The sequence below is a fragment of the Mus musculus genome, chromosome 6 (assembly GCF_000001635.26).
Source record: "Mus musculus strain C57BL/6J chromosome 6, GRCm38.p6 C57BL/6J".
Taxonomy (NCBI): Eukaryota; Metazoa; Chordata; class Mammalia; order Rodentia; family Muridae; genus Mus; species Mus musculus.
Genome location: NC_000072.6, coordinates 3,264,639 through 3,323,481, shown reverse-complemented (window position 1 = coordinate 3,323,481; position 58,843 = coordinate 3,264,639). Strand labels below are relative to the sequence as shown.

At 43.6% G+C, this 58,843-nt stretch overlaps 2 pseudogenes across 1 annotated transcript; both read right to left on the bottom strand.

Annotated features, from left to right (window-relative positions):
* Gm18222 (predicted gene, 18222) lies at positions 3,558-4,974 on the bottom strand (annotated as a pseudogene).
* On the bottom strand, positions 6,463-34,963 carry Gm8579 (predicted gene 8579; annotated as a pseudogene). Its single transcript, NR_036696.1, has 3 exons — positions 34,782-34,963; positions 8,932-9,076; positions 6,463-6,868 (listed from the first exon to the last, which is right to left on the bottom strand). The product of NR_036696.1 is annotated as a predicted gene 8579 (transcript).
* Positions 34,964-58,843: the final 23,880 nt, after the last annotated feature.

Below are 58,843 nucleotides of genomic sequence, written 5' to 3'. Positions count from 1 at the left end.
TGAATCCCTCACATCTTCCTTCCCCTTCTAACCTCCCAACACTTGCTTTGTCCCAGTCTACCACACCAGCAGGCACCCCCTGCAAACCCAAGGGCCACTCCTGCCAGGGCAGCAAGCAAGCTGACATCAAAGCCACACCTCTCCTTTTGCTTTTCTGGATCCAATATCTTCAGTCTTATCCTCAGATCTGTAGCAAACAAACGAACAACCAACAAGCACAACAAAACAACATCAACAAAGACAACAAACCTGACAGTCTTCCTTTCCGCTTTGACTCCAACCCCAAGGGATTACAAAGATCCTTTCCTCCAACCTTCCTTCTCCCAACTCATCCCAGTATCCTAACCTTCAACACCAGTCCACATCTCCATGGATTCCACAGAGACCTTGCCCTCCTAACCTCCTTCTCTCCACTTGTTGCTTTATGCCAACCCCAACATCTGTCAGCATTCCTTGCTAATTCACATAGCAATCCTGACAGGGAAGCAGGCAGGCTATCGGTAGATCTTCCCCCTCTTTTTCTGTTCCTCTAGATCCAATTTCCTAGTCTTAGTCCCAACACTAAGTAATGACCTCTCTTCACTGCCTTCCCCATTTCCAAGGAGATGAAATAAGTAGATCCCTGTAGAGCACTGTGCTTTAATCCCTCCTCTGACACCTAGCCTATCCTCATTCCTAAGTGTCACTTCTGCATACACAGAAACACATGGAAACTTCTATGCCTGCAAGATCAGGTCCAAAGAAAATTTCCTGCCATGCAACACAGCTGTGTTGCCTGTAATTTTCTAAAGGCCAAAGAAATTAACAACCATTAAGCCAGTTCTAGAGAAAACAATTGAAGGAATCCATCAGACTTGAAAAGAAAAAAAAATTGGGTTGATTTGCATTCTTCTACATGCTGACTGCCAGTTAAACCAGCACCATTTGTTGAAAAGGCTGTCTGTGTTCCACTGGAAGGTTTTAGCTCTTTTGTCAAAAATCAAGTGACCAAAGGAGTGTAGGTTCATTTCTGGGTCTTCAGTTCTATTCCACTGATCTACCTGCCTGTCCTTGTACCAGTACCATCCAATTTTTATTATGATTCCTCTGTAGTAAAGCTTGAGGTCAGGGATGGTGATTCTACCAGAAGTTCTTATATTGTTGAGAATAGTTTCCATTATCCTAGGTTTTTGTGTTATTCCTGATGAATTTGCAAATTGCTCTTTCTTTTCTTTTTTCTTTTTCAACCCTAAGTTTGAATTTATATCTATATAATGATGTAAAAACACTCCTTAGTTTGTACATAAGTTTTTCATTTTTAAATTGCTTTATAACAACTGTATACTTCCTGATTATTTTAATATTTCTGAAATCTTCCATGATTAGAAAAATTAAAAGGCAAAACAAAATTAAAATGCTATGGCCAGAGGACAAGTTGGAGAAAGAAATAAGACTAACATAGAACATCTGTAACCTCCCCCAGCCTGAAACCTGCTTGATCAGGGGTGGAGCTTGCAGTTCAATCGTTCTGCCACGCCCACTGCTGGAGCTTGCAGCTTTGCTGTTCTAAAGCCATCACGTGGTCACCCTGCTACTGGACCCCAAGATTATTTAGCCGGAATCGGGTCCCCTTCCCCTGCTTCATAACTGCGTGCAGAATAGTAAAATTGAGCTTTGATCAGAATGACTGTCTTAGCTGCATTTTTTTCTCGCCCGCCTAGCCCTTCTTCTCTTCCAGGTTTCCAAACTGCCTTTCCAGCCTAGAACCCAAACATGTGGTCGGCTGGCCGGACACAACAAACATCAACATGAAAATTCTCAGAGATAATGCATTTATAAACACAGAAATGGTTACAGCAAAGATGGCAGTGATGAGCAGGCCATGTCCAGCATCTGACCCTAGGGAGGCAAAGTCCAGTGCTGTGTTGGCCCTGAATTCTCTCTTCTCTGCAGAAGCCCAGATGGTATTGCAATGAAAACAGCTAACATAACTCCCAGAGCTCATTGAACTGGATAGTTAGACTGAGTATATAGACCCTTGGTTGTCAGAGAAGGTAGGAAGCTGTAAGGAAAAATCATAACTCACACTCTTAAGCCACCCTTGGCCACCTGGGAATCTCTGGCACCTTGGAGGCCATGAGTCAGCTATTGTCCCCTTATAAATAAAAAGGTATAGTTACTATCCAATATGAAGTGAGACCATGGAAGGGGAAGAAAATGTATCACAGGGGTCAGGCCACGTGCAAAATATGTTCTTTTACAGGTAAGCATAGAACAGAAGGCTGGTGATATTTAGAGCTTCCTGCTCTGTTATCTGGGAGGGTCAGTTGCTAGTCTTCTATCAGCTCCAACTTTGAGGATGAAGAGGGAGAAAGGTAAGCGCCCTCACACTGGGCAAGATATGAGGTCACAGTGGATCCTTCTCTCAAGCAACAAGCCCCAGTTTTAAAAGCTCTGCCTGGATGGACTGTGGATAACACTATCAGCTCAGGATTCCTTGGCCAATCAGGAGCAGCTGGATGGGGGCTGCTGGGTAACACTATCAGCCCAGGATTCCTTGGCCAATCAGGAGCAGCTGGATGGGGGCTGCTGGGTAACACTATCAGCCCAGGATTCCTTGGCCAATCAGGAGCAGCTGGATGGGGGCTGCTGGGTAACACTATCAGCTCAGGATTCCTTGGCCAATCAGGAGCAGCTGGATGGGGGCTGCTGGGTAACACTATCAGCTCAGGATTCCTTGGCCAATCAGGAGCAGCTGGATGGGGGCTGCTGGGTAACACTATCAGCTCAGGATTCCTTGGCCAATCAGGAGCAGCTGGATGGGGGCTGCTGGGTAACACTATCAGCTCAGGATCCTTGGCCAATCAGGAGCAGCTGGATGGGGGCTGCTGGGTAACACTATCAGCTCAGGATTCCTTGGCCAATCAGGAGCAGCTGGATGGGGGCTGCTGGGTAACACTATCAGCTCAGGATTCCTTGGCCAATCAGGAGCAGCTGGATGGGGGCTGCTGGGTAACACTATCAGCCCAGGATTCCTTGGCCAATCAGGAGCAGCTGGATGGGGGCTGCTGGGTAACACTATCAGCTCAGGATTCCTTGGCCAATCAGGAGCAGCTGGATGGGGGCTGCTGGGTAACACTATCAGCTCAGGATTCCTTGGCCAATCAGGAGCAGCTGGATGGGGGCTGCTGGGTAACACTATCAGCCCAGGATTCCTTGGCCAATCAGGAGCAGCTGGATGGGGGCTGCTGGGTAACACTATCAGCTCAGGATTCCTTGGCCAATCAGGAGCAGCTGGATGGGGGCTGCTGGGTAACACTATCAGCTCAGGATTCCTTGGCCAATCAGGAGCAGCTGGATGGGGGCTGCTGGGTAACACTATCAGCCCAGGATTCCTTGGCCAATCAGGAGCAGCTGAGATTAAGGATGGTTATCCTGCAAAGAAAAGCCATGCCTGAGACCCAAGGAGCTGGAGACAGGACTTGTCAAGGAAGAAGAGAACTTTTCTATCAAGAAGAGTTGACAAAAGAGTGACCAGGCTTCTCCTCTTTTCCCATGAATGGCAGTACATATCTCTAAGAGCTGGCTAGGTGCTCCACCTGGTTGGTGCTGGTGCTGGTGGTAACAATGAGGCTGATGTGTGTATGATGCTCTGCAGGCTTATAGTGGATCAGGTCAAAGGGACACTGGGATGGAGGGGTGAGGTTTCTGTCCCCACCACTCCCTCCTTGGGGAGCTGCCCCAGGAGACTGGAAGTGTGGTGGTTGTGGAGGTGGCGGCTGCTGGTGCTGGTGCTGCCTCTGCTGCTGCTGCCTCTGCTGCCTCTGCTGCTGCTGCCTCTGCTGCCTCTGCTGCTGCTGGTGCTGCCTCTGCTGCCTCTGCTGCCTCTGCTGCTGGTGCTGCTGTGATATCTGCGAAGCTTGGGTCTGGGCCTGGGCTTGAGCTTGGGCCCGGGCCAATGCTGCTGCTGCCACTGTCTCTTGTATTTGTTGTTGAAGATCAGGAGGGTTGTATTTGCACAAGTTTCATAAGGTATGTTTCTGATGTATATGCCTGACTATAGACTGTGCCAGTATAAACCCTGGCATGTCTCACTGTGTGTGTAGATTCATGAACTGCGTCTGTATATGCTTGCTGACAGTTGTGGGTGGCATTTGAAGGGTTTATCTTTGTTGTGCTGCCGTCTGTGAGACTGCAGTTTGGAGAGTTATGTGAAAGCCTTCTCACAGCCCGGGCGTGCACATTTGTATGGTCTGTCACTCACCAGTATGGATTCAGGTGTGCTAATGCAGATGTGAGAGCTGGCAGAAGGATTTCTCACAAAAGTTACAACTATAGGGCTTGGTCTCTGAGTGGATAAGGGCCAGGGAGGAGATGTTGGCAAAGGTCTTGGAGCAGTGTGGGCACTTGTGGGGCTTGGTCTCAGTGTGTGACTGGGAGTGGATCTGCATGTCCAACTTTGAGTAGAAGGTCAGTGAGCACATCCTACACCCAGGGTCACACCACAAGTTCGTGGTGGAGATGGGAATTGAATCCATGTGCCCAAGGCTCTGTCCATTTCCTGTGCCTCAGTTACGTTCACTCCCTTAGGTCTTGCCATCTTTGTGATGGTCATCATCATCCCTAGGGGCAAGGATGTAAGGGTCCTTCATCTCAGGAAGCCCTGATTCCAGCATTCACTTCTTCTTGCAGCCCTGAGGAGGCTTAGAAGGAGCCACAGTGCCACCTCCACCACCACCTCCACCTCCTTCCTCAGTTAGGGTTGATGCTACTTTCTTGGGGATGTCAGGGACCACCTGTAGGGTTTGGGAGACGGGGAAGAGCTGAGACAATCATGGGAGTCGAAATAGGGAAAGTCTGAGCTGCTGAGGCTATGGTCACAAGAGAGTCTGACAGGGATGTGATTACTAAACCTGGACGGTGAGGTGTGAGTCTAGTAGATAGTACAGGAACCACTGTGATATTTTGTGTAACAGATGTGTGTGTGGTCAGCCCCTATGTGTTTGTGTGTGTGTGTGAATGTCTCCTGAGAGGCTCTGCCAGTGCCTGACAAATACAGAGGTGGTTGCTCTCAGTCAACCATTAGACTAAGCACAATGCCTCAATGGAGGAGCTAGAAAAAGGACCCAAGGAGCTGACTTTGTTTGCAGCCCCATAAGAGGAACAGCAATACGACCTAGCCAGTACCCCTCAGAGCTCCCAAAGACTAAACCACCAACCAGAGTACACATGGTGGGATTCCTGGCTCCAGTTGCATATGTAGTAGATGATGGCTTTGTTGGTCATTAATGGTAGGAGAGGCCCTGTGAAGGCTCTATGCCCTAGTGTAGGGGAATACCCAGGCTAGGAAGCCAGAGTGGAATGGTTGGTGAGCAGGGAGAGGGCGGAGGAGATAGGGGATTTTCAGAGAGAAAACCAGGAAAGGGGATAACACTTGAAATATAAATTAAAAATATCTAATAAAAAAAGAAAAATAGATACATTTCTTCCTATCAAGAGGGATTTATTTTCTCAATCAAGCTTCTAGGAAGCTAATCTCAATTCTAAATTTTACAGAAGTGCCTAATCTACATTGTTATCCTATATGACAGGTAAAAGATCTGCTCTAAAATTGAAAATAAAGGATACTGAAGCAAGATCCTGAACACAGAACTAGCAGTGGTAACATCAGAGCTCTGCATATATGCCTGGTAGTCTAGGACAGTGACTATGCGCAGGTCAGGCACTGTAACTGCATGTCTCCTGAGATTTCTCCACTCAACTGGATTGATCCTGTCCACCTAATACAGCACAAGCACTGGAAGGACAAAAGTCAGCTGCAGGAGGTGTGGGGATGCCTCACAGGTTAGAGCATCTGCTACTCTCTAGAAGACCCACATGGTGCCTAACAATCATCTCCAGGAATGGATGTGATTCCTTCTTCTGGCCTCTGAGGGAACTGCCCTCAGGAGGAGCCCCATACTGTAGGACACACAGTAGGAAAAACATCCATTCACATAAATGATAAACATAAGTCTGATCAGCAATAACAAAAAGATAGCAAGTTTATGGTCAACTACAACAGCATCTATTAAAAGCTATGACTTGGAATGTCAATAATCTGCTGTGTGGTTGTCACTGATGCTGTATTGCAAGCAAAACTGAGGCACATGGCTCTGGCCTTCCTGATTTATTTTATATCCTTTTGTGAATGTTTTTATTTCCTCAGCAGCTTTAGAATAACGACTGTATATTACTCAGTATCTGGTCCACAGGGTCATAAATGAATGTGTGTTATAGAGTACTATATGTTAGGAGTAAGATAATTCATGACAGCACGGATACAGTATGGCAGTGATTACATCATAAAGTGTGTGTCTATGGGGCAAGTGACATTATCCACACACAAAAGATCATCACCATCTATAAACAGGTTTTAAAAGTTCAATTAATATAGAGTTAAAAGCAAAAACAAACAATGAAAAACAAGAACAAGAACATATAACTTCTCAATAAATAGCAACAACTCAAAGAACAAAAACCAAAACTTCAACCAAAACTCTAACATAAAATTATTGTTCAGGTGCTTTCTCTTTCTGCACATTTAGCAGCACAGACCTACAGCCTGTTACTCCTCCTGGACACTTGGTGGCAGTGCAATAACCTCAGTTCTCTGCCAAGGGGAGTTGTCTGAAGAGAAAAGGGAATAACACCCTGAGTCAGCCATGGCTTCCTAGTTAGGGCCTATTCACCCTAAGGAAATGAACTCTATGGAAGAAGATTCATCCAAGGAAGATTGTGGATGCTGGGGATGGTGCTCAGCAGGGGGCTCTTGGGGTGGCAACTCATTCTGCAGGATGCTCTATTCTTGGGCTGTGGGCAATCCCAGCTCTCTTGAAGTTTCTGAGACCTGCAAGAGGAAGGCAGTTACTAAGACACACACTTGGTGGGGACAGGCATGGCAGCTGTCAGGCTGCTGCCTCCCACCACCTGAACTTTACTTGACAGTCAACATTAATATTTTCACTGAAATTATGGATGTTAAATCTGCAGACAGAGCAAGGTATTCAACAACAGTCACAAAACCATGGAGTGACAAAGATCAACTCAGGCTTCTATCAGTTCCAACCAAGAACATGGCAAAGGAAGAGACCTCAATGGATTACGAAAAGAATGGAGAAGGCCACATGCCACCCAGATCAATGATAATGAGAAGCACTCATTTGACATTTGTACTTGGCTCTAATCCCTCCAAGGTGCATGTACCTGGGATGTCACATGACCTCTGCATGTCTCTGGGTCTAAGGACCCAGAACTCACTCAAAGCTCTGCATAGCATTCCACCTATCATGACAACATGCAAGAATGTGACATGTTATCAACTGTCACCCTTAGTGGACTACAGATTAAAGCAGAGTACACTTGCCAGTGGCAACAGTATCTCACAAGAGGCTAATTCAGTGTCTTACAAGAGGCTAACTTCCCAGAATACTTGTGTGAAGACAGAGCAATGAACAGCTACATTCCATGAGGTGGGTGGCTGCTTGGGAGTTTGGGTCAGAAAGGTGGTGGGTGGAAGCAAAGATGGATCTAATGTGCAAATGGTGTCAGACAGTCATAGGCTGACCGAATTGTTTGTCCCTATCTGATGTTCTTGAGTCTCAAGGTTGCTGGTCTTCTCCTGTTCATCTTTACCACTCAGGTTCAAGTCCACCAAATATTGATGAATGATGGCCCAATCAACCTGTACTTTCTTGCTCTCCTCCTTCAATATCACCAACTTCTTCTTTATAAGATTCTTCTCCATCAGGAGCTGGCTGTGCAGGTTACTGGAAACACACTCTGTATAGTAAGATCCTGCAGTCTCCTCCTCCCATTTCTACTTACAGGTCCCATTAACCCCACCTGCATCCTGGTTCCCATGAAGACCTAATAACATCCATCTCAATACATCCATGGCTACTGTACAAACAGCAAATAGCCATTTCAAGGAAGGAGAAAATTTTGCTGCTGTCCAAACACCAAAAAGGTTCCATGTTTCTCCAAAAGAAAGAGGGAGCTCCATCTACCCATGACAGCCCATGCACTGGGGCAATACCAATTAGTAGGCTGCAAGTACAATCAGGGTAGGTCGGTAGAACCAATGAGGGCATTCTATCCTTGTGTTACATCTCACTCAGCTCTGTAAAACCCTGCCTGAGCCCCAGAGGCCCAATACTGCATAATAACCCTTTCATGGTCTGAATCACTTTCCTATCTGGAGGCTCCTGAGGATGCCTGGACAACATTGGGAGGGGTATCTTAGAGACTTAGGAAAACTGAGTCTAAAACATCCAAGGCACAGTGATGGCTAAAAACCAGAAGGGATAGAATTAGACCTGTAGAGTCACCAGTCCAGACACAAAGGAAGGTAGAAATGGCCATTGTCAGAGACCATCCCATGAGAAAGTGAGCCCTTCACAATCTCCCTAACAGGCCAAAGGGCCTTGTGCTAAGAGCTGGTTGCCACCCCCTTCCTCTTTATTCCCTTCCTAAGACCTAAGGCTGTAAATTTGAATAACAGTCCCCTCTTCCCTATCTCTTCATGAGTTCCCATGACATCCAAGGACATGAGCTGTGCCAGAGCCCAGCTTGACTCCCAAGACTGTTGAGGAGGATCAATGTTCCGGAGATAAGATGCAAAGTACCTGCTGCTTGACGCCTGACTTCGGCCCCCATGTCAGCAGATGTCCACTTCTTTGTTCTTTGTATAATTCTCCCTCGACCCCCCCCCCACGATGTATGCTTTAAAAAGAAGGCACCTCAGCATAATAAACGAGACCTCGATAGGTGCCCTTCCTGGTCTCCTATTCCTCTTTCTTTTCCTCCCATCTCCTTCCAGGTTTGCGGTCTCCCTCACACCCACAAATAACTGAATCCCGCGGGACGGGATAGGCCATTTCACAAGTGGTGGCCTCCCTGACAAGAACTTACCGATAGACATTTATCTCCTTCTTGGAGCTCCTGGTTGTTCTCTCGGGCCTCAATGTTCTCCATCTCTAAGTTGTGCAGAAATGACATAACCTCCTTCTCCTTCAACTTCAATTTTTCATAGAGCAGATTTTGCCTGTGGTAGGTCCTGGCCCCAGGAAGAGAGAACTCAGTGAACATAGGCTTTTAGTAACACATGAACTGAGGATGGATCCTGGACTACTCCAACCATGGAAATCACACTCTGCATTCTAAATGCTGGGATTTTCTTAACCTTGGGAAACTTGCTATCGTGGCCCCAAAACACCAGAAGCTAGGCATCCAGATGGAGGGTGCCCTGGCTCCCTGTGTTTACTCAGTAGGGCTGGAAGGGCAGACTAACCAGGTATGTTCTCAAGAGCCTAGGCTACAAGTCTTTGCCCACCAGACACCTGTGATTGTATTTCCCCTGTTTTCATAAAAGGGATTCTAAATTCTGGATAACTAATACTGTAGAGACAGATATTACACATAATTCTGGAGATGAGGCCAGACATCACCACAGCTTTATAATCTGCCCAAGGAATACAAATGAATGGACAATTGTGAGCACATAGCCAAAGTGTAGTGCTATTTAAAGTGGGAATTACCAGACTTGGGACCCACATCACCTGGAAACTGTTAGGCAGGTAAATCCTCAGGAGAAAAACACAGACTGCTAGATTCCAAATTGTGGAGAGAAATAAAAACATATAAAACCTATTCACATTTGTACATGTACACACACACAGGCTCACAGACTTAGACCTATACGCACGATGGAGAAAGAGAAAGAGTGAGAGAATAAGAAAGAGAGACAGAGACAAAGAGAACACAATGAGAGGTAGAAGAAATGTACACAACACTACTGTCTCAGTGTTTAAGGCACACAGACAAAGAGGAACAGGCATGAACCTCAGGCCTTCTAATCAAGCACTGAGAAGAACCAAGATATGAATTTCTTGAGTTATTTTTAGGCATACACAACTCTTCACATGGACAAAATATTTACATGTAAGTCTAACCTATGAAACCAACTCTTAGAACAAGGTATCTGGAATTTACATCACCACAGAACTACTCAGGGTATCCTTGTCCTCTTGGAATACGTTTTGCTTGGCTGTCATCTAAAGGATCATGCAATGCACCAACACTATGTGGTTTGCTTGCTCAACATGCCATGCAAAACCTGCCCGTGTTATGCATATCAGTAGTACTGTTCCACTGTGTCACTATGAACATGAATATCCTTTGAGTCTTTTTATGTGTGTCCCCTGCTGGACATGAGCCCTTGTTTTACGTAAGTACACATAAAACGTAGACAAATGCTTAGTAAACATTACCAGTTTTGCTAGTATTCGGACCTTCGTAAGCCCCCTTCCTCCATTGATATGTGAGTTTCATTTTATCTGTATTTTACTCCACCCAACCATTTCCAGCCTTCATGTTAGTGTGGACTGCAACTGCCTGTATTTATTAACAATCTGTTAAGTTAATATTAGTATTAACAATCTGTTAAGAATATAAAGCTCTAAAAATGAGACTATAATTTCAATTTATGTTCTCTCTCTCCGTCTCTCTCCCTCTCTCTCTCCCTCTCTCTCTCCCTCTCTCTCTCCCCCCTTCTCTCTCTCTCTTCCCCCCACTTTCCTTCTCTTGCCTCCCTCTTTTTGTGAGTCTCGTCATACTGTGGCAGCTAATCTCCAAATGGCAGGTTGCTCAAGTTCCTCCCCTCATGCCCAGCTTCCTGAGTCTCGGGGGGCCTAAGACAGCACACCCACCCCACAATCTGGCTCCTGTTTCCTAAGAGTTTAGCCACTGCCAGCCTAGAGAGTCTATGCAAAAAGTCCTAAATCGACAAATCTGGATACTGAATCTCTCTTCTCCACACATACACTTCACACTGACAACTGAAGGCATAGGACCAGACATTTGCAAACTGAATGGTGTTTCTCTCTCACATAGCATTCATTTCCACTGTGTAGAGCTAATTGTTCCTGGGAATATGCTTAAGGAAGCCCTGCTCCAGGACCATGTGCAGGGCTGGGCTTGTGAGAATGCTACTACTCATACAATTCGACAGTCAAACTAATGTAGTCTAGGCAAATAAGACCAAATACACTTTTCCTTAAAAATAAATTAAGGCATGTCTGCATGTGTGTGTGTGTATGTGTGTGTGTGTGTGTGTGTGTGTGTGTGTGAGAGAGAGAGAGAGAGAGAGAGAGAGAGAGAGAGAGAGAGAGAGAGAGAGAGAGAGAAAGAGAGAAAGAGAGAAAGATGGCAACCACACATCACTCGATATTAACTACTATTTCTGTTCTTACAGAGACACTCATTTTTAGGTAAGTGTTATTCAAGTCTTCATGATAAAGGTAGGCTGGAGAAAACTGTAATGACTGAAGCTTTCTGCCCCTTGCACATCTTCTGGAAGATACCTGTAATGTTGAAGAGCAACGACATTCTTCTCTGAGTAACCAACCTGTCACAACAGGGACTGAGACTGTAAAGACAAATCCTAGACCAGGCTTGTCTAGGAAGACTTCATAGCTCAGAGGATAATTGGAGTGAGGCTGGAGTTGTAAGCAGGCACCCAGGAAGTGCAGTGGAAACACAAAGGACTCATTAAATAGCCTGGCTGAGCTAAAGCTCCTACAACCAGGTACCTATAATCTATGCATAACAAAGTAGGATTGCAACGGAGAAACTCGCATTTACTGAGCACCTACTATGCATACTCTAAATCTACATGCCAGACTCTCTTAATTAGCAACTCATCATTAGTGTGAGAATGATATTATTGTTTTCAAATAATTGTAGAGCCTCTCTTGATTCCTTGGGCTTAGAGTTTAACTTTATATCTTGGAGAAACCCTAACACAAAGGACATAAGCAAGCAGTCCCCCGTATTCCTCATCAGAGCTCCAGTTTGAAATGTTCTCATTGTAAAGTTAGAGCCAGCAGAGGGAGTAAACTGCTTCAAAGACAAGCCTCAGGTAGATACAGAGGAAAGCAGGGTTTCCCATGTGGAGGAAGGAGAACATGTGTGTGTATAGACACATACTTCAAATATGAACGTGCGGTTCATGCTGTAAAGACTCATTACATAGGTGCAGGATGGTAAGGTGTGATCACCAATCAAACTAATGGATGCTTCAGTAACTTCTCTCCTGGAGAGGAATCTAAATGGCATTGATGGGAGGAACTTCAGTAGTGCTAATTAACCGGAGCTGCCACCAAGAGCCCATTTCTTGTCAAAGATAAGCCCAATCATAGTATATTTCTAAGATGGTGAGTGGATGCCATAACCTTGGAATTCCAAATCTTCTGACTGGTCTAAAACCACCACCACCACCATCACCACCACCTCCACCACCACCACCAGCACCACCACAACAAATCACTTTCAAATAGAGCTTTGTGATTTCCCTCACGAGAGAAAAGCCTCACGAGAGAAAAGTATTTTGATCTGGGAGGTTAGTAACATGCTGTCACCACTGGTCTTTACTGTACACAGATGCAGGTGCTGTGGAGGCTGGAGGTGATCCAGGTGCCCTGGAGCTGGAGCAGCTATGAGCCACCTGATGTGGATGGCAGTCCTCTTAAAGAGTACTGCATTCAGATCTGCTGAGCTACCTTGCCAACCCTTTGACTGGACTTGTGCCCTTCTCAGCTGGCCTTCTTCTCCTCCTCTTCCTCCTCCTCCTCTTCCTCTTCTCTTCTCTTTCTTCCTTCTCCTCCTTTTTTATTTTTGCCACATTTGATTCACCTATCAAGCTATTAACCAATCAGGTGCAGTGCATGTCTCCTCAAACACACTCCAGCACTTAGTTCTCAAACCTAGGACAAAGCTCGTGAGGCAACAGTGACTTAAAGTGAATTGAAAATTATAAATAAATATTTATTTAGTATAGTTCCAAGCTATCTTCTGTCTTCATTGGGAATATTTGTCTTGGTCTTTTGTTTACAAGTGAAACTACAACACATATAAAGCAGACACATTTATTTATTTATTTGTTTGTTTGTTTGTTTGTTTTCCCACTTAGTGGAAACAAGGGTGGAGGGAGGCTGAGCCTAGGGGTACTGTAGCTAGAACTTCTTCCTACCCTGCCTGAGTCTGTCTCATTAGCCTTAGGTTGTTCTAAATGCTCTCCAACCTAACAGTGAAGTGCTTTGATGTGCCCCCAGACTCTGCTTTTCTCTGGTCAGTTTTGCCAAAGGATTGTTTTAGTTAGTCTTTGTGAGGGAACATGTCTCAGGCCTATTTTCTTGTATGATGAATCTGTTTAAAACTTTTCATGTCTAATAGTTTATGAAAGTATTTTAAATTGAACTTAACATACATTTCAATAATATAATTTAAATAAAAGGGCTTTTATGTTTATACTCAGTCTCTGTCATTTGGTCATAGAGGCAGTTAGTGCTATGAATTAGCCTCTGGGAAGAGCCTTGGTCATACTGTTACAGCTCTGAGTAGACTTCACTACTGTAATGCAAAGTGACATGTTAAGTGGGCATGAGAGGAGAAGTTGCAAGATGCAGTGGCTCTGAAGTGACAGCTTGCAATGCTGGTCACCACAGCTTGGGGAGTAGGCCTCTGTTCACACTCATTGTATGGTGCCTACCTGCTGAGGTATGATTACCAGCCATTTAGTAACTTTACCTTTGGGCACTAGGGAACACCATGCCAAGTGAGGGGACAGCAATAGACTCACCAAGGGAGGAAGTTCTAGGCTGAGACTTAGAGAACAGGGTTTCCCTTCTGTTTAAATCATTATTGTGTGTTGTGTGTGAGTGTGCATGTGTGTGTGTATGTATGTGTATGTACAGAAAGAGGCCCTCTTTCAGGGAACTAGACCAGGTTACTAGGCTGTGTAGCAACGCTGACACCTGCTGAGGCACCTTTCTGGCCAGAGAACTGTTTGTTTGTTTTCCCTAGATACACCAGTGTCTGTGTTATCAACAACTACTTTCATACCACTGGGCCACTGTTTTCTGAACTACACACTCATGAAACCACAAACCTTTATTTCTATAGAGCTTTCAAAGAACAGAATCCTATAGTTAAGAAGAACATTACAAGTGGAGGGAGGGGGATGGTAAACACCTTCTATCCCAGCACCTGGGAGTCCAAGGCAGGGCAATCTCTATGAGTCCTAGGCCTGATTGCTCTACAGACAAGTTCCAGGACAGCCAGAACTACATAGAAAGACTCTGTCTCTAATTTTTTTTTTACATGCTCACTGGCACTACCTGGACACTGTACTATGCACCAATACATGACCCTAGCAATGTTCTCAGGAACCTGACATTGAAACAAAAGAATATTGACCAACAGGATATTAGTTAACTACCCAAGAAAATCTGTGATTCCATAAAACAAAACTGTAGTCCCAGAAACGGTTGCAAAAAACCTTTGAGTGTCATGTAGACTGAGGGGATAAGGCAAACTCACACATTGCACCAATTACAGCTATACAGTCGAGAGTAGCCATAGCTGTACAACTGTGCCATACTGTTATTGTCACAACTGATAGAAACATTGTTCACTCAGGAATGTGCATGGAGTGACAGAGTTCTTATAGATCAACATCAAAATTTATTATAAAATATGCTCACAGGTAATTTCATAAAGATAAGACCTATATTTGCCCTTAAAATATAGACACACACACACACACACACACACACACACACAAAAGACAGTATCAAAATGAGACTATATAAGGGATAATACCTCTACTTGCTATGATACGTGGGTCTATCAAAGTGATCATGTGTTCCTGCCTTCAGAATTCACGTAAGGGAGAAACATCACGTGAAATAACTGTAATTCCATAAAATCTTCAGGGAGATCAAATAATACTAAAACTCTTTACAACATTCTAAACAGATCAAGTGGGGGATACAAGCCACACATCTCTCTGGGAGTTCCAGTCTCTTCTAGTCAGTCAGACTAATGATTAAACTGCAGATTGCAGACTTCTGATGCACACACAAGTTCGTGCATCCTTGGTTCCTTTTCATCAAATAACTATTATCCTTAGATGAAGGTAACTTTATTTAAATTATGCATACGGAGCCTCATTCCTTTGTTGGTGACTAAGGATCTCTGCTGGTTTGTTGTTGTTTAAAGAAAGGAAGCATAAGAAGCAGGGCTCAGGGCAGCCAGCGTTTTTATTTGAGAGCCCTGGATTGAGCCAAAGGACAAAGAGATGTGGGCATTATTGTTAGCTACTAGCAAATGGCTGGTAACAGGACTTGTGGAACATAATGGGCCCTCTACACATTCCTTAGACCTGAGAAATACAGACTACCTGCAGGACCTTGCTTGCATAGGAAGCACCCATTAACAGGGTACACCTTCATCTTCTGCAGGGCAGAACTCCTCGCCTTGGGTTGCCTGACAAGAGAGTGGGATGGCAGCACCGCGCCTGCTGGCTTTCATGAAAGAGCAGAACCGTGAGCAGTGAGCACAGAGAAGTTCTGTGCCTTGGGACGCAGCGGGTGGCCAGGAGCCAATGTTTACAATCCGCTGGGAAGCAGGGGAAAAGGCTTGAAAAGTCTTTGCTCTTGCCAGAAGTGACCTTTGGCTGCTTTCAAAGCTGCTCTACGGTTAACCCCTTGGGTTCTGTGTGCACTGGAGCTGCACAAAGGAAATACTTTTGAAGGACACCTCGCAGGAACATTGGTTTCTGATTTCAGCTGGAGCGTCACAGAAACAGTGGACTAGGAAGAGTGCATGTATTCATTCACTCTGCCGTCAAACCCAGGGGCATGTCAGGGACCCTTAGATCTGGATTTCCATGTGTGCTGTCTACAAAGTGACAGTTTCCAGCATGGAGCAATGGATTCAAGCTTACAAACCAGGGGATTGGGAAACAGGAGCATATTTGGTCTCCAGGGGAGAAGGAAGCATCCAATTTATGCAGAAATGCCCTTTCCCCAGTTAGCCCATGGGAAGCCAGGCTAAGGCACCGGGGCTTCCTATTGGGATCTGACTAGAAGAACAGTGCTTAAAATTAAAGACAGGCTAAATCGTTAACAGCCTCGACTTAAAAAGCAGCCCAAGAAAAAATGTCAATTGTCGAAAAGGAAAGGCAGTTTTCTAGTTAGGCAAAGCTAACTATATCTGGCTTATTATAGTTGTTACTATTTCAATGGAAAAGTACTAATTTTTATTCCTAATGCTAAGAAGCAAAGATACTATGAGAACATACATTTTCTTAGCCTCTAATACATTATTTTAAAGATGTTATAAAGGTATTAATATGAAGGCAAGATAACATGGATATCATTTAAGGGCTTAAAATGTTTCCAGGAGTTTAGATTTATTTTGGGAAAATAAAAAATTGATCTGGTATCTGAGTCTCATTCCCATTAATCCACGTACTTTGTTTTGGATAAGGAATTTTGTGAATTTAAAGATGTTTGGAACCTACTCACTTATCATCAGTACAGCCACACCTTTAGTGAGGACCAAAAAGGAACACAGTAGAAAATGTTATTGGCATGTACAGGTTGTTAAAGGAGGCCCCTGGAAACTCACCCGATCACAGATGAAACCATGACGGGGTGACACTGTGGCATCTGCCCCTAAAAGTAGCTATACTCCATAGCTGGAACTCCAGTTTACTGCTACTTGAAAGGCACCACTCCACAGCTTCTTCTGAGAGAGCTGTTAGGGCTGGAGAGATGGATCAGCGGGTAAAAGTGCTGGGCACTAAGCCTGATGACCCGAGCTCGTCAAGATCCACATGGTGGAATGAGAGAGCAGACTCCCAAAGGTTGTCCTCTCAACATATGCTTGTTCATGGCCCCTCAATCAATCCATCAATCGATCAATCTTAAAATTGTAGTTTCAAGGAAAGTTTAACAGTAACAACAACAATTACTACTATAGCAATAACAACAACGTTCTAGGCTATCATTACAGACCACATAACCTTTCTCTTGATTTCTGCTTTGGAATTTCAATGATGAATAACTAAGCGTATTCAACTTTAATGCAGACAGACTAGAATGATCTGAGGAGCTCACGAATACCCCAGAGCTTCTTCACAAGAGCTCTGGACCTATTTCATGCCCTTTATATAACATCGGCCCTTCTGAGACAGGTCTGGATACTTTGCCCATATCCTAGCGTGCATAAAACACGTTAGTAACCAGAGCTAAATCCAAGCTACCTACATATCAGAGTCAGAACTCACAGCCCACGAGCTGGCCACCAGGCACTCAGATGGACCTCTACCGCTGCCACCACCAAAGTTCCTGGGAAGGCCAGGTGTTGTCTTTCACGTTGACACACATGACATCACTGCTGTTAGAGAGTGGGCTCCAGGCTTACCAACCTTTGAAGAAAGGATCAGTGTTACCCTGGGACTTTCCCCTGCCCTACTGAATCAAAACAAAATCACAAAGCTGCCTGTGCTCACAATCCCAGAACTTGGGAGGTTGAGGTGGAAAGGCTGTGACGACTCTGATACCAGCTTGACCTGCACAAATGAGATCTTGTTTTAAACAACTCGATCCCCAGGCTCAAACACCACATTTTTACAAGTGGCTAGTTATATACTTTTAAAACCAAGTCCCAAAGTAGCTAGTTCGTGGGACGGTCTCTATCACAGATGGTCAGGGTACGAACTAGTTAAGGACATTTATTTATAGGCTAAGAATATGCATTATAATCACTCTCAGGCTGGACTCTCCAGTCGTATCTGAAACTTTTAAGACACTGCCTCTTGCTTGTATAAATGATTATGATTCCTTTTAAAAAAGAAACTGTGGAGAAATTGAAGAAAATAATTATGGGCACCCTTTACAGTAATGGTGTGCCACTTAAAAAACAGTTCAGCTTATGGTTAGTTTGTGAAGCCACTTCTATGCAGTTAACAACACAGTTGTTCATGAGCTTTAATTTTTGCCATAGAATTATTAGGCCCAACCGGCTGGAACTGAGTTTCTCTACAGAATAAGAAAGTTAGTACTGTACAAATGAAGACAAATATGCACAGCTAAAAAGAATGTTACAGAGGGCCTCTCTCAGCAAACAAAGCAAGCTCAGTGTGGCTCTGTTTCCCTCACACTACCACATCTGCACATCGTTAGCTTGAAAATTCCTGATATATGGTGTAATTTTTGTACCCCCTACCCCCCCCCCCCCAGTATACTCAGAGCTTTAATGTCCAGATGCCATTTTCTCCCATATCTTTCCGTGTTTGGGGCTCTGCCAGCCATGGTCAACAATTAATACAGCCAAATTAAAAAATACAGTACGTTCCCTGGCAAATGGTATAGCCTCGCAGGAAATACCAAATAAAAGCTTGATTATGTATTGTTTAACCATTTTGTTTGCCCGTGGGCCACCCCATCGTCGTTGGTGTAATTTTGAAGAGCATGCTTCATCTGACAGTCTGCGCAGTACCATTCTTCCAAGTCTGTCACACACAATCACTGGCTTCAGCCATGGCCCTCTAAGTGAAAGATTCGTGGCAGCCTTCCATCCTGCATTCCTTTTAATTAGTCAACTTGTGGCCCAGTGTTATAATAGATAAGTAACCTCTTAATATTCACATCATTAATTAATTTTTTTCTTCATTCATTTCTAAGCTTTTGCATGGGGTGGGAGAAAATTTTTTTCTTCTTTCCTAGATGGGCTTTGGTTTATGAAATTAAGCATGCTCCTATTGCAAAGGACATCAGAGACTGTGTCTCAGGGATGCTCTGCAAGAGCTCCAGAGACTACAGGATGCCTACACCTATTCTTGAAGCATTCCATTTTTGCATTTAAGTAGCAACTGGAATCTTTCTTTTGCATACAGACAAGAGATGAATGGCTGTCATGCCAGCTTCAGCAAGGCTGGGAAACCTGCTTCTCTCTGAACGCTGGACTAGCTCACACTCAGAGACACAGAACTTTCAGGGTCCTTTGGAGCCCATGTCAGCAAAGCAGGCTGACTTGAAAAGCAGGTGGCAGTTCTCAGAGCACAAGGGGGTGTGTCTGACCCCACGCACCGATCAAGTCAATGACTGGAGCGAGAAGTCATTAGTTGTTATAACATTCAATTCAAAGATAAGCTGATTAAAATGATATATTGATTTTTATAAAACTTAGTACTGTCCATTTAGATCAGGAATAAGAATGGCACTTAAGCCCAGCGCTTAAATTCTCTCAAATAGATATGATTCTCAAACAGCTCTGTTTTTCTCAGGGCACAGTGACACTTTTATAACCTCTGTGTCTTCACACACAATGCACAAGAAGGACAAGATACATACATACCTGTTCTACATGTAATTGCTGCTTATGTAACTATTTTCGATGATAACTGCAACCATTCATTTGTACACCAGGGTTTGTCATTGTAGGACAAGCATCGTGTCCGCGTTGTGAGGATGACCGGAGACGCCATATCTGCTCCCCAAAGCTCAGCTGGGCAATGGAGGCAGACATCAAACCACTGACAACGGGCTCAGTACAGTGTACAGGTTCACCATTTAGGAACCTAGGTTCAAACCCCGACTCCCTTTTCTAAATGGGCTGCAATCACCTCCACAAAATTTACTAACTTCTCTATGCCTTTGTTTCCATCCACATCTGCAAAACGGAAAGCCATTACAGCTATCTTCTAGGATATTTATTCTGCATTTGATTCCAGCAACTACAGAGGCTAGAACTGAAGATGGTTTTGAAGGCAGGGAGCTCATTCAAAAGGTTGAACTTACCCAGAAAAATGGAAACAACCTAAAGAAACTATTGGGGGGCAGTGAGTAAAAGGGAGGAGGGGGTCAGGAGGAATAGCAGATTTAGCAGTCAGGAAGAAGGGGAAAAATATCTAGGATGAATCCCAGGTTTCTGGTCTGGGCAATGAGATGGTTAGCAGGAAACGTTAGGTTAGCAGGCTTGTAGCTTAAGAGGAAGAATAGCTGAGATTGGGCTGAGCTGCAAGTAAGTGTAGCTTCAGAGCTGCAGGTTCACCTCCTGGAGGAGGCTGCTAGCCAAGAGAGCACACATAGACAAAGCAAAGCTACTGGCCAGATAGGAAGAGCATCCATGAAACAGGAGTGAACCAGGCAATAGGGAGGAAAAGCAGGACACCACAGCACCACAGAAGCCACGCTGGGCATTTGTAGGAAATCAAAGGAGGAACCGACAGTAACCAGAAGACCCTGAGCTAGATGAAAGCCACAAGCTGGAATCCCAGGGTCAACGGCATCCTGAGTGAGCAATCCCCCTCAGTGAGTGTTACCCCATCTTTCCTACCTGCTCTCTGTGGAAGACAGGAGACACAGCAAAGAGATGATATAGTCAAGATTTAGAGGAAATCAGAACAGTCAGCCTCAGGCTCCTAGGTAGGGAGATTAGAAGATCCCTGTGTCTGAGGACACACAGGGGCATGAGCCTGTGCACAGATAAACAGACTAAACTGTAAGTATGTGTCATGGAAATATAAGTTGAGGTAGCTTTATAGGTTTATGGACTTGGTATAAATATGAACTGGTACTACCTTGACCAGGAGCAGGTACTTGGTTTCTTAAGCTTAAAGTTACATACTTTAAGCATATCATCTAACTACAAACACCACAAAATGCATAAATAATGTGTTGTCTTTTGGGCGGTGGCTGGGGGAGCTATATCTTATAGACTTTCTATACAACAAGTTCTGAAGTATTTTTATAGTGTGAGCAAAAAGGTAATAGGGTCACAAGGATTTGCATTGAGAAATGTGATGCACAAACATGCCATTTCACATGTGAATTTGCATTTGTGCTTCAGGTTTGCTCTGTGTGTGTGGTCCTTAAGGGTTGAATCCAGGGCTTTAAACATGCTAAGTGTACTACTAAGATAACACTCCAGTTCTTGGATTATTTTTAAAAATTGTGTATGTGTACATGCTGGTGTGGACACATGTGCATGTGTGCATGCTGGTATGGACACATGTGTTCCACTGCATGTCTGTGAAGGTCAGAGGGCAACTTTTGGGAATCACTTCTCCTTCTGAGGAGCCTAGGATCAAACTCAGATGGTCAGGAAAGTGCAGGAAGCACTTTATCGGTTGGACCAACGCACTGACCCTCTTCGATTATTTTCACAAGGATGTGTCTCACGAATAGACAAAAGCAAGGCTTTAAAAATGGCTAAGTATGTTACTATGATCTAGTAATTATGAAAGAGCTTCCATTCTGGCTCGGATCTGGTGAGAATCCTTTGCCCGTACTCACATATACACAGTTACCGCCTCACAGATTTTCCCTTGGACTGACTGGAGACCCGGTATGTTTCAAACCTTGTTCCTCCTCTACCACCCACAGACTTCTGCTGCCAGATACCATGGGCCACACTCACAGTGAGAGACGATCTCTGACCCCAGGTGATCTAGCACAGGATAGTGGGAGGAAACTCCAGCAAGCCATTCCTATGAAGGGGTCAGAGACTAGTCATACTTGTTTTTAAGGGTTTTCTCAATCTGGGCACTTTGGGTATTTACAGCTAGACAGCTGTCAATCTAAGGTCTGTTCTGTGCACTGTATGATACTTAACAGTATCATAGTCTGCCACCCACTAGATCCCAATCCCCCCAAACCCACTGTGACAACAAAAATGATTCCAGACCAGTTCAATCTGTAAAACCATAAAGTAATAATGAACCCCTTCCTGAGGTTTATATGAACCCATAGCTGGTCAATCTTCCTCTGGCCGATCTCATAAACGCCACTGGTCAGCTCTGTGGCAGCCCAGAGAAGGCATGAGTTATGGTGGTCTAGACTTTTACCAGCTGCACCTGCAACAGCTTACTTCTAATGATCATCTCGCTAACGCCTCTCCCAAAGCGTCAGTGTACACTGCGGTGCTATGAGTAAGGGGCTCTAAAGCTAAAGTCATCAAGCACAGTAAGTCCACTCTGAGCATGATAATGGAGGGTGGGGATTTCATTTAGTCATAAGCATTGGAAATACTGAAAAGATTCCTTTTATTCTGAATAATAATAACAACGCTACAACTCATTTTACACACACTGCACAATTCAGGATGGGTGAAAACCATGTCAAATCATCATCACCACCATCATCATTATCAAGTAATGAATGCACAGAGCAAATATTCTCGTCTACGGATAAAGACGTCACACTTCTTGACAGAGATACATCATTAAAAGTATGTTATAGAAAGGGGGTGGAGGGAGAGGGAGAAAGGGGAGACTTAGGTAATATCTAACATCCCTTTTATCTGATAAGATCAAAATTTGGATATAACTGACTTTCCAACATTATGTTTCCCTCTTCTAACTCTGACAATAACATAACCTAATTTTTGATTATTGTATTCTGCTCTCAGTTCAGTTTTTCTTTGCTCTCTGTGTTCTTCAGCTTCTTTCCTAGTTTCTGCTTCGATTACGGGCCACACTGTATCGTGAAGACCACGGGAAGGACTACCTTCACATTTCCAATCTCCTGCGGCAGACTGAACATTCCACACCTCTGCCCTAGGTCATAACCATTCCCTCCTGTTTGCTCTGCCCCAGCCACAATCCAAGTCTCCTGCTCTTCCTGGATTGGCCAAACTCAGCCTTGCTTTGAGACTCCTACATTTCCTGTTCCTTCTGCCAGGCTGCTCTTTCCTGAACCTTCTCTTCTTGACAAGATGTCCCCTCCCTAAGTTACCTGCTTAGGCGATAGAACAGACTAGCTGGCCAGCTCCCACGAATCTTAGCAACACAATACAGGCACCTGTTTACTGGCTTATCATGTATTTTCTTCCTAAGAACAAGGAGAGATTTTTATCTATCACACTAACATCTTCACTCTCATCTTTGCCTCGCTAGCAAATACCATATAGAAAAACCTTCAAAAATTGTAGAAAAAATAAGTATGAGTCTCAAAAAGAGTCCAAAGACTCTTTGTGAAGGAATTAGTGTCAGGAATTAATGGTGGTGTAACTACCTAGGCACACAAATCCACCCTATTTTCTTCTTTTTACCTGTAATATGATTCCCTTACCTCTTAGCGTTCATGGATGACCACTGTTCTAACTCTTATGTTTCATTTATTTGCTTTAATAACATTACATTTGTCATATAATAAATACAAACAATGTTTGTCTGTATCACTTCATAAGTATAAGGAAATGATTTGTATCATTTCCACTCTATTGTTTCTAAGATTTGTGCATATTATTGCTTATTGTTAGAGCTTATTCATTTCAATTCTCACTTTTATTTTACTCCGTACGAAGTTAACCAAAGTACACTTCAGCATTTGATAGGTGAACCTTTGGGCTATTTGTAATTTTTTTGGCTGTTGCAAATAGTGCTGCTGTTACTGGTCTAACATGAATCCTAGTGCACACCTGCAGTAACTTTTCTGAAGCATGTAACCAGACATGGAAAGGCAGGGTTTCCATAGTACATATATGTTAAACAGCATGGGTTATTGCCAAAATCCCAAAGAACAGCATGATTTTATATCTCCTATCAGCAGAGGATCAGTTTCAAGAAAATGTACAGAGCTGGTTTTCAATAAGGTTTTTCAAGTCTAATCTCATATTCTTTGCTTTTTAAATGGTGATATTTTCCATTTTTATTTATTGTGATTAAAGACCTATTTAGACATTCATCCAATTATGTACCCATAACTCTTTCTTGTATCTCAGGTGTTCCTTTTAGAATTGTTTTCTTTCTTTTTGAAATATTCCCAGTATTAAAAAGTCTTGGCTATAAATTCTCTTGGCTTCTTTTTATATGAAAACTTCATTATTTCATGAGTATATTCTGTTATATTCACATATAACAAACACAGTCATTAGACCTTCTGACTAGCAGTGATGTTTCTTCTATGATATCCTGTAGCACTAAGAGAAGGAGAGTAAGGGATGCTGTGAACAACAAGTAACTAGCAGTTTCACAGGCTTAGCAACACAGGCCAGAGCATTCCCAATCTCAAAGAACTTTGGGCAACATTAAAAAGAAAGTTACATGAAATTTAACTTGAGAACTAAGGCTGAATGAGGGCCCCTAAGAGGTAAGTGGGAGTTCAGAGTAGGAAGTGTCCAAAGAAAGCAGGACCCCAGTCAGGTTACATTGTATAAACTCCTGAATTACATTTCTATACAGCACACCTCATGTGGCCAAACCACACCTCCATCCTGATTCTAAGAAAAGCGAGAGAGCATGGCTTTGTTTCCAAAGATGGTACTGTGCTTTAACAGAAATACAGACCTGAGTACTAGGTAGGTAAGAGTAACACCGAGATAATGCTGTCAAAGACTGAATGAGAGCACGCAACTGTAATGCCACACATACCGCTTTAGAACGGCAGACCAAACGGGAGGTGTTGGCTTAGGTACCAACCTCTTTGTAAATCGGGCATTCCTGAGTGACTTAGTAAAGCTCAACAAGACAGTGCAGGTTATGTAAAGGTTGGGCTGAGAGCCTCAGGAATTTCTTTCAATGATATTCTTTATAGGTCTAGTAGCTGGGAGAGTGCTTATGCGGCACATCTTAAGAAATCTATGCTATTTGTGACATTAAACTCCTAATCCATGGTTTAGTGAGTCCTTTACGTACCAGAGAAGACTCTAATCTATTGGGGAAACACACTTTTCCAGTATTAACTACCACTTATTCCCAAGAGAATGTGATCTCCAGAACACAAGACGATTGATTGTGCATAGAAGATTAAAGTGCTCATTTGGATTGCAGAAAGGAACCCTTTTTCCTGAATGTGTGTATGTACGTCCAGTGTGTTTGCTGGTATGTTGTGTGTGTGTGTGTGTGTGTGTGTGTGTGTGTGTGTGTATTTAGGGCTGATTTTTGACTTTGGGTATCTTCCTAGATGGCTTTCCATTTTCGTTACTGAGGCAGGGTGTCTCACAGAACCTTCTGGTTCTTAAAAACTTCAAACAAACATACTTTCATAAGCAGTGTGTACACAATGCCCACTTCCCTCCCTTGTACCACAGCCCAACTCGAAGCCTAGTCTATGATGGGCAGGAACTCTGCCCCGGAGCCACGTTCCCAAACCCTGATGGGGAGTTTTAAACTTGTTCCTTTAAGGTTCAGTGAGGGAAGCAGGTAAAAGCAGAAGATAACTTCAAGCAAAGATACTGCTTATAAAATGCTGAAAAAGAACCAGTCCCTTTCTTTACCTGGTCATCCTTTCAGATACTACTTTGAACTCCAGACTTTGAGCATTAAAAGCAAATCTAGGTTACTAGTAAAAAACTGAATGGAAGGGGCTATAGAGATGGTAGTTAAGAGCACTAACTGCTCTTCCAGAGGTACTGAGTTCAATTCCTAACCACCATATGCTGGCTGACAACCATCTGTAATGGGTCCAGATGTCCTGTTCTGATGTGTGTAATGACAGTGATAGTGTACTCACATATACATTTTAATAAACACATCTCAGAAAAAAGAACTGAATGGATGAGCTGAACCAACAAACACGGACTGTGGTAAACCAAGGCCACATAAACATGCCCATAGTGAGTACACGCTACCTGTATGACGGCTCCAAATACCTGAGAAGTACAACCTCACTACCAATTGCTACTTGGTGAGCCTAAAGCATGGGATGTCCCAGCTCTTCCCTCAAGGAGCCTGTTGTCTCCTGAAGAGTAAATTGTGCTCTTTTGTGGCTGTTTATATTGTACTCACTCATTAGGGGTTAGTTCTATAATGACCACATTTGAGGTATATAATTTGTCAACTTTAGCAAAAACTGGATTATGGAGATTAAAAAAAGATAGAAACAGCAAGGTATCTAATTAAGCACAACATAATCATGTTACTTTAGGCCCAATAAATTAAAGTAACAGTTATTTAAGTCTTCAAGCAGGGGAGGGATAGATTGTGAAAAAGAGGGCTGAGCCCCTTTCCCTGAGATGGCACAGTAGCTAGAGCACCTTCTGTTAAGCCAGAAGACCTCACTTTGACTTCTAGGATGCACAGGGTGGAAAGAAAAATGGCACTTCTTTAAGTTGCCTTCTGACCTCTGGAAGTCCCACCCCAACACTAAATAATTATTTTAAAAAATATTAAAATTTGTTTGCAAGTGCAAAACTAATTTTTGGTAGTACCTTTAATACTAAACCAGTAGAACAATTCTGAAGTGTGCAACTACTGAGAGATGTTATACAGATTCTTGACCATAAAATAGCATTTCCCTTTCAACAGGAATGCTGATTTATCAGGGGAAATTATGATGTGTAATTAGCATACTGCTAGTGAAAACAGCAAAGATCACATTTGTCTACTTGGTTTCCCATGATTTAACGAGAGTTAGGACCAAAGATTCTTACCTGAGTTAAAGGGACATTTCCCCCCCCCCCGAGCCCCTCTTTATATCCAGTCTCTCTCTCTCTCTCTCTCTCTCTCTCTCTGTCTGTCTGTCTCTCTCTGTCTCTCCACCCCACCCTTCCCACCCTTTAACACAAATGTGTCTTATAACAGCTTTCACACGGGGTATAGTAGCACATGCCTTTAACTCCAGCACTTGGGAGGCAGGGACAGGCAGATCTCTGTGAATTTCAGGGCAACTTGAGTTTCAGGCAGGCCAAGGCTACAGTCATAGATGAAACCTTGTCTCAGAACAAAAGCAATAGCAGAAAAAACAAACAAATAAAACCAATGTTCATGCAAATCTCCCTGCCAGCAATTAAAGAAAACCCCTATTCTTTGAGAATTCCATACACCACACACATATACCATATGATCAGATTGCTTCCATTTCACAGGCTGCCACCAGATCTCCAGCAGTTTCTTCATACACACAAACTCTCCCTACCACCCCATTGATTACAGTGCCCTGGAGTTTGGAAACGACAACACAAACATGTGGTTTTGGTCCTGCACTTCTGGGCTCGTCAACCTGGACATCCATGTTTTGTGTGCATGCTTTGTGGTTAGAACACAGCCTTATCTGTGCTTCGCCATCCAATCTCCTCCTCCTTCTTGAAGCATGGGCTCAGAAATTAGCCCCCCTGTGAAGCCTTCCTGCACTTTCTAAGATGAAACAGTACTTGCTTCTTGATGCACATGGATTTACTTGGTTGGGTAAGCTATGCAGACAGATATGTGCATGCTAATCATGTATGCAATTTATGTCAATTTAAGGAACTGAGTTAGCAATATAAGTTGCATGACTAGTAATAAAATTACTTATTTTTAAACAGTAATTCACAGAATCAAAAAATCTCCTACCTTTTTAAAACCCAGCCTTCATTTCTACACGAGGCTGAATTTCCGTGTGACGGCACCACCTGTAAAACACTTGTGGGGATTTTCAAGCTCAGCAGATGTTTGCTGATTGCCTATCTAAGGCTATCGAAGAATCTGAGGAAATCAGCTCTGGTTGGCATAGAGTGCCTTCATCTTTGACCTAAGCTTTCAACATCTGTGAAACAGTTACAGAATAAAGTAAATGATGAGTTATATATATATATATATATATATATATATATATATATATATATATATATATATCCCTGAATGATCCATGTGCTGTGGAGAGGAAGCAATAACAAAAGTTTCTGTCCACACAGAGGCACTGTGGCTTTGGGAGTGAAGGCCTCCTCATTGGCATGTACCAGCAGCCATCCGCATTTCCTGCCTAGGATAATCTGATTTTATTCAGGTGGCCATAAGAGTTTCTATAGTGTGATTGAACTAGGCAGAGGTATGTTGGTTCTGGGTGATGAAACCCAAATTAAAGTCTGAAGTGAGTTTCTGGAAGACTATCTTTACTGAAGAAAGGTAGCGAAATTCTCTTAGCCCCCCCCCCCCCCACTGTTTCAGATCCTGCTTAGAGCAGTGTAGTACAGAGACACCATAACTGAAATACAGCAGCCATTGTGAGGCTATGAGGGAAGGCATAATCAATACACTGTGCAATTAAGAAGGCTTTGTTTTCTTCAGTATTTGATTATAATATCCAAGGTGACACCACTGACCCAGTTACACCAGCTGTAGAATTACCTATCTCCAGACTTCTTTGCTATGTTGAGAAATTAATGCCCACGAATTAGGAAACATTGTATTTATTATTCTGTACCTGTAACCATACATATGCTCATGCAAACAATAACTTAAAAAATCTGAGCATCTCAGGCTTGGTGATCACCAGTGACGGTGTCCAAGAAGGGAGAGCGCATGGGGATTAGCTACTGAGAGTGGCCACCCAGTGAGCTGGTGAGGTAGTGAGCAGGTGATGCTTCTGATGCCAAGCATCAACTGGCAGAGCTCTGAGGGAGTAAGTGGGAATGAGGGCTGACGCTCAGGGAGGCTCACAGGGGATCCTGGGGCACGACAGAAGATGCAGATGCCTCTGCAGACAATTGACAGCTACGGCCGTAGATACCAGACTGACTTTCGTCAGAACATTTTGGATGCTTTATGAGTGGGCAGACACAAAGGAGGTGCACAGAGATACCTGGAAGAGATGAAGCAGAGAGCTCACAGGCATTCGGTTAAGGGAGAGGAGTAGCACGAAGCTCGATCCGCTTGGAGAACACTGAATTCTCAAATGGGCCCCAGCTTCATCCAATCTTGATAATACTATTTTTATGACTTCATCAAACTAGTGAGGTAAGAGAACAAGTTCAAAGGAGTTTGCTGAGAGAGAGAGAGAGAGAGAGAGAGAGAGAGAAAGAGAGAGAGAGAATTCGCCTTCAAATGCTCATCCCAAGAAACTAGGTAGCAGCATTACAAACATTTGCACAGTGAAGGAAAGACAAAGAACACATAGACTGGATTCGAGGTGTGGAAAAACGGCTAAGTCTAATACAAAAAGGTAAGTAAGAAATGCTAAAGGAGCAAACAAGTGGCCTGTATGTATATCATAAACTCTCTCCTAGCCCCAAGCCCACCTATTTGAGCTTTGTTCAAACAGAAAAAGGAATGGAAGTTTATTCATCACACTGACAGTGACCCATCTGGAACACTGAACCCTCAAAAGAACTCTACCAATTAAAAAAGAATGCAGGTTAAAACTCCTGATTAAAGGAACACGAGAGTTTGAAAGCAGGATCTGAGCCAACCACTGATCAGTGATCTAAGGCACTCGCCACCCATCCTGAGGGCCTGTCTGAGCCCTCAACATGCAGACTGTCCTGACTCGACACAAGTGCCATGTCATTTATAATCACAGAGCCTTAAGAAAATGTGTTTCACTTTGTTAAATTATATTTTAAATGTATTTTCCCCTTAATTTTTCATTTTATGTGTATGGGTGTTTTGCCTGCATGTATCCCATTGCCCGTAGAGACCTGAAGAGAGTATTAGATTCCCTGGAACCCGCCTTGCAGAGAGATGTGGGTGCTGGGAATTGAACCCTGATCCTCCAGAAGAGTAGCTATTGCTCCTCAAACTGCTGAACCATTTGCCCAGCCCTTAAGTTTAAGATATTTAAAAAAAAAATCTCCAGAAGTCTACTGGTAAAATACTTAATTTAAAGTTAAGTGTTTCAGGGTGTGTGTGCTGGGTAGAATACTTGTCAAGTGTGAAATCTGAGTTCTACCTCTGGTAGAACTGGTGTGAGTGTTTGTGTGTGTTTGTGCAGCACACGTGTGTGCGCATCCACACGGATTCGCAATTTTTAAAGTTTATATTTACATTAGAACACAAGACAAGATTTGAACTTGACTCTAACTCCATTAAAAAGTCTCCCAACTTAAAACAATACTGAATAATTTTTCATTTTGTGGCAGAAGCGATTATGATTAGAAGTAGTTCACCAAGATCTAAGTATGGTCTGTGACAATCCAAACAGACATGTATCTGGGTAATCAAGAAAATTTTAATTTTCTGTGACACAGCTGAAATCTAAATACTAGATTTTAGCAACAAGAATTAAGGCAACATGCTGGGATCCCGATGCTACAGGTAAGAGGCGTAGGAGTGCCTTTCAGGGAAGCGAGGGTGTACTGGAAGATCTTTCCAAACCTCAGCCTCTTCCATCTGCTCTACACACAAGCCTCGTATTTCATCACAGGCGTTCCACAAACGTTCACTGAGCAACTGCCATGGGCTTGTGCAGTGTGCTGAGCTCTGAAACGTATTTCACAATGCTAGCAAATCAGGGGACAAAGGCCAAACAGATGGGACCCATACATACAGGAAAATCAAAAGCAGGTAGGAGAGGCCACACTCAGTGGTCCCGAGTCAGGCCCACTTCAGACAGGTGAGGAACAGTCTTCAGGAGTTCATTAGGCTGAGGAGGGGGAAGCAATCTGCTGGAGATGGGGTTTGTGTCAAATGGCGTGGGGACACAAATGTCACAGTGTTGGGATGGGCAGATCACAAGGTGTGTGAATGTGTTTAGGGAGAACTCAGAGGCCATGGACTTGTGGGTACTTCGGAGGCACTGGCAATTTGAGCTTGCTGTTTTCCCACAATAGTCCACACTGCATGTCCACTCCCACAGTTTCCCTCCTGTAAGCCAGTCCTGTATTTCCCGGAAAAAGAAAACCTGCTTTTCTGGCCAACCGAGGTCTAATCTTCCACCCACTCTTCAGTAGTTGGGGAGTTTATAGCCAGGTAAAGAGATTTTCAGGAGTGCAAGTGAGGCCTGTCAGTTTAGAATTCCACTTTACATTCTTGATAGCAACGTTTTCTTTCCTTTACAAAGGTTCCAGTTGTATCATTCTCCCACTGATCTGCTTTCTCTAAACTAGTAAAAGCTAGTTTTCTGGAACTAGATTACAGACAGACTTTGGCCCATTTAACAAGGTCAGACTGTATATTCTTGACAGGATTCTTTCCCACTGCAAAAAGGTACTTTTAAATGCCACATTCCAGACCCAGTGCCAGTAAGCCACTGAAGCATGTTTTCCCACAAGAACAGACACCCATGTGCGGTCCCTACCTCCCTGAAACCACCCAGCCTTCACAAGGTACAGACAGTATTTAATGGCACCATGAGTTGGACCAACTCAAGTATATCCACCAAGTACTTGAAAAATACATGGCCTCACCCTGCAGAGCACGGTAACCTTAGACATGACCTCACACTGCAGAGCACGGGTAACCTTAGACATGGCCTCACACTGCAGAGCATGGGTAACCTTAGACATGGCCTCACACTGCAGAGCATGGGTAACCTTAGACATGGCCTCACACTGCAGAGCACTGTAACCTTAGACATGGCCTCACACTGCAGAGCATGGGTAACCTTAGACATGGCCTCACACTGCAGAGCACAGTAACCTTAGACACAGCCTCACACTGCAGAGCACGGTAACCTTAGACATGGCCTCACACTGCAGAGCATGGGTAACCTTAGACATGGCCTCACACTGCAGAGCATGGGTAACCTTAGACAGGTCCTCACACTGCAGAGCACGGGTAACCTTAGACATGGCCTCACACTGCAGAGCACAGGTAACCTTAGACACGGCCTCACACTGCAGAGCATGGTAACCTTAGACATGGCCTCACACTGCAGAGCATGGGTAACCTTAGACATGGCCTCACACTGCAGAGCATGGGTAACCTTAGACATGTCCTCACACTGCAGAGCATGGGTAACCTTAGACATGTCTTAATAGCGTTCTCACGCGACCGGCCAGGAAAGACGCAACAAACCAAAATCTTCTGCGGCAAAACTTTATTGCTTACATCTTTGGGAGCCAGGAGGGCAAGCGCCCAGCGCCCAGCCCCAAAAACGAAAGCCCCTTCCAATAATGAAACCGAAACCCCTTCCCTATTTAGGAGAGTTATATTTCGCCTAGGACGCATCACTCCCTGATTGGCTGCAGCCCATGGCCGAGCTGACGTTCACGGGAAAGGTAGAGTACAAGTAGTCATAAAATACCCTTGGCACATGCGCAGATTATTTGTTTACCACTTAGAACACAGGATGTCAGCGCCATCTTGTGACGGCGAATGTGGGGGCGGCTCCCAACAGACATGGCCTCACACTGCAGAGCACAGTAACCTTAGACATGGCCTCACACTGCAGAGCATGGGTAACCTTAGACATGGCCTCACACTGCAGAGCATGGGTAACCTTAGACATGGCCTCACACTGCAGAGCATGGGTAATCTTAGACACGGCCTCACACTGCAGAGCACAGGTAACCTTAGACATGGCCTCACACTGCAGAGCACAGGTAACCTTAGACATGGCCTCACACTGCAGAGCATGGGTAACCTTAGACATGGCCTCACACTGCGGCCTCACACTGCACAGCATGATATCCTTAGGCATGGCCTCACACTGCAGAGCACAGATAACCTTAGACACAGCCTCACACTGCAGAGCATGGTAACCTTAGACACGGCCTCACACTGCACAGCATGGGTAACCTTAGACATGGCCTCACACTGCAGAGCATGGGTAACCTTAGACACGGCCTCACACTGCAGAGCATGGGTAACCTTAGACATGGCCTCACACTGCACAGCACAGGTAACCTTAGACACGGCCTCACACTGCAGAGCATGGGTAACCTTAGACATGGCCTCACACTGCAGAGCATGGGTAACCTTAGACATGGCCTCACACTGCAGAGCATGGGTAACCTTAGACATGGCCTCACACTGCAGAGCATAGGTAACCTTAGACACGGCCTCACACTGCAGAGCATAGGTAACCTTAGACACAGCCTCACACTGCAGAGCATAGGTAACCTTAGACACGGCCTCCTACTGCAGAGCATGGGTAACCTTAGACATGGCCTCACACTGCAGAGCATGGTAACCTTATGAACGGACTCACACTGCAGAGCACAGGTAACCTTAGACACAGCCTCACACTGCAGAGCATAGGTAACCTTAGACATGACCTCCTACTGCAGAGCATAGGTAACCTTAGACACGGCCTCACACTGCAGAGCACGGTAACCTTAGACACAGCCTCACACTGCGGAGCATAGGTAACATTAGACAAGTCCTCACACTGCAGAGCACGGGTAACCTTTATGATGCAAGTAATCAAAAACAGAGGTGGGAAAAAAAGAAAAACAAGGAGTTTTAAAAATGAAAAAAAGAATCAAATGGCAGAAGATAATCTGGAATTTTATGCTGCTATCTAAACCTAGAAGCCTCTGTAGAGTTCCTTATTCCTTGTTTTGGGATTTTTTATGGTTGAGCTGTTAAATTTACAGCCCCATTCTTAGACTCTGCCAAGCCTTTAGAATAAACACATGAGCAGTACTAAAGTAAATTCGCCTACACTTTCCCCTTCTTTCATTTTCCCAAGATGAGAAGGCAGGCTAGTCCTCCACAGCCAACTGTCAACTAACTAACCTTCATAGTTACGTGAGATTTAAAAACCATCAGCACCCTGGCAGACACCAGGCCCAGCTACAGTACCACTCACCCACCATGTTAAACCCTAGAGAAAGGAGAACTAGAACCTGGGGTAAATAAGAGGGTGGGCTCAGCCAAGGACATCACTGAGAAATAGACTTGAGAAAATAGTGGTCGGGTCAGAGGTCAGCTGGAAACCCAGTATCATAGCATCATCATTTAGAAAATGGGCCTGGATTTTTGGTGAGACCTATAGAGATAGAAATAATACCTCTGACCTTCTCAAGTGCCCTCATGGGTCAAGTCACGTGACCTACAATAAAGGAGGTATCATCAAACTTTCCTTGAGATATCATGGTTTCACCAGAGGCCTTGAGAAATCTTAATCTTTAAATAAAGTCACAGCATCTAGGAAGTGTAAGTGTCCAAGTTGCGGGGGGTGGGGGGATGGGGAGGGGGGAGGGGAGTTGTGATCATGAACAAAATCTGAAGGTTAAAGGACACCCAGACAGACATTCCTAATAGAAATGTTCCTCTGCTGGGGCTCAAGAGGCTCAAGTTATTATCAGAAGGGACAAAGAGAGTGAGATGATTTGACGGAATTTTTGTCTAGGTGCTCACAACTGAGGCCGTGATGCAGCAGGCTGTGCAGGGGCGAGGGGCTGGAAATGTACCCATCCATTTATTGTGAAAATCTGGAGTTGGGAAGCAAGTTCAAAAAACAATGAAACATTTTGTGGTATTAGATAATTAGTCGCATAAACTGATGTCTATGGCTGGCGATGAGGAGAGAGAAGTAGGTAGGGGCTGCCCTGTAAACAAACGTACAAACAAGCTGGGAGCTGGGACTCGCTATTTAGGTATTGGTGAATCAGGCCTCATGGATTTACTCACTCTGTGTAAAACGAGAACTGAATGACTCAGAACAGTTAAGCCAAATGCTACAAAATTTCATTAACATATCTTGACTTATACTATGAGATTACTAAAGCGCAGACAAAATGAAGGTACAGCTACTTCCCCCTGCCTCACACAGTAGTTGTGACAGCTGCAAACAAGAAGTTCATATAGCTGAAGAATTAAAGAGAGCACAAAAATCCTAGTTACAGAAACATTGTTTTACATTATATTCTAAGGACCACGCCTCACAGTCAGAGTATGGAAACAACACCTTCCGGTGAGGCAAGCTTTCGAAGAGGAAGTTGTCCTATGGCATAAAGTTTCGGATTGCTCAGTGCCTAACATGGCACTGAAATGTATTCCCTTAGGAATGCTAAAGGTAAGAGACAGGGATATTCTGTCATCTTCTGGAGGCCCGGGGAACCATGGCTTGCAAGGCCTCACTAAAGCACCTGGTCTCCACAACCTTCACATGTGCTCCTTTACATTTGAGTCTGATCTCAGGCTTCTGAGATCTAGTGACACCATATACAATGTTTATGACAAGACATAAAAAGCCAGGAGACAAGCAGTCTCTATGCACACCATCCCTAGATGGGGTATGCTGGCCAAACTTGTACAGAGGACTTGAAAGGAAGCCAATCCTTCCCCGTGAGTAAAATATTCCCCAGGCAGAAGCTTCACAGCTCACCTATTTTTGTCTGAACGAATTCATAACAGTCACCACTCATGAAGGATCTGGCCTTAGGTGGGCAAATGAACGCCTATCTTCTATGGACAAGGAGACAGTCATGGATCCACCTCGCCAGCAGGGCTGGTGTAACAGGCACAGCCGCCTACAGAGGTTTTCTGTACAGCGCAGAACTCATTCTCTTTTGTACATGGGAGAAACTCATACAGTGGCCATTGGTGGCCGCTGTGACTGTGAGCAGAGTCAGCCTATCAGACAGCGACTCAACCGTGTTTTATTACCACTGAGAATGAGCAACAGAGGGATCTGGACAAGGCCTTGTGTTTGTTTTGGCCCTGGCATTTTCCACGTACGAAGCCTTGGGAATCCTAAAGAAAACGTGCTCTCTTCCCAGCTCTGCACTGCTCCCATTGTACTCCACTTCCCTCACAGGTCAAAGTGAAAACGAAACCCACACAAACACCCCATTGTTAGCTATGAAATATGTACTGCAACTTCGAATATTAACAAAATAGTCCTGTTTGTGTCATGGCGAGATGTTGAGACCGGAGGGCGTTCCAGGAGCCTTTCCTGCTTCAGAGGTGTGTCCTGAACTTTTGCTGAGGTGCTGAGGCGACAGGACTTTGGGGTTTTCCTGTGATACTCAGGTAATGCTGGATGTGATTCATCCAGTATGTACTGGCAGCCTCCTAGGCTTCTGTGGGAGCTGCTCAGCTGCCGGGCTGAGGCTCAATCCCTGCCAGGTCTCCATAGTAAATACAACATGCACAGAGAGGAAAACAAGCATAAAGAATTTATTTTCTCATGTAAAAGATGACATTGTTTTCAACTTCTTTTCCTACTTCACTTTGTCACCTGAGCATGCCAACTGGGTATCATGCAAGGACTTCATTCCAGGCACACCCACAGAAAACAAGTGCAGATGGCTTGATGCACACACATCCAGTGGAGCTGAATGCAGACAGGTTCTGGAAGGACGATGCTGTGACCTCTGTAGACATCCCACATCCTGGCACAGGTGACCAGTGTGGGCTTCTCTAGCTCCAGTCCCAGTAGATCCATGGGTCATGTGACTCCACAGAACGGGAAATTCTTCCTCGGTTGTATTTTGCTGTTTCTAAAGGCACATTGCTTCTCGAGTCTGTTGTGCTCAGATCTACTTCCCAATTCTGCTTGTAAGCTCTGAGAGCAGACACCCTGTCCACTTGAGTTCAGCATCACCTCCAAGGTGGTAGACAGAGCCCGGCACAGAGGAGGTGACTGGGAATTGTTGACTGAAAGCCAGAACTCCATTTCCTTACCTCCCCTAAGCATATAAAAGCTGTTGTCTGAAATTGAAGAGTTTCTTCACTGTTTACCAAGTGCTAACAACACAGAGACAGGGACATATGCACATACATGCACGCACACACCTGTGCGCGCACCCCCCACCCCACCCCTACTGCCCTGGCTCAGATGACTAAGGGCAGTGTAAGCAGTTTGAAGTGTCAGACTGGCGGTACTAAACCTTCAGAATCTTATTAGCGCCATTAAAAATCCCCTTTATTGTTTCCTGTACTATTTTATGTCTCTAACAGCAGCCTTACAAGGTTTGCAACTGTCTGGTGATTTTTACATGGGAAATGTTTTCAGGATTGTATGACCATTAGATATGGATGGACTCAGAGAAAGGCTTTGGAGGAAAGTCACATGTGAAAATGTGTAAAGCTTTTTACAAAGTCCTAAGAGTACAAGCTATTGTTAAAACAAAACAAAACAAAACAAACAAACAAACAAAACCAGTCACACAGAGATAGGTGAAGAAAATAAAAAAAGCTGTCTAATAATTCTCCTATTCCTTTATTTGGAAGATGTTAATTATCTTAGAAGAATATAAAACCTCTTCTAAAGCTGCTAATATCAAAATACAATGAGTTAGAAATAATGTCCTTTAGTAAGGAGATGTACAATATTCCTATATGTCCTTCAGTTCTCTGTTCAGGACAAAACGTTTGATTCAGCCAGGTGACTAGTTCAGCAAAGAAGATTACCGTAAATGCAAGACCTGAGTTCAAGCCATCTTTCAGTTCTCACATAAGACCAAGCTATGGCGTATAACTGTCATGATTTTTGCTCAGAGATTCCAGCCAAGGGCTCAGTCAACACATCGACACAGAATGAGCTTGGGCATTTGAAGGTTTGGCTTTAATACCAGCGAGGAGCGATGTGGAATACTGAAACCATTAAATGTATAAGCAATTCTTTCCTGATTTTTCTTTCTTTTTATTATAATCTTTTTTTCCATTTTTATTAGGTATTTAGCTCATTTACATTTCCAATGCTATACCAAAAGTCCCCCATACCCACCCACCCCCACTCCTCTACCCACCCACTCCCCCTTTTTGGCCCTGGTGTTCCCCTGTACTGGGGCATATAAAGTATGCAAGTCCAATGGGCCTCTCTTTGCAGTGATGGCGGACTAGGCCATCTTTTGATACATATGCAGCTAGAGACAAGAGCTCCGGGGTACTGGTTAGTTCATATTGTTCCACCTATAGGGTTGCAGTTCCCTTTAGTTCCTTGGGTGCTTTCTCTAGTTCCTCCATTGGGGGCCCTGTGGTCCATTCAATAGCTGACTGTGAGCATCCACTTCTGTGTTTGCTAGGCCCTGGCATAGTCTCACAAGAGACAGCTATATCTGGGTCCTTTCAGCAAAATCTTGCTAGTGTATGCAATGGTGTCAGCGTTTGGAAGCTGATCATGGGATAGATCTCTGGATATGGCAATCACTAGATGGTCCATCCTTTCGTCACACTTCCAAATTTTGTCTCTGTAACTCCTTCCATGGGTGTTTTGTTTCCTATTCTAAGAAGGGGCAAAGTGTCCACACTTTGGTCTTCGTTCTCTTGAGTTTAATGTGTTTAGCAAATTGTATCTTATATCTTGGGTATCCTAAGTTTCTGGGCTAATATCCACTTATCAGTGAGTACATATTGTGAAAGTTCCTTTGTGATTGGGTTACCTCACTCAGGATGATGCCCTCCAGGTCCATCCATTTAACTAGGAATTTCATAAATTCATTCTTTTTAATAGCTGAGTAGTACTCCATTGTGTAAATGTACCAAATTTTCTGTATCCATTCCTCTGTTGAAGGACATCTGGGTTCTTTCCAGCTTCTGGCTATTATAAATAAGGCTGCTATGAACATAGTGGAGCATGTGTCCTTCTTACCGGTTGGGGCATCTTCTGGGTATATGCCCAGAAGAGGTATTGCTGGATCTTCCGGTAGTACTATGTCCAATTTTCTGAGGAACCGCCAGACCGATTTCCAAAGTGGTTGTACAAGCTTGCAATCGCACCAACAATGGAGGAGTGTTCCTCTTTCTCCACATCCTCGCCAGCATCTGCTGTCACCTGAATTTTTGATCTTAGCCATTCTGACTGGTGTGAGATGGAATCTCAATATTGTTTTGATTTGCATTTCCCTGATGATTAAGGATGTTGAACATTTTTTCAGGTGCTTCTCTGCCATTCGGTATTCCTCAGGTGAGAAATCTTTGTTCAGTTCTGAGCCCCATTTTTTAATGGGGTTATTTGAATTTATGGAGTCTACCTTCTTGAGTTCTTTATATATACTGGATATTAGTCCCCTGTCCGATTTGGGATACGTAAAGATCCTTTCCCAATCTGTTGGTGGTCTTTTTGTCTTATTGACGGTGTCTTTTGCCTTGCAGAAGCTTTGCAATTTTATGAGGTCCCATTTATCGATTCTCGATCTTACAGCACAAGACATTGCTGTTCTATTCAGGAATTTTCCCCCTGTACCCATATCTTCCAGGCTTTTCCCTACTTTCTCCTCTATAAGTTTCAGTGTCTCTGGTTTTATGTGGAGTTCCTTAATCCCCTTAGATTTGACCTTAGTACAAGGAGATAGAAATGGATCAATTCACAATCTTCTACATGATAACAGCCAGTTGTGCCAGCACCATTTGTTGAAAATGCTGTCTTTTTTTCCACTGGATGGTTTTAGCTCACTTGTCAAAGATCAAGTGACCATAGGTGTGTGGGTTCATCTCTGGGTCTTCAATTCTGTTCCATTGGTCTACTTGTCTGTCGCTATACCAGTACCATGCAGTTTTTATCACAATTGCTCTGTAATAAAACTTTAGGTCAGGCATGGTGATTCCACCAGAGGTTCTTTTATCCTTGAGAAGAGTTTTTGCTATCCTAGGTTTTTTGTTATTCCAGATGAATCTGCTGATTGCCCTTTCTAATTCATTGAAGAATTGAGTTGGAATTTTGATGGGGATTGCATTGAATCTGTAGATTGCTTTTGGCAAGATAGCCATTTTTACTATATTGATCCTGCCGATCAATGAGCATGGGAGATCTTTCCATCTTCTGAGATCTTCTTTAATTTCTTTCTTCAGAGACTTGAAGTTCTTGTCATACAGATCTTTCACTTCCTTAGTTAGAGTCACGCCTAGGTATTTTATATTATTTGTGGCTATTGAGAAGGGTGTTGTTTCCCTAATTTCTTTCTCAGCCTGTTTGTCCTTTGTGTAGAGAAAGGCCATTGACTTGTTTGAATTAATTTTATATCCAGCTACTTAACTGAAGCTGTTTATCAGGCTTAGGAGTTCTCTGGTGGAATTTTTAGGGTCACGTATATATACTATCATATCGTCTGCAAAAAGTGATATTTTGACTTCTTTCTTTCCAATTTGTATCCCCTTGATCTCCTTTTGTTGTCTAATTGCTCTGGCTAGGACTTCAAGTACAATGTTGAATAGGTAGGGAGAGAGTGGACAGCCTTGTCTAGTCCCTGATTTTAGTGGGATTGCTTCCAGCTTCTCACCATTTACTTTGATGTTGGCTACTGGTTTGCTATAGATTGCTTTTATCATGTTTAGGTATGGGCCTCGAATTCCTGATCTTTCCAAGACTTTTATCATGAATGGGTGTTGGATTTTGTCAAATGCTTTCTCAGCATCTAACGAGATGATCATGTGGTTTTTGTCTTTGAGTTTGTTTATATACTGGATTACGTTGATGGATTTCCGTATATTGAACCATCCCTGCATCCCTGGGATGAAACCTACCTGGTCAGGATGGATGATTGTTTTGATGTGTTCTTGGATTCGGTTAGCAAGAACTTTATTGAGGATTTTTGCATCAATATTCATAAGGGATATTGGTCTGAAGTTCTCTATCTTTGTGTGGTCTTTTTGTGGTTTAGGTATCATAGTAATTGTGGCTTCATAGAAAGAGTTGGGTAGAGTACCTTCTGTTTCTATTTTGTGGAATAGTTTGTGAAGAACTGGGATTAGATCTTCTTTGAAGGTCTGATAGAACTCTGCACTAAACTCATCTGGTCCTGGGCTTTTTTTGGTTGGGAGACTATTAATGACTGCTTCTATTTCTTTGGGGGATATCGGGATGTTTAGATCATTAACCTGATCTTGATTCAACTTTGGTACCTGGTATCTGTCTAGAAACTTCTCCATTTCTTCCAGGTTCTCCAGTTTTGTTGAGTATAGCCTTTTGTAGAAGGATCTGATGGTGTTTTGGATTTCTTCAGGATCTGTTGTTATGTCTCCCTTTTCATTTCTGATTTTGTTAATTAGAATGCTTTCCCTGTGCCCTCTAGTGAGTCTGGCTAAGGGTTTGTCTATCTTGTTGATTTTCTCAAAGAACCAGCTCCTTGATTGGTTGATTCTCTGAATAGTTCTTCTTGTTTCCACTTGGTTGATTTCGCCCCTGAGTTTGATTATTTCCTGCCGTCTACTCCTCTTGGGTGAATTTGCTTACTTTTTTTCTAGACCTTTTAGGTGTGTTGTCAAGCTGCTAATGTATGCTCTCTCTAGTTTCTTTTTGGAGGCACTCAGAGCTATGAGTTTTCCTCTTAGAAATGCTTTCATTTTGTCCCATAAATTTGGGTATGAAGTGGCTTCATTTTCATTGAACTCTAAGAAGTCTTTAATTTCATTCTTTATTCCTTCCTTGACCAAGGTATCATTGAGAAGAGTGTTGTTCAGTTTCCACGTGAATGTTGGCTTTCTATTATTTATTTTGTTATTGAAGATCAGCCTTCGTGCATGGTGATCTGATAGGATGCATGGGACAATTTCAATATTTTTGATTCTGTTGAGGCCTGTTTTGTGACCTATTATGTGGTCAATTTTGGAGAAGGTACCATGAGGTGCTGAGAAGAAGGTATATCCTTTTGTTTTAGGATAAAATGTTCTGTAGATATCTGTCAGATCTATTTGTTTCATAACTTCTGTTAGTTTCACTGTGTCCCTGTTTAGTTTCTGTTTCCATGATCTGTCCATTGGTGAAAGTGGTGTGTTGAAGTCTCCCACTATTATTGTGTGAGGTGCAATGTCTGCTTTGAGATTTACTAAAGTTTCTTTAATGAATGTGTCTGCCCTTGTATTTGGAGCATAGATATTCAGAATTGAGAGTTCCTCTTGGAGGATTTTACCTTTGATGAGAATGAAGTGCCCCTCCTTGTCTTTTTTGATGACTTTGGGTTGGAAGTCAATCTTATCAGATATTAGGATGGCTACTCCAGCTTGTTTCTTCATACCATTTGCTTGGAAAATTGTTTTCCAGCCTTTCATTCTGAGGTATTGTCTATCTTTTTCTCTGAGATGAGTTTCCTGTAAGCAGCAAAATGTTGGGTCTTCTTTGTGTAGCCAGTTTGTTAGTCTATGTCTTTTTATTGGGGAGTTGAGACCATTGATATTAAGAGATATTAAGGAAAAGTAATTGTGGCTTCCTGTTATTTTTGTTGTTAAAGTTGGCATTCTGTTCTTGTGGCTGTCTTCTTTTAGTTTTGTTGAGGGATTACCTTCTTGTTTTTTCTAGGGCGTGGTTCCCATCCTTGTATTGGTTTTTTCTGTTATTATCCTTTGAAGGGCTGGATTCCTGGAGAGATAATGGGTGAATTTAGTTTTGTCGTGGAATACTTTGGTTTCTCCATCTATGGTAATTGAGAGTTTGGCTGGGTATATTAGCCTGGGCTGGAATTTGTGTTCTCTTAGTGTCTGTATAAAATCTGTCCAGGCTCTTCTGGCTTTCATAGTCTCTGGTGAAAAATCTGGTGTAATTCTGATAGGCTTGCCTTTATATGTTACTTGACCTTTTTCCCTTACTGCTTTTAGTATTCTATCTTTATTTAGTGCATTTGTTGTTCTGATTATTAGGTGTCGGGAGGAATTTCTTTTCTGGTCCAGTCTATTTGGAGTTCTGTAGGCTTCTTGTATGGTCATGGGCATCTCTTTCTTTCGATTTGGGAAGTTTTCTTCAATAATTTTGTTGAAGATGTTTGCTGGTCCTTTGAGTTGAAAATCTTCATTCTCATCCACTCCTATTATCCGTAGGTTTGGTCTTCTCATTGTGTCCTGGATTTCCTGGATATTTTGAGTTAGGATCTTTTTGCATTTTCCATTTTCTTTGATTGTTGTGCCTATGTTCTCTATGGAATCTTCTGCACCTGAGATTCTCTCTTCCATCTCTTGTATTCTGTTGCTGATGCTTGCATCTATGGTTTCAGGTTTCTTTCCTAGGGTTTCTATCTCCAGTGTTGCCTTACTTTGAGTTTTCTTTATTGTGTCTACTTCCCTTTTTAGGTCTAGTATGGTTTTGTTCATTTCTATCACCTGTTTGGATTTTTTTCCTCTTTTTCTGTAAGGACTTCTACTTGTTTGATTGTGTTTTCCTGTTTTTCTTTAACGACTTTATCTCTTTAGCAGTGTTCTCTTATATTTCTTTAAGTGAGTTATTAAAGTCCTTCTTGATGTCCTCTACCATCATCATGAGATATGCTTTTAAATATGGGTCTAGGTTTTCAGGTGTGTTGGGGTGCCCTGGACTCGGTGAAGTGGGAGTGCTGGGTTCTGATGATGGTGAGTGGTCTTGGTTCCTGTTAGTAAGATTCCTAAGTTTACCTTTTGCCATCTGGTAATCTTTGGAGTTAGTTGTTATAGTAGACTCTGTTTAGAGATTGTTCTTCTGGTGATTCTGTTACCGTCTATCAGCAGACCTGGGAGACAGATTCTCTCCTCTGAGTTTCAGTGCTCAGAGCACTCTCTGCTGGCAAGCTCTCTTACAGGGAAGGTGCGCAGATATCTTGTGTTTGGACCTCCTCCTGGCCAAAGAAGAAGGCCCAAAACAGGACCTTTCCCAGAAGCTGTGTTGCTTTGGCAGGTCCCAGAAGCTGTCAGCTTCTGTGGTACAGACTCTCACCTGTGCAGACTAAGTTCCTAAGTTCGGTGGAGTCCCGGAACCAAGGTGGCGCCCTCTGCTGCTGAGGCTGAGGCCGCCTTCCGAGCCAGGTGGACATCTGTCCTCTGGTCAGGATGGTGGCCAGCTGTCTGCGGCCCGAAAAGTGTGCTGCCTCAGCGGCTCTGTGGCTCCGCCTGTCCCAGAAGCTGTCCGGTTCTGTGGTGCAGACTCTCACCTGTGCAGACTAAGTTCCTAAATTCGGCGGAGTTCCGGAACCAGGATGGCGCCCACTGCTCCTGAGGCTGAGGCCGCCTTCCGAGCCAGGCAGCCACCTGTCCTCTGTTTCCTGATTTTTCTAATGACTCAAATGCATGTGTCTACATGTTGGCATGTCTTAACTTATTCATTAAAAAGTATTTCTTTAATGCCCAGGAGAACATTCAGGTGGAGCAAGACTGAATATCTCACTTCAAATGACTCACCGCTGCTTTATAAATAAAAGCCCCAAATAACTACCAACAAGATAGAAAATAACACCAAGGAAAGAACAGTCAGTTTCTGAGGGGGTCTTAGGAAAGACTCTATAGATCAAGCCTTGGCAATGAGCAATGTACACGCTTCTCACAGCAGTTAAGATGGTGGTCTCAGGTCAGTTAACTTGCAAATCTCTTGCCATTCTGCAAATTACGTGGCTTTCCATTTCCTTATGTGACATAACCTAGTGTAAAATGGGTATTTCTAGGTAGTGGAGTGCAGCCTATTAAAAGAATACTAAAAATAATTTATCAGTTTACTCTGAAAGACAGCGATTCTGTTTTTATGCATGTATGTAAAAGTCAAAGCATTATTTTTATCAGGTGGATTTTTCCTGTAAGGAGGAAAAAATAGTAACAGTGGGGAGTGTTTAAAATGCAGTACCCTAAAGAAAACATACCTCTTAATGTTACCATCAAATTCCAAACATTGTTCCTTGGAATTAAGTCTTTCCCTTTTATTATGTCACTATAGTAAATACAAAATAGACAATGCAAACTAGACATCAATATATCTAGTAATAGATATATGTTTGCCCTTGTCCTTTTCTTGGGATATGAAATCATTAGTCTGTGTTTTCCTGCTTATACATGCCAACTTTCAGCAAGCATGGGGTGTCAACTGATGTAACCCACAAGCTGGGTTATCCTCTAAATTTAACAAGGAAAAAAATTAAACAAAACTCAACTGGGTTTTCCGTTTTTATTATAGTTATTGTGTTCAACTTAGGGGGATGAATATGACTCATCTTCTTCCCCCCAATTAATATGCCCAGGGATTAGTTCCTTCATCTGCTCCCAGATGATCACAAAGCCTATTCAAGCTTCTTCCCAGGGCCCCCTCTCCCAAAACAGGCACAGTAACTTCCTAGGGAAGCGCAGAGCCTACCTCATCCTTCTCATTAGGGAAGCACACAGACTCAAGCCCTTTCTGGTGTAGTTATGTAAAAGTCTGAGGGCTTGCCTCACTCCACCCGAAGCTGAGGCCTGTTCTTTAAATATCAACTTGGGCCGTGTCTTCTCTGAGGCACTGAAAAACACTGAACAAAGTAAGATTTATCTTTCAAGAGCACACTGTATTTTAGAGAATGCTCCAGAGGTTAAGTATCTAGTGACAGGAATGGAGCGTTTGGAGGCTATGGGATTTCTGAGCTTGGCATACAGAAGGAAAGAGGAAGAGGCACAAGTAAGTTTTGTAAGTTGAACGTTTCTCCTGACCAAGTGACTCTTCTCCTGGACTTCACCTTCCAGGCCGACACTGCAGGACCCTGGGGAAGCAGGTTTTGTTGTTTTTCTGTGTAGAATGTCAGCCTTCTTGCAGCACATGTGCCAAGAATGGAAGCAGCCATCTCTTTCCCTCACTACAATGCCCAATGGTTTTCCTGTACCACCTCACATTTCCCAACAAGGGCCCCCATCCAGGCCAGGGTCTGAGGCTGAAGATGGATTTTTTTTCTCCTAAGTTTTAACTTGCTATGTCTGTGGGCAGCTTTCCTTCACTTCTAGCTACTCACACATTTACTACATACAAAGCAGGTTATAAGAAAAGAATTATTGATACTGACTACCAGGGTGCTCCTCTTAGATTCTGTAGACTGCCACCAGATGGACTATAAAGAGAAACTGGAGTTAATTAATACTAAGGCTTGTTATGGCCATGGATCTGAATTTGACAAAGAACAGGAGGACTTAAGTTCTCTGCCAAAACACGGCCTCAGGTCCTCTCTACTCTGGCCCATGATGCTTCCATCGGGCTGGGAAGTAGTACAGGTCCACTGTCAAGTTCATTTCTCTAGTCCCTGAAGTATCACAGTTTCAGAACTGTGTGGCTGTTTGTGTCTCAAGTTACACCACAGAACACAGGTGGCACTCCTCCTGCTTGTCCTACCCTTACCCAAGCTGTGCCTTCCACATTATGTATGCAACTTAAAAATCCAGGTTATAGCAAAACTCATTTAGAGATTTCTAACTGACTCCTCCCTAGTGGCTAAGGTGCCAACAGGCTATTTCTGTGATCGGTTCCCATCCATAACAAACCCAGTCAGATGTGTCTGAGGTCTAGTAAGCAAAGCCCTTGTTTTCCTCTTAGCCACAGCTAGCGAAAAAAGCACACAGACATTCCGTTCACAGACTAAGTGTGGGCAGAAACAGCAGGAGGAGAATGAAGGGGGCAGTTTGTCCATTAAAACAGGAAGACTATATTTAATGCCAGGACAATGATCTCACTTACCACCGAGGTAAGGGCCATCTGAAAACTATAGATGCGGGCAAGACCAAAGTCAGCCAGCTTTATCTGTCCACTGCTGGTCACCAGAATGTTCTGCGGTTTCAGATCGCGATGTACTACTCTGTGAGAATGAAGAAAGTCCAGACCTCGGAGAAGCTGAAACATCATATCCTGTAGGAAACAACAAACATACAACAGTCAGCAGATGCTCGAAGCAGTGTGTGCGAGCCACAGAATTCCCAGCAGTTGCCTGAAATGATGCCAGTCTCCCTTCCCCCACTTCTCATGCTCCCACAGGACACCATCAAACACAACTCCCTGAGAGTATTTTTTAGGAAAGGACAGCTTAAGAATAGTTTTCCCTGGTGTAGGAAATGTTCCGAAAGGCTAAACCTCAAACAATCACTGGTGGTTAGTGCTGGGGGCGGGGGTGGGAGTGGGGGGACACAGGATAAGGACTGAGCGAGCTTAGGGGGTTGAATTTTACTTCATAGACTTTTTTATTCATTAAGTAATTTCAACTGTCAGTATACAGCAAATTATATAATTTAAGTATTTTCAAAATGGTTATTTTTATAGTGCTTATACCTAAGTGTCACTTCTCTTAAAGTTTTCTGTTTAGCAACTTACTTAGCCTAAACCACAACTCTGAGATAAATCGCCCTATTTTCATAGGTCAAGAAACTATCATATCAAAGTAAGCTAGATATTGGATCAAGGTCACAACACCAGGGTACTGATTTAGTGAACAGTGTAAAACCAAAAGAAAATACGAAACAATTTAAATCTCTTAACACAGCCCTTTATTATTTAAACAGGAAAGAAATACAGAAAGCAAGGCAAGCTATTTAAAGTCCCGGACTCGGTGTTTTCACTATGGCTGTTTCTCCTGCCATCTCTACCCTGAACTTGAGATGACTGTCTTCCTTGATAGATGGTAAATGCCTGAGCTGTGAGCCAAAATAAAGCTCTTCTCTCTCAAGTAGCTTCCAGTCAGATAGCCCGTCACAGCAACATAACAGTTACTAATACAAACTTGGTATGGGAAGACAGATTGTTGCTGTGATAAACCTGGCCACATGGCTCAAAAATGGTTAGAAGTGGTCTGCAGGAAGCATGCAGGAGGAGTCCTAGGATGCTGTAAGCAGAACAAACTTACAGGAACATTTCATTGAGAGTGTGCAAGGCCAGAGTGCCAAATGTGGACAGCAGACTGTCATCATGAACTTTCAGACAAAACAAGAATTCAACCAGGGATCGGAGTGCAGATAACTGACAAGATAAGTAAATGTGACTGAGTTCTGCTGTACCCTGAATGGCTGAGTGAGGCTAAATTTAAACCTAATGGGATTGTTAGGCAGAGGATACTTTAAGATGACAGAGTGTCCAGGCTGTGGTGTGGTCACTGTTCGTTGCATTTAGACAAGTTTATAGTAGGATTTCAAAACCAAAAATGGAACAAGATAGTGAAAAGAAAAAAGAAAAATCTGCAATTTGAGAGCACAGAGTGCCCTAGAGCCGTGGACAGGGCTGAGGACATGCAAAAGCAATTTCAGCTGTAAAGGAGATTAACGAGTGACAAGAAAGAGAAGCCACACTCTCCATTAAGACATTGGTGCCTCTGGGGTCCCACTCATAGAACAGGTCAGAGTATAAAACTTGAAGCTCATTTTAAAATTTGGCATCTGAAAAGAGAATCCCAGATTTAAAAGCAATAAGCGCGAACAAAGAATAGCACCACATAGATCGCCTATTTCAAAGGGCTGCACAGGGAGGCATTTCCCCTGGTTTGCTTGCAGGTGCTTGGACGCCACTGCAGCCATCTCAAGCTGGCATCAGAACTTATCACTTATGGTGCTGTTGCCAGGCAAGCAGAATGTAGCAGTTACAAGGTAATAGATGCTCACCTCAAGGTTCCAGAAGAAAATAAACTGTGTAGTAGAGAGAGAGAAATTGGGAAGAAGATCTAAGAAGCTGATGTGTACAGCTGTGGAAGGGAAGAAGCCTATATGTCAATGGAGACTACACACTATTGGAGATGATAGCAGTGAGTTTCAGTCTTGCTTTCATTGCTATCCTCCTGATCTTCCCTTTTGCAATCAATGGGAGTGTTTATTCCATGTTACTATACATTGTAAGAATGTAGCTTGTTTTCCATCTTCACAGGGGCTCACAGCTAGGAGTTTGCCCTGAATTTTTTAATGGTTCCACTTATTAACTCTGGGGATTCTTGAAGCTAGACTGAATAAAGTTTGTATTCGTTATGAAGTGGTCATGAGCCTATGAGGACCAGGAATGGAGTGCTATGGTTTGGATGTGAAATACTCCTCACAGGTCCTCTGTTTCTTGGCTGTCTCATACTTTAGCTGCTATAGCTGTGACCTGCTGTCACCACTGTGCCTGCCTATGACAGGCTATTCTAAACTGTGAGCCCAAACTAATCTCTCTCCAACTGAGTTGCTTCTGTTCACTATTTCATTAGGACAGCAGAAACCTAACTAAGAGCACCGCTAAATCAGTTCACTGAGAACAACATCCGGTTTGGGGGTCATTTTCAAGAGGTTAGAATTCTGTCTTCTGAAAATCAAATCCTTCGCTCTTCCACCTGTCACATGGAGTAAACAGCATTTACTTTTCCTAATAAGAGGTTCAAATCAACCAACATAATGCAACATTTGAGGAGAGTTTCAGGCACACAGGAAGCATTTAGCAGATGGGAATTATTAATGGGGAGTAGGGATGGCTGTTTGCCTCCTGTTTCCTGGAAGCGCCAGATTCACAAACAACTAAAGGAACACGCAGGCAGCCAACACTGTAAGGTCAGTGTCCACAGGTGCAAAGAGGGGCCAGGCAATGATACGGGAGTGTGGACATGAGTTCTGAGGCTCCTAATGGGCATTCTGAGCTGGCAGGAGCTACCTCCTAAGCTTCCAAATGTATGTTGGACCTGCTCTGTTGAGGGGTGGCCTTGCAATACTTGGGGACTAATATCAGTCAGCAAGTGTGCAAAAGCAAAGCACAGGGTACCAAACTGGGTTGTCTTCTGTGGAGGCAAATTCATCTTTATTGGGAACACATGCACACAGCTTGTAAGCACTGGATTTTTAAAAAGCATGACTAACTTCAAGTAATGTCATGCTGGCGCATCATGCTAACTTCCTGTCCACTAAGCATCATTCTCTTAAAGAAGCACAGGGAGAGAAATCTGCTTGGCTCACGCTGAACTGTTCAAACGTAAGGAGACAATTCGCAGTATAAAAGCTAAAAACTTGGACTAACTTATTAATTAATAAAGCCCACGTGAACCTATAAAACGCCTGAACTGTAGAGTAAAAGAGTATGCATTGCCTCTGTGTTTCAATATAGAGCATTATATAAAACTAGTAGTTATAAACAACCGTAAGTTTAAAGAAGAACTGTATGCAGCAGAGGAAGGAAACCTACATATAATTTAACTGCTGAGAACAGAGAAAATGTCACTGTCAAGCAATCTTTGTGGATCTTTCTGATTCCTTTTTGACATATACATTATATTTATAAACATGAAAAATTTATTTAATTAATGGTTAGTATGTATGTATGTTATTTTGTGTGTTAAATTGCAATTTATTGGATTGAAAGAAAGGCTACTGGGTAGAAACCCTTGCTGTACAAGTCTGATGACCTCAGTTCAACCTCTGGAACCCACGGTGGAAGGAGAAAAGTGACTTCGCAAGCACACATGCACACACAGGGGCACGTGCAGAGCATACATGCAAGCACAAAGCTATTGGAAGTTTGCCCCTAGACTTCGCAAGCACACATGCACACGCAGGGGCGCGTGCAGACCATCCATGCGAGCACAAAGCTCTTGGAAAGCTGTTGTGAGTTGTGAGTTTCATACAATGGAATTTTTAGGGGCTACATAGTCCTCTCTCCTGAAGAATGTCATAAATATATTACTTAGTTTTCTTTTATGTCATTTTGACACCTAGAGTAGAGGTGCCAAAATGTTTGTTTAAAGCAGTGGTTCTCAACCTGGGGGTCATCTCTTTAAGGGTAGAAAGGCCATAGACCATAGAAAACACATTACAACTTATAACAGTAGCAAAATTTTGGTTATGAAGTAGGCAGGAAAATAATTTTATGGCTGGGGCAGGGGGTCACCACAATATAAGAAATTGTATCTCTAGACTGCCTTGACCCACCAGCTTCAAAAATGACACAGTCTTATATTTATTTATGAATGCTTAGGTCTTATAGCTAGGCTTGTTCCCAACTAGCTCACATAACTTCATTAGCTGGTTCATTCTAATCTATGTTCTGTCATGTGGCTCATATCCTCTCCTTCAGTCCTGACACCCATTCCTTCCTCCATGTCTAGCTGGCAAATCTCTAGCAGCTGATTCCTTCCCAGACTCCCCATCTCTGCCTGGAGGCCCCACCTTGCCTCTCTTGCCCCATGTATAGGCCCGCAACACTTTATGAAGCCAATCAGGAGGAGATGGAGAGGAACGTTTGTGAAACACTGAGACAGGTGATGCTTAATAAAAAAACAACAATACTGCACAGTGTTTAGCTCTCCGTTGGCATAGAAATCAAGATGTGAAAAATAAAGACAACCTTTACCCAGTGCACAGGAAGATCCCTCAGCCAAAGGTCTCAGCATCAGGAAGGTTGAGAATCACTGACTGAAAGGCTAACGCAACTTGCTAAAACCACACCTAACATGGATTAAATAGTGTGGATCCACGTACCCTCTCTCAGTCAGTCCATGCTAATGACACCTGGGAATAGTTGTTCTATGTAAGAATGTATCAATTGGAGCTGGGCATGGTGGTGCATACCTTTAATCCCAGCAGTCCAGAGGCAGAGGCATGCAGATCACTGAGTTTGAGGTCAGCCTCATCTACAGAGTGAGCTCCAGGACAGACAGGGACACACAGGGAAACCTTGTCTGGAGGGCAGGAGGACACTCCAAACTTGGAACTGTGTCTTAATTTGGAGCCCAACTCCACAGAACAGTAATAATGAACAAACTCCAGTATCATTCAAGAATCTGCTTCAGTTACAAGAAGTATTTTTTTAATGAAGAATTCAAAGGGTTATCTTCATCCTTTATCTCACATTACAGTGTTATAAACCATACTGTCAAACAGCTCAAGATTTTAATATAAATTATTTTGTCATATACAAGTCCCAAATACCCCGCAGTAGCTCAACTGAGGCAGTGCAATGAGACCAGAGATCCATGAACCCCGGGGTACTCCCTATTTGACCCTTCAAGGTAAACACACCTTCAGATGTTTCCGCTAAAACCCATCAAGCTTAGTTTTGATACAAACGGCTTGTGTTGAGCTGTCACGTGGGGGGCCAACTCTCTCCGCCTAAGCCATGTGACAAGAAGCACATTGTCACAGGATTCTAGGGCAGAGAGAGACTGACTCTGGGTGACAGTGGCTTCAAGGGAAGTCAGCCCTCTGCTGCTCCCTCAGAGACTCCGGACATCCCAGGAATCTCAAAGACTTGCTAATGTTGCTTTGAGGGGCTCTAGCGCTTGAATCTGCTTACTGCTTTAAATAAAAAATAAGCAAACTAAAAATGACCCCGAGGCTTATAATGGTTAAAAGGTTTATGATAGGGTCCTACTTCCCATCTACAGAGGCACAGGCTAGTTTTCCAATGATACTGAAATAGCCAACATAGACCATCCGACAAGTCTCAGAAGTGGCAATTTTAAAATGAAAATGACTAGTAAAAAAATGAATGAATGTATGCATGTATATATATATGTATATATATATTATGATATATACATTTGTATATATTTGAGCTATTTGCTCATGTTCTCAAAGTTTATTCCTAAAAATGTGCAAATGTTTACTCATTCAAAAATTAAAAATGAGACACATAACAACGTAGACAGTACCACTTATTTTTCCCCTTATAATGCACAAGCCACATTCTTTCCAAAGACGTCATTACAGTTTCTTCAGAGCCGGGTGCTGTGGCACCTACCTGTAATCTGAACACTCAGGACCTGGAGCTTGAGGCCAGCTTGGATTGCACAGCAAGAACTGGCCCTTCCAATAAAGCCCCAACCCTACACATGCATAATATCTTGTTCCCAAAGAGTGTCTGGAGTCTGCGGTTGAAAATGTCAAATGTAAAGCAGGACTTGTCCAGCCAACCTGGTGGCAGCAGATTGAACGAAGGCAGGTATTATGGGTACAGGAGGTGTGGTGCAGGCTATCTGAGCCAGCCCACAGGAAGTGATGATGGTTAAGTCAGATGGAGACCAGCAGTGAGGGCCAGTAGTCCCGGAATACTGATACACACATTGTTAATTGTAGTACAGGAAAGCGCTGACTTCCTACTTTGGACCATTTTAACTTAGTGCTCAATACTAAGCCTAAGAGCCAATGTTACTACCTGGGAGCCGATCTGTATAACCGTTTCATCTCACAAAACTTGAAACTCTGGAGACTCCACCACAACTCCTACTTTCCTCTCCTCTCAACTCCTACCTTTCCTCTGATTTTCCTCTGGAAACCTCACGTGTGGAATCAGCGTGTATCATTTGGGAATTGCCCGTTTACTTAGAGTAAGTCTCTATGAGGCTATGTATCAGCTCATCCTTTTCAAGGCTGTATAGTATTTAAACACATTAATTCCCACCTGTAATCCAGGGATGAACACAGACTGCCCGTGGGTGTTGGCTTCTGTGGAAATAGGCTGCTTGGAACATAGGTGTGCAATTATCTCCTCTGTCAAGTCCTTTGGATACATTACACACAGGGGTTTGCTGGATCTACTCCTAGCACCTTAAAAAAAAAACCCTCAGTTCTTCCACAAGATGGTGCAATATGTTTAAATATAGGACTAAACAGAGACTAGCATAGCCACGCTAAGGTCCTGTTCAGGGAATCGGGTAGGTTCACTCACCCCTTGGGAGATTGTGCCCACAGCGTTCTACACTATGGGCACAGCACATCAAGCTTACACTTTTGACTTATCTCAAAGCTCCAAAGGCCCTTGCTCCTATTGCATTCTCTGGTCAATTTCTAATGGTTATGACAATCTTTAGGGACTTCTGTACACAGTCCTGCATGGATAGGACTGACTTCTCACATCAGCTTACAAGAAAATGTTGCCCTCAAAACCCACAAAGAGCAATAAGCTCTTAGGAATTGAGGACTGGCTTAAGGTAAATTCTCTCTCTCTCTCTCTTTTAAAAAAAATTTATTAGATATTTTCTTCATTTACATTTCAAATGCTATCCCGAAAGTCCCCTATACTCTCCCCATTCCCTGCACCCCTACCCACCCACTCTCACTTCTTGGCCCTGGCATTCGTCTGTACTGGGGCAATATAAAGTTTGCAAGACCAATGGGTCTCTCTTCCCAATGATGGCCGACTAGGCCATCTTCTGCTACATATGCAGCTAGAGACACGAACTCTGGGGGTACTGGTTAGTTCATATTGTTGTTCTACCTACAGGATTGCAGACCCCTTCAGCTCTTTTGGTACTTTCTCTAGCTCCTCCATTGGGGTCCCCGTGTTCCATCCTATAGATGACTGTGAGCATCCACTTCTGTATTTGCCAGGCACTGGCATAGCCTCACACGAGACAGCTATACCAGGGCCCCTTCAGCAAAATCTTGCTGACATATGCAATAGTGTCTGGGTTTGGTGGCTGATTATGGGATGGATCCCCTGGTGGGGTAGTCTCTGGATAGTCCATCATTTCATCTTAGCTCCAAACTTTGTCTGTAACTTTTCATGGGTATGTTGTTCCCTATTCTAAGGAGGAATGAAGGAAGTATCCACCCATTGGTCTTCCCTCTTCTTGATTTTCTTGTGTTTTGCAAATTGTATCTTGGGTATTCTAAGTTTCTGGGCTAATATCCACTTACCAGTGAGTGCATATCAAGTGACTTTTGTGATTGGGTTACCTCACTCAGGATGATAGCCTCCAGATAAGGTAGATTCTTTAAAACACTCAGCTCTATTAATGGTGAATTTAAAGTGGACAATTAATCAAAGCTTGGAGACAGGCTCCAAGAGTCACACATGAACTCTGTCCCAAAGAAGAGTCTGGTTAGCCTGTGCCCCATTGGCTACCTCTTTACTTAGTGCCTGTCACTGGGTGTGAGGGAAATGGAACAGCTTAGCAGGGTGGCAAGCCACATCACAGCGCCTCACAGAGAAACAATGGCCTGAGACCTCAGAAGTGCCAGCTCTCCTTTGCCTCAGTCAAATGGATAAAAGCATGGCCTACGTGGTTGTTTTTAATTATTTTTTTTTTGTGTGTATAAATTTAATTCACCAAGTGGCAGTTTAAGGAGTCTGTATTATTATTATTATTATTATTATTCCCTAGCATTGGGGCCGGCCTGCGGCTCTCATATCCAGGTTCGAGCCTGGGATGCAGCCTGGAGCTGAAGGAGAAGAGGGAATCTAGGCGGGTAGAGAAATAATGGAACCAAGACAACTAGTTTGCTCAAGGTTCTAATGCTTAATGGCCGACGTGCTTTATAAAGGAGTGGGGAGGCCCATTCTCGCCAATTCATCCTTGGAGCCCAGCTGCAGGTGACCACATGTAGTCTCAGGAATAGCTAGGCCGACTCCCAGCAGGTAGCAGCAGCAACAGTGGCTGAACAATAGAGTGATCTAGGAAGGCAGGCTCCACCCTAGGTAATCTCCTTATGGGCAGCAAAGTTGAGGTCTGGTTCAGCCAGCTTCAGGTTGGGGGGGGGGGGGGTTATACCCTAGAGGTGGCGAAAATGCTGAGACAGCAAAGACTCTGCCTCAACTACACAGAAATGAGAAGAAACTCACTTTCAGCAAAAGTCAAAATGGCACTGGTATTCAGGGGACAAAGCAATGACATAAATGGACAGGCTGGAGGAAGAATCATTACCTCATCACAACGGCTATTATTAATGTGTAGTCTCCCCTCCCCCAGCCTGAAACCTGCTTGCTCAGGGGTGGAGCTTCCTGCTCATTCGTTCTGCCACGCCCACTGCTGGAACCTGCGGAGCCACACACGTGCACCTTTCTACTAGACCAGAGATTATTCGGCGGGAATCGGGTCCCCTCCCCCTTCCTTCATAACTAGTGTCGCAACAATAAAATTTGAGCCTTGATCAGAGTAACTGTCTTGGCTACATTCTTTTCTCTCGCCACCTAGCCCCTCTACTCTTCCAGGTTTCCAAAATGCCTTTCCAGGCTAGAACCCAGGTTGTGGTCTGCTGGCCGGACACAACAATTGGCAAACCAACGCGGGACTGAGAAACGGCAAAGGATTTTTGGAAGAGACGCTGCTGGTTCGGAGCTCCATAAAATAAATGCACTGTAGAAAGTCATCAGGAAACAAAACTACAAACATGCAATGTTAATTATAACTTCTTCCGAGCAGGATATAAACCCCAGCACTGTAAAAACACGAAGGTATGAAGCTGAAGTACTCGGGTTGCTGGCCAGTGATCCAAATGATCCTGTGTTGGGAGCCATTAAGGCAAAGCTATTGTCCTGATCTCTGAATTGGGCCTCTCCCCCTGAGAAGAAAAGGGGGTCAAAAGCGGGCCACCGGATGCACCGCTCAGAGAAAGTCAGCGCCGGATGTCCTGACCTCAAGATACCCTGATACCGCCAAGTTCCTGCTTCCCCGTGTAACTGCCTAAGAATGTGCAATTCTATTGCCCCCCCCTCCCACTGATAAATACTTCACCTTTTGCTTGTATTGCCCTACCCCTCCCACTGATAAGTATCTGTACTTCCCCCTTTGCTTGTGCATTTAAACCTTGGACCTTTCTCAATACATTGGGGTCTTGATACAACTTCAGAACGGTTTCCGTGTCGTTATTCGTACAAGACCCTCGTCTCTCTCTACCCCCCATTTGGTTATTAGGAGGAGGTCCCCTCGAGATCCTCGAATAACTGGACCTGCTGGACGGGTCAATCCTGGATTTATTCACCTCATTCTGTGAAGCTTTCTTTAAAAACTGGATGGCCCACTGGGACTATTTCCCCATTTCCCTGCATGTCCTAAATGAAATAACAGCCTCACACTTTTCAACAGTCGCACCTTTCCCTGTTCTCCTTCTCGATTCCTTCTTTTGAGAGTCTCTTCAGTTACTTCACACTTCCCTCCTCAATGAGGTAATGTGTAACAGAAGTTAGTATCTGTGGGTAGAGGACACAGTCACCTGCCTGCCCGCCTTCTGCACAGACACTGTGGTGTACAGCTGGGAAGGGATGATCCAAGGATACCAGGACAATTCTATTTCCACTCACAAGCAACTGATCCAGGGGTGGACAAGGGTGGACAGCCCTGTGCGGACGAGCAATCAGTCTGGGGAAGCACTCTCCTCCTCGGTTAGAGGAGCACAGCAGAGGGCTCTCACCTTCCTTCCACCTCCCATCAGCCTCTACCCATGGAAAGAAAATGAACTAACTGGATTCAGAGCTAAGAATTTGTGCTTACTAGTCATATAAACTAAGGCAGGTCCCTCTCCATCATTGTGAGTCTTTGTTCCTATGTCTACAAAAAGGAAACAACCTCAAAAGGGGAGATTAAGACAGGTTCTGAACTATCTGTATACTTATGTTATACTATCTATCTATCTATCTATCTATCTATCTATCTATCTATCTATCCATCCATCCACATCTTAGAACACATTATGTAGAATATTATATTTTAAAGCATTTAATATATTTTAAATTACACACACTGATCAGCTACCATTTATTTAAGAGAACTATGAAGCACCTACAACATAGAAGACATCACATTAGGCACTGTTACAAAACAGCACCCAGAGACTGGGGCCCAAGGGGCTCTTTAACAAGGATAAAAGACGTGAGCTTGTACCTACACACTTCAAGCTGGTTTGTGACAAGGACCACAGAGGGCACATGTGCTCTTATATGCACTGAGGCTGAAGGAGCTTCTGAGCCAACCTGAGCCGTGGGCTAAGTCTGTCTGGTGTGGGGAAGTTTCTGGCATGTAAGAGAACACTAGCAGAGAGAAGTTTAAAGAGAGCACGGGGCTTCAGAGTGAGGAGCCCAGCTGCATCCTCACCAGACAGGACCCTGGAGAGGACACCTAAAGCAGTACCACACTACAGAGAGCTTTATTGCTGGGTCTTTAAAAGTATTGCATCTTACAGTTAGTGTGGATAAGGAATACAGACTAGGAGGTTAGTATTCAAAGTTTAGCATATAGGATGAACAGAAGGTGAAAAAGGAGGTTGTTAATCTACTAAGGGCACAAACTAGAATAATAAAAAGAGAGTAAAGAAAAATAGCAATTGAGGGGACCGATGTGATCTTTCATTTTCATGGGTTAAATTACACTGTGATGTCTTCTGAGAGGTTGGTCACATCTCATCCACCAACATCTTGTCTCAGGTACCTTAGTGCAAAGAATGGACAGCACTCTCTCATAGAGTGGTTGTGAGGAAACTCCCAGAGTGAGAAATGGACTCCAGAGTGGCATCATTAAGTCAGAGGCTCCACAGTCACCATTGGTCAGGGCACTGGCATACATGGCCATCCTACACTTTGGCTTTCCATCTTCCCAAACACTTGTTATTAGGATCAAGAAACACAACTGTGCCCGCATCAAATGACAGAATTTTTAAACAGCATTTTAACTGAATCAAGTGTCATGTGGCCTGTACTTAATTTGAAACTCCACAGTTTGCTAGCCTTAGGTCTGGAAGGATCTTCAGAATTTATGTTATTACTCAGTGAGCAGAGTAATAAATAATCCAACTTTCTAAGGTACATGCAATTTTTTTTCTAGTCTACACTTAGAGAAACTTTTCTCTGGGGCCCTCCAATGATTGAAGGTTCCTTCAAATTGTCTTTTGAGTGTTCTTGCAATCAACACCTATATAACTCAATTATGTAATTTTAAATTTTACTTAGTGGTTACACACACATGCTATAGAGAAGGGGGTTGGTAAGCTTTCTTATGTAATTATTTCTGGTTGCTTTCTCAGCTTAACAAATAAGAACTAGAATTTCGACATTATTTACATATGTTATCCATTACTGACCTGTGCACATTCCAGTGCAGAGAGGTGGGGGTGGGGTTCAATGGTGGTGGTAGGTTGGGTTCAGTGGTGGGGGGAGGAATGGGAATGGATTCTGAAAAGAACACTTAGCTTCATTTGATCAAAAATGGCCTTTACAAGGGTTTTTATTATGGGTTATAAAAGACTGCTGACCACAGTGTACCTCTTCACTTGAAAAAGAAAGGCCCTTGCACAGTGGTGAGAAGTTTAGAACAGCACAGAGAACAAACTCAGTCTTCCTCCCATTAACACATGTGCACACACTATCTGTTTTGGGGTAGAGCTGTCTGCAGCTGTTTACGGGGACTCAGGTAGTTCAATAGCCTTCCTTCTGTGTTGCTGCAGGTCTGAAGCCTCTTAGGAGAGAGGAGAACCACACACTACTCACTAGAAGCTTCTTGAATCTACAGGAAGAGGCTGCAGGAATATTTCTCTGTGAATTTCCTGACACATAGTCAGGAAAATCACAGAGGACACAATGGAGGGGATTTGGGAGTCAAACAGAACGGAAGAGCTAATTACTGAGCCAACTCCAAGGCCAGTGCAGACAATCTGCGGCGCTGTAATGACAAGGATCTGGCAGGCTAATGTGAAAACTGGCTTCAGGATAGGAAGAGTCCAGGCAAAGGAGCCTTAGGAATGCTGCTCCCTAAAATGAGGTTCTGGACCTCTTGTTTTCCTTAACACGCCTTTCTCTTTCAACCTCCCTAGCTACTCACCTAAAACTCCCAGTCTGCATTTGTGCTTCTGGTTGTATGGGTACCACCAACTCTTTTCCATTTCTTCCTACAGGAGTCATGAACCACCTGCTCTCCTTATTCCTACAATATCAACAGAGACAAAGGCCCCACAGGCAAACTCTTAGATTCACCTGAGCTTTTGGTACTGCCTTTGCTGCGTCTATGGTAAATTTCCTTTTCTATTGCCTACCATGGCTGCCACTTTCAACGTCTATGGTATCCCCCATCTACTGTCATGAGCAACTGCACTTCTCAAGAGTATCTTAGGATGTAGGTTCATGTC